This window comes from Amblyraja radiata, chromosome 37 (genome assembly GCF_010909765.2).
Source record: "Amblyraja radiata isolate CabotCenter1 chromosome 37, sAmbRad1.1.pri, whole genome shotgun sequence".
Taxonomy (NCBI): domain Eukaryota; kingdom Metazoa; phylum Chordata; class Chondrichthyes; order Rajiformes; family Rajidae; genus Amblyraja; species Amblyraja radiata.
This window is the reverse complement of record NC_045992.1, coordinates 19,170,491-19,242,316: the sequence shown is the minus strand read 5'-3', so window position 1 is coordinate 19,242,316 and position 71,826 is coordinate 19,170,491. Positions and strand designations below refer to the sequence as shown.

Genomic DNA, 71,826 nt, shown 5'->3' with positions numbered 1-71,826 from the left:
TATCATTACCTATTTCCGGCCAGCAACAACAATACGAAGGGCTGAAGGGAAGACCCTCGACCTCCTCCATTTACCATTCCTTTTGGGGAGGAGGGGTTTGAGTGCTATACAAGAAATAACCCAGAGGGACAGGACATGGGGGAGGTGCTCAACTGCAATCAGACGTATAACATAACGGCTGAGGAACAGGGGCCACTGTTCAATAGCTCCTGGCTGAAAAAGCATAGTCAGTAGAGCCGATGTCTGGTGGTGGTGCGGGGAGAATACCCTGTGGCCCCGGTTACCAGGGTCATGGACGGGAACCTGTACCCTCATACAACTGATGATGCCCTTCACCATAGCAGTAGAACATGCTGTAGAACTCAATAAAGGAAGCCGACGACAAAAGAGAAAGGTGAAAGGATCATTCGACACACACATCTATATAGATGCGATAGGGGTGCCAAGAGCGGTACCCGATGAATTTAAAGCCAGAAATCAAATAGCTGCGGGCTTTGAGTCCATACTCTTCTGGTGGTCCACAATTAATAAAAATGTGGACTGGATCAACTACTTATACTACAATCAACAACGCTTTATAAATTACACTCGAGATGCAGTTGAAGGATTAGCGGAACAACTGACAGCTACCAGCCAAATGGCCTGGCAAAATCGCATGGCCTTGGACATGCTACTGGCTGAGAAGGGAGGGGTGTGTGTAATGCTTGGCGAACAATGTTGCACATTCATCCCCAACAACACTGCTCCGGATGGGTCAGTGTCAAGAGCCCTAGCAGGTCTCACCTCTCTGTCTATCGAATTGGCTGAGAACTCTGGAGTAGACACCTCCTGGACCGGGTTTCCAGACTCCTGGTTTGGGAAAGGGAAGCACATCTTTACATCAGCCCTAACATCAGTGATAGTCATGGTGGGGTTACTGTGTTTGTTCGGATGTTGTATCATTCCCTGCGTACGGGGATTGGCTCAGCGATTGATAGAAACAGCCCTGACAAAGAACAGTGCTGCCACCATAATGGCCTTCAGAACACAGTATGACCAACGAGAGGAGGATAGGGAGGTGAAGAATCTGCTGCTAGCATTAGAAAAGGAGGAGATAGTGTAAATCAAGGGTGCGTAGCAAAAAGAAAAGGATGGATTGTGAGGAAAGAGTTAATAGACATGGTTGATTTAGACTAGGGATAGAAAAATATAACTTAAAAAGAAATAAGATGTCAGCAGAAGCCAGACTGCTAGTAGAATAGAAAGTAATGATATAAACAACAGAGAGAAATTCTAGATAAAAAGTAGCAATAGAAATACTTCAGTAGAAGTTTGGGTGGGCGTTCCACGACGTTCTCGTGGGAATCTGAGGTTTATGTTATGATTGGAAGAAGCTCAATGGGTGTGAAAATAGTGAAAAGAAATGTATAAAGATAGAAGACATCCCGATCCTCGGTGTGCCTCTAGGAGACATCAGATGAGAGGCACCTATTCTGCAGAATATGAAATTAATAAAAACACTTCCTTGTCTGAATTTGTCTCAAGAGCATTTGTGATTTTTGAATCTCACACCTGGGCCTCTGGCTCCACCAGCTACACCATTGTGCCACCCATGCTTCTTACATCTGCTCAGCGACCAACCCTTCCCATTGTCCGTCCACCCTGGGACCCCGAATGTCTCAGTTCTGACTCTCCAATCTTCTCTCTCCACCATTTCACCAAATCCTGCCCACCATCAGACCATCCAGTCCTGGGGACGTGCCTCTCTTGAGCTTGTGGAGGGCATCAGGCAGCTCCTCCAACATTAGCAGAGCATTTCGGTGTTCGGCTGACTGGCGGTAGGCCATCACGCAGGACCAACCATGTACCCTCGCTGGACGCATCCGAACGTGATCACATGACAGGACCGGACTGAGGCACCGATTCTCTCCGTTACTGTGAGAGAGGAGCCATTGTCCACAAGCTGTCTTTGGGCTCCATGGAACATAGAACATAAAAGCACAGGAACAAGCCCATGTCTGTGCCTTTGGTGATGCCAACACCAAATCTTACCTGCCTGTACATGATCCATATCCCTAAATTCCTTGCATATCCATGTGCCCATCCAAAAGTCCCTTAAATGCCACTAATGTATCTGCCTCTTCTCCAGAGAGAAGAAGGGTGAAGCGTGGTCCCAATCATACAGCGTGTGGACTCAACAACCTCACTCAGTGACTCAGGACCACTCAGGCTGCAAGTCCCTCAGCGCTTCCTTCTGATCTTTTTATTTTTACAAGATGAGGTTTATTACCACTATAACATTCGGGTTTTTTCCCAAAAATAAACTTTATTCAGAATAAAAATCCACAAACTACTACCACACCAATCTGCACATGGACCTGCTCCGAGGATCCAGGGTACTAATGTTTTGGGAAAAGTCTGCTTTGATATACTGAGATTGATGGCGGGAGTGTGCAGTACTAAGAGGGAAAAGGTCCTGATTCCAATACCCATGCAGGTTGGGTGCTTAAAGCAGAATTCAAAACTGGCTTATTCACAGAAGATAGAGGGTTGTGGTGGGAGGAAGATATTCTGACTGGAGGTCTGTGACCAGTGGAGTTCTGCAGGGATCTGTGCTGGGACCTCTGCTGTTTGATTCATATAAATGACGGACATAAATTTAGATGGGATGGTGAGTAAGTTTGCGGACAACACGGAAATTGGAGGAGTTGCAGAGAGTGAGGAAGGTTGTCAGAAGATGCAGTGGGATATAGATCAGCTGCAGAAATGGGCAGAGAAAAGGCAGATGGAGTTAAACCCGAGCAAGTGTGAGGTATTGTTCAACATCCACTTTGGGATGTTGAACGCTAAGGGATAGAATACAGTTAATGGCAAGACCCTTCATGGCAAAGATGTGCAGAGGGATCTTGGAGTCCAAGTTCATAACTCACTGAAGGTGACAGCACAAATAGATAGGGTGGTAAAGAAAGTAGATGGTCTTTTTGCCTTCATTACAAGAGTCATTGAATATGTGAGTCTGGAAGTCATGATCAATCAATCAATCAACCTTTATTGTCATCTTGCAAGCAACAGTTGTACAGTGCAAAATGAAAAGAAGTTTCCCAGGGAATACCGGAGCATCGCACATGAAATTTAAAACATTTCACACATAATAACACTAAAAACAATCCAGTCCCTGATGGAACAGTATATATAGTTAAAAGCAGGTAAAACAACAACGTTAAAATACAGTAAAACCAATCATAAAAATGTCCGGGGCAGCTGATTTGAGTGGCCAGTGCCAGTTATTAAAGTGGCCAGTGCCAGTTATTAAAGTGTCCGTGCCAAGCCGCAGAATCAGGTGACTGTGAGTACAGAGTGACTGTTTAGCAGCCTCACAGCCTGTGGCAGGAAGCTGTTTAGCAGTCTTGTAGTCCGGGCTTTGATGTTGCGATATCTCTTGCCGGATGGCAGGAGATCCAGGTGTGTGTGGAGGGGGTGCAGTTTGTCCTTAGCAATGCAGATATATATGTTTTTGGTGAGGCCACATTTGGAGTATTGTGTGCAGTTTTGGTCCCCCATTATGGGAAAGCTGTGTAGGGATTGGAGAGGGTGCAGAGGAGGTTTACCAGAATGCATTGGAGGACTTCAGCTACCGGGAGAGGTTGGATAGACTTGGATTGTCTTCTCTGAAAAGATAAGATAAACTTTTCATTCGAGACTAGCTCAGTGCTTGATTTAACCTTGTGTTTTCACCTGTAAGAACAGCTAGCTTTATAAACGTAGCTAACTTCTGTATGTATATCAGGGTAGAATCGCAGGCTTTTTGAAGATATATGTGCATGCTCGAATGAGCTGACAGGAACTTCAACTTCGGGAAGAGAGAAATAAAGAGAGAGAGAGAGAGAGGGAGAGAGAGAGACTTCACTGAGGACCGTGATGAACGCCCGTGCCAGGACCTTCGAGTTCTCCAGACCAGCCGTCGCGGACAGCAGACAATGATGTACAGAAGCGTGAGGGTTGTGTTTTTATTGGTGCTCTACTGTATTTTACTGTAGTAAAGATAGTTGTTTGTAACCCAGAATGTTATTTCCCTATTCATTAATCCCAATCCTCAAGACCTGTTTTTAATGCATCACAGGTTGTAAGTTTATGTTGGAGCAGCAGCCATTAATTCCAAACAAGAACCAAAATTCACAATTTTTGTTCTCATGTAGATTGGAAGCTATAATTATTATTTTGGAATTTAAAGGACAACTTTGCAAACAGCAGCGTGTCTATTGAGACAATTGGGTGTTTATTGACCTACAGCAAACCAGAAATCTTCATCTGAAGATATTTCACACTGCTTTAATAGAGATTAAGGAATATCCAGACCAGACTGATTTGTCACTTGGCAGATCAAGAATGGTCATGGGGATAGAAACAAAATGCTGGAGTAACCCAACAGGTCAGGCAGCAACTCTGGAGGGAGGTAATAGGTGACATTTCGGGGTCAAGACCCTTCTTCAGACTGTTGTCAGGGGAGGGGGCGGGGCAAAGATAGAATGTAGTCGGAGACAGTAAGACTGGTGGGAGAACTGGGAAGGGGGAGGGGATGGAGTGGGAAAGCAACAGCTATCTAAAGTTAGAGAAGTCAACGTTCATACCGTTGGGGTGTAAACTACTCAAGTGGAATATGAGGTGCTGTTCCTCCAATTTGCGCTGGGCCTCACTGATAATGGTGGAAGCCCAGGACAGAAAGGTCAGATTGGGAATGGAAGACTGTTTGGGTCCTTGGATGGAGGTGAGAGGTAAAGGGACAGTCAGGTGTAGCATCTCCTGCAGTTGCAGGGGAAAGTACCAGGGAGGGGGTGGTTTGGGTGGGAAGGGACGAGTTGACCAGGGAGTTTCAGAGGGAACGGTCTCTGTGGAGATGGGAAGATGTGGCCAGCAGTGAGATCCCGTTCATTGTTTATTGTTGCCTCTGTGTTTAAAGCCAATATAAACTCGATGTACTTTGAGTTGGGAGATACTACCGAGAGGGTGTTCATTAAAATGTTTCTCTTGAATTTTACATCAACCACTTCAGCCACTGAGTGATGCCGTTCAAAGGTCACAACAGTAGCTGATTAGTTACATTTCTTCAGCAGTATTTGAAACTCAATAACACATGGTTACGTTTTTATTTTCCATAAAGGATATGAGATTCATTTGAGGGGGAGCAGGACATTGGAGAGGTGAAAGATACTGAGAGATGGATTTTTTTCTTTAAATAATGAAGGTAGTTTTGCCTAACAGCTGTGTGGTGTGGGGATTCTCTGAAACACATGTCTACCGATTCAACCATTCAGCATTAAATTAGTTTCACACACGTTGTGACCACTTATAAATCAGAGCAATGGTCACATATGAAAATTGGGTCAAAGATTTTAAACTCCTGGGATGTGGCCACTGACATTTGTCCAAAGCCCATCGGCCTCACGTTGCTACAGGGACTGTTTGAGAGCGGCTGCATTCTGTGCAGCATCAAGCCCACACTCAGAGCGTATCTGTGTCTGCACTTCCATCGCTGGCTTGAACCTCACTCCTTAAACAGTGAGAGGAGCCACAACTCCGTCCCTCTGAAGCAAGCGTGAGGTACGGGTTTGCTGCCCAAACACGTGTCCAGAGGCACTGGTGCAACATTACAGCTGAGGCAGCAGCAGCCTCGCAGACAGTGTGTGTGAGATGCAGCGAGACAGGTGCGGAGCGTGCAGGCTCCCCCCCCCCCCCCCCCCCCAAACCGCCGAGCTGCTCCCCCGGCACGTGACGGGGACCAGTTGAACCTGCGCCAAGAGACACGACGTCACTTCTCGCGATGTTTGGGCGACGCGGGAGCGGGTCGTCGACGGACGTTTCGTTTCCCGTCGGAACGGCCCCTGTACCCAGGCTGCCCACAGTTACCCCCAAATATTATAGATCTTTGTCTATAATTATAGATTATAGCTCTGCTATAAGATCTTTGGTTACCCCCCTCACCTCACACCCACTTCCCGTCCCTCATCCCCTCCTCCTCTCCCCTCTACTACACAGTAGAGTGACCAAGAACTATGCTCCCCCCTCACCACACTTTCACAACTCTGCTTGCTACCCAGCCGTGTGGTTCCTGTCACGGAGTGACGACAACTGCTCCCCACACACACCCTCGCCAATCTCCCCCTCCCTCCATCCTCAAAACAATGACCAGAACTGCCTCTTCCTCTCCCCCTCAACACTCTCCCCTTCCCCTCCACTCACGGTGACCACAACTGCTCGCCATAAGCAGACAGCTCAGAGAAAGCAGGACAGAGGCAGGGAGGGAGCAACAGATGGATACGGATAAGATGCAGTGTCTGTCGAGCAGAGTCCCTCCAGCATGTTGTCCCAGCAAAGAATGAAAAACTGGAACTAGACACAGCTATTCAGGAGTGTCACGGGTGGAGAAGGTGGAAATCCATTTCCTAAAGATGGGGAAAATAGCTGAGTATGATGTTCACTAATTCTTTAAACCACCTGTTTGGAAATTTGCCAGATTAAGATGATTATTCCTTAATCCCATAGGTTTAAGGTGAATGGGAAATTATTTAATAAGAATCTGAGGGTAACTTTTTCACACAAAGGCTGGTGGGTGTATGGAAAAAGCTGCCAGAGGGGTTAGCTGAGACAGGGACTATCCCAACATTTAAGAAACAGTTAGACAGATACATGGATTGGACAGGTTTGGAGGGATATGGACCAAATGCAGGCAGATAGGATGTGTAGTTGGGACATGTTGGCCAGTGTGGGTAAGTTGGGCCAAAGGGCCTGTTTCCACACTATCACTCTATGACTTAGCACACATAACCTGTGGGGTAAGACAGCCAAGGCTGGGCGTGGGTGTAAGTTGTGGAATGCAATGGTGTATCAGGCAAATAGCTATTACACAGTTTTGGATTGGCCATATTTACAGAATTTGCAATTTTTTTGCTTTACTTCATCCGGATTTGTTATCAATTAATGACGGTTCGCAGAATGACCCTGACCTGAAACGTTACCCATCCTTTTTCTCCAGAGATGCTTACTGACCTGAGTTACACCAGCGCTTTGTGTCTATCTTTGGTATAAACCAGCAACTGCAGTTCCTTGTTTCTACTAATGATGGTTACGTTTTTTAATTCTCTTCATGTCCGATTTAATTTGTTTCCACTTCCTTCCAGAGTCATCCTCTGTTTAAATGCAGTGAAGATATGTTGATGAACTGATTGAAGACCTGTGGTGCAAATGTGGTGGAAGTGAATCAGTTGTGTCTTTAGTGTCCCTCTGAATGTATGAATTGGACGGTGGCTGGTGGCGTGCAAGAGGTTGTGGGTGTCTGTTTGTTTGTGGTCATTATTTTAGTTTAGAGATACAGATTAGAAACAGCCCTTTCGGCCCACCGAGTCCACGCTGACCATCTATCACCCGTTCACACTAGTTCTGTATTATCCCACATTCTCATCCACTCCCTGCACACACGGGCAATTTATAGAGGCCAATTAACTAGCGACGTTTCACAACCTACCATCAGCGGCGCTGTAGATCTGCCACTCTCAGTGCAGGTGATTCCGGAGGCTTTGGGGGTGGAGGGCGGGACTAAAATGCAGGTTTGTATTGATTGTCGGAGAGGGATTTCCTCGGGCCACTAGCTGATGAAGAAAATCGTTCGCGCTTCCGTTCGCGGGTTTTTTTTTTACTGGAAGATTCTGTAATCAAATTTGGTTCATTGCACAAAATCCAGAATTGCCTTTTCCCTAGTGGGCTCGACTGTGAGCTGCTCCAAGAAGTCATGTTGTGGCCGTTGGATACATTCCGTCTCTTGGTATTCAGTACCAGCTTGATTTTCCCAGTGTACCTGCATATTGAAATCCCTCATAACCACTGTAACCTCTGATGAGGGCAGACCGTTCTTTATCGGAAAAGTGGTTGTCAGGGAGGATGGTGAAGACACAATAAGGGTGTGGGTTTGGGTCAGAGGAGGGCGGGGGAGTGTACAAAGGTAGAGGCGAGATGCTGTGGGGGATGGTGAGGGTTCAGTGAAGGGAGGGGGGCGTGAGATCTAGTGTATGGGTGGGAGGTGGTTGAACCTGGTGAAAAGAAGGGGATGGGGAAGACCCAGTTGAATCATTACTGAGGTGCCCCTTGGGAGGGGTGGGCAGCAGTAGGACCCAGGAGAGTCCGACCATTTGGTGTGTTTGAGTCTGCAGCATATAAGCTGTGGGCCTGGTGCTGTTGATTCACGTTTTACTCTCACATCGGTTGTTTCGACAATAATCGACCAGGCACCAGGGTTGCTTTAAACGTACGTTTATTGAGCAGGAGTCTTCACACAGGTTACAACCCGGCAAAGAGTCAAGCTCTCTGCCCTTAATTGCAATGCTTTTTATATGTTAATGCCACTGTTTAGCACCTCCCACATTCCCCAATCAAAGAACCGACACGTACGCAAAATACAGGAAAACAGATATGTACGTATAAGGAGATGTTAGAGGAACCACACTAGATCTAAGACCAGTACATTCCTTAGTCTTCCTGGCGAGGGGGATTGTGTATTCCTCAATCTTGTCAGACGGGGCGGGTGATCCCCTATTCATGACTATGCAGTAACTGCAAGACATTGTGTATTCCCTTCCTGAAACCTGCAGCCTAAGTTCCAGCAAGCCTGGTCAGCAGCCATCTTATGCTCCTTATTTCAGTCGACCTGGCCAACCATTTTACCTTTACAGAACAATCTTACAGCGGTGATTCAGGATTTCCATTCACATTCCCCCCCTTTTGCCATTCTTATGGCAACACTCATAGTCCATTTAAAAGTCCCATTCGCCGAATCTTGTAACCTTCTAGTTCCCTGGCCAAGGCTTCTTGAACCGTCCGACCTTTATCCCCCAATTCTCCTTCCTCACTCACTTCATCGTTTTCGCTGTCATTGGGGAATGGTAACAGTCTCTCCTGCTCACGCTCTAAGATCATCATTCTTACAGAATTTTTAGCTTCCTCGGGGGTGGTCCCCAAACCCAATAAGGCCACCATTAATCGGGCTATGATATGTTTCACAATGGCAATCCCCACAAATAAGCAAGTAACTACTATAACAGCATAGATGGCCATGCTGATAATCCAGTTGTATAATCCCCCAAATTCCCAATTCCCCCATCCCTGGTTTTCATTTATTCCATCCAAAAAGGTGGTAATCTCTTTCTGGTGTTGTGTGATGTTGCTAGTCCTGTCTTGAACCCCCATCATACATTTCCCTTTTATGACGGTACAGGTGCCCCCTTCTCTAGCCAATAAGTAATCGAGCGCATATCTATTTTGTAGGGAAAACTTCCTCATTTCGGCCATCTGGGTTTTTACTGCCTCCAAGGCTCCAGATGTTGCATTGCCCAGAATTGCCAGGCCGCAAACAAGGTAATTTCGGTTTTTGGCTGCTTCACCTCCACCCACTCCTCCCATGGTTAGCATGCTTAATAATCCCCATCCGATGGCATGTCCGTGGGTAGCCCCCCTGACCCCTGGATTTCTCCATTGCGCACAAAACTCGGCCGACACCGTCCTTCGACGAACCCGAGCCATGGGTTTAGTCCATTGCTCGGGACAAGTTACCGTGGTTGGCACCAATGCTCCAACTGCCACATTCTTGGGGAAAGGGGTTTTAGGACATTGGTTTCTTTTCCATTAAAGAAGAAGTAATATCCTTCCTCCGTATATAATGATCCCTTACAGCACCTTCGGGTATTAATGACTTTTCCCCCTCCAGAACAGTCCCACCACGCTTCACTGATCCCATTGCTATAACTGGGGATTGGCAGGTGATGGGATCCTACCGTCAGATGGGTCCCGTTAGCCCATCCACACAACAGCTGAAATCCAGCATTTACAGGGATACAGTCCCTCGGCACCTTACATTGGACTCCTTTATAGGTAAGGTTACATGTGGAGCCGTGAACGGGCCCTTACAGAGCGCAAGTGAGGTTATTTTTAACATTCATGACTATACACCCGTGTCCTTGGTTACTAAAACAATTTTCATATTGCCTGTTATCATTATTGGTGGTGAAGTTACATGGCCTAGCCGGTGGTCTTGATGCCGTCCTTGATTCATTATAGCAAATGCCGTAGGAGTGGTTATTGTTAGGTAGCGGTAAGCAGTTGGCCGGTGGAGCGAGAAGCCTATCATAGCCGATGCTAACGGGCTTGACAGGGACCATTTTTTTGTCCAGGCACTTCACCAGTCGTTCAGTTCTGCCCTATGCAGGGGATGGGGTAAACAGGGAGGTAACTGAAGTCATTTGTGGATAACAAACCACCTGCCCCTTTCCGGAATAGCTCATTGTGTGCCTGGATGAATAAATTGGAGTTTTCCCGTTCCCCTCTCTTTCCTCGTTTGTTCCGTCCGAATTCAGGCTTTGTCCATTTCCAGCCGAAACCGATTAACCCTGCTGTGGTCGCCACACATATTAATGCCACGAAGACCCTCATCTCAGCGATTTATTTCGTATCTGTGAACACAAGGGAGGGAAAAAGAAAAGAACGTGCAATTTCATAGCAAAATTAATTTGTGCCCTGCTTTCCGTGGACTGGATCCCCCTCCCTGACCTCGACCTCCCCCCTTTGCTTGGTGTCACCAACCACTTTACAATGGTGCAAATGCACCCATGCCGATCGTCCTTCTACCTTTACCGCGGTGGGGGTGGTGAGGAGAACCTGGAAGGGGCCCAACCATCGAGGAGAAAGAGTGTCCTTACGAACCCAATTCTTAATCAACACATAAGAACCCGGGGTGATCCGTCCATTAACGGGAAAATCTATGTCGCCCACATAAGCGGCCTTGACCTCCCCATGAATCTCACGCAGGGCCCTTGTAAGGGCAAGGACGTAGGAGACCATCTCCTCCGTCATGTGATGCATTGTCATTGTGGCCGCGATAATGTCTGTCCAGGGGGTGCGCAGAGGTCGGCCATAGATGATCTCTGCAGGAGACAACCTTGTCTTCCCTGTGGGAAGGACTCTGATCTGGAACAAAGCAACAGGCAACATTTTAACCCAGGTGGAACCTGATTGGTCCACCAGCTTGGCAAGCTTGGTCTTCAGGGTTTGGTTCAAGCGTTCCACCATTCCTGCAGCCTGTGGGCGATATGCACAATGCAGCCGCTGTGTTACGCCCAGCTGTCGGTACAATTCTTTATTGATAGCGGCAATAAAGTGAGGGCCGTTATCCGAACTGATGGTGTTTGGAACCCCAAAGCGAGGAACAAACTGCCGTAATAAAATAGACACCAACGTAGAAGCAGTGCAATCAGTGGTTGGAAAGGCTTCAATCCATCTAGAAAACACATCAACAATAACAAGTACATGTTTATAACACTGACACTTAGGCAAATCAATAAAAGCCATCTGTAAGGTTTCAAACGGAGCAGTAGGTAATGGAGTACGACCTGTCTGGCAGACAACTCCTTTACCAGGGTACACAAAATGCTGGAGAAACTCAGCGGGTGCAGCAGCATCTATGGAGCGAAGGAAATAGGCAACGTTTCGGGCCAAAACCCTTCTTCAGACTGATAGGGGGTGGGGGGGGGGGGGGAAGAGAAGGAAGGAAAAGGGGAGGAGGAGGAGCCCGAGGGCGGGGGGATGGGAGGAGACAGCTCGAGGGTTAAGGAAGGGGAGGAGACAGCAAGGGCTAGCAAAACTGGGAGAATTCAATGCTCATGCCCCCAGGATGCAGACTCCCCAGGCGGAATATGAGGTGCTGTTCCTCCAATTTCCGGTGTTGATCACTCTGGCAATGGAGGAGACCCAGGACAGAGAGGTCGGATTGGGAATGGGAGGGGGAGTTGAAGTGCTGAGCCACCGGGAGTTCAGGTAGGTTATTGCGGACTGAGCGGAGGTGTTCGGCGAAATGATCGCCCAACCTCCGCTTGGTCTCCCCGATGTAAATCAGCTGACATCTAGAGCAGCGGATGCAGTAGATGAGGTTGGATGTTGTCCTGGGTCTCCTCCATTGCCAGAGTGATCAACACCGGAAATTGGAGGAACAGCACCTCATATTCCGCCTGGGGAGTCTGCATCCTGGGTGCATGAACATTGAATTCTCCCAGTTTTGCAAGCCCTTGCTGTCTCCTCCCCTTCCTTAACCCTCGAGCTGTCTCCTCCCATCCCCCCGCCCTCGGGCTCCTCCTCCTCCCCTTTTCCTTCCTTCTCTTCCCCCCCCCCCACCCCCTATCAGTCTGAAGAAGGGTTTCGGCCCGAAACGTTGCCTATTTCCTTGGCTCCATAGATGCTGCTGCACCCGCTGAGTTTCTCCAGCATTTTGTGTACCTTCGATCTTCCAGCATCTGCAGTTCCTTCTTGAATCCTTTACCAGGGTTGTGTGTAGCACAGGTGAGGCACCGTGCACTAGTTTGGGCTGCCAAAACCTTAAGTCGAGGATGCCACCATGCCTGTAAGAGAGCGTCTACTAGCAAGGTGGCCCCACAGTGAGTGGCTAGATGTAGGTAATCAACGACCCAGGTCGCTAACTGATCTGTCATACAGGTCTGTCCGGCCAGCGTGAGCCACAATCCGGAGTCAGCCTTCCGACAGCCCAGCTGCTCCCATTCCATTATAACATCAACAGAGGCGTCCCCCTGTAAGTGCAATACATCAGTCATGGTTGGCATAGGTTTCTCAGATTCAGACGAGCCCATATAAAGGCTTTTCACCTGCCTCATCATACTACCCACCACTTTAAATCTATCGCGTGAAGCACACTTAGCCGCTTCGTCGGCCAACCTGTTACCGATTTGGGCCGGGGAATCTCCTGTCGTGTGGGCCGCACATTTGATTACGGCTACCGCTCAGGGCAGAAGGATAGCATTCAACAGGTCAGAGACCAGGATCTGATTGGCAATCTTATGGCCCGTTGAGGTGAGGAATCCCCTATTTTTCCATAACTGTCCGAAATCGTGAACGACTCCAAATGCGTATCGGGAGTCGGTGTAAATATTGACGGAGTGCCCCTCCGCGAGGACACAGGCTCGGGTGAGGGCAAACAACTCGGCCTGCTGAGCTGAAAACGGTGGGTCAAAACTGCCACAATCCAGCAATGTTCCTTGCTTAACTACTGCAAAGCCTGACAGACGGCGTCCCTGCTCGTCGATGGATGAACTTCCATCGGTATAGAGGATCAAATCTGGAGAGGCTAGAGGTTGATCGCTAAGGTCAGGGCGCGGACTGGTATCCGCGAGAATAGCCTCCAAGCAATTATGGTCGCATGGAGCGAGGATATCAGGAGGAGAGCAGAGAAACGCAGCAGGGTTGATAGTGCAGTGCCAGAACTGTAGCTTGGGATTATTCAACAGGTAGATCTCATACTTATTTTGTCTGGCTGAAGTCAAATGCTGGGTCTGGAGCTGTCCCAGTAGGGCGGTCACGGAGTGGGAGGAATATATGGTAATGTCCTGCTGGAGAGTCAGGTATCATTCCCAACCACTGTCGCATTCCCCTGGCTGACGTGGGGGGCGGTGTCCTGTAAATGGGGTCTGTGCGGCTCTCGTCCAACCGACGGCCATCTGCTGAGAATATGACTCAGAGGAATTTCACCCCCAATTGTCCGACATGTACTTTGGAGGGGGACACAACGTACGCCAATGCCTTTACAAAGTTCAACAACAAAATTATAGCTTCCCTATTCTGCTCCTCCGTTTCACTGGCCACTAAAAGTTAATCGATGTACTGGATCAATGCAGACCCCTCAGGTAACTGCAGGTTTTGTAATTGCTGTTGCAGACAACGAGAAAATAGGGTCGGCGAGTTTACAAAGCCCTGTGGCAATCTGGTCCATGTATACTGTAGGAGAGGGATTGAGTTCGCCGCTGTGCCATATTCTTTCTGGTTTTGGTCCGAGGGTTCAGCTTAATTCTGCCTCCCATGGAGTCGATAGATTGTGGTACAGCAGGAGAATATGGAGGGGGTCGGCCTGCTGAGGGGGCACTATGGGCAACTGTCTTCCCTGTGGTTCCCCATGAATGGGACCGTCTTCTTCTGGGGTTCAGCGAGGGTACGGGAGATTTGGAAACTGGTATCTGTGAAGGGCGAGTTTTAATCTTGGATCGGGTAGCGGGAATTGGAGGAGCGGACACGGGACTGGCAACGGGGGCAGGCTGGTTCAGCAGGGGTGCTCCACGGACTCCCCAATGATAATCCTCTACCTCCTCCTCCTCGTCACCCCCCAAATCTATGCCAGCCACCGACTTACGTAAGTCTTTATCTACCTTGGCCTTATTTTGTCTCTCTCTCTCCTGACGATCCTTACTTTCCTTAGCATGCCTACATTTCTGTTTTAATACGGTCACCGACTTCTCCTGACCCCCCTCGGTCAGGGGTATTCCTAGTTTCAAGGCATTACTTAAATTTCTAAATTTCGTTCAGACTTCGGTCTGGATGACAATAAAAGGCTATTCTACTCTGCCAACTGGCCGTTAAAGACCGTGCCTTTTCTCTGTTACAATGATCGATCCACAACTGAATGGCCTTTTTATATATATATTTTTAATCCTTTTTCCATATTACACTCTGGGCCCTTGACAACACACCCATATCCTTGGAACCCACTTCAGGCCATTCATGTCATCCTTCCCCAGTTTATGAATGAGTCCTCCCGACATACGCCTGAAGGTCTCCTCCATTTCTGGATGCAAGAAACATAGCTGATGTAATGGCCGGTCCGGGTGACAACTGGTGTCCATACCATTACCCATTTTTATACTTAAACTATTACACAACAATATTTCAGGGTTAACCGTGAGTCCTTGGTTCTGCCGTATCTCACTCGGTCACTTCAATTCCTGACCTTCGCGTGGAGGATTTCCTCTCTTAACAACCAGTCTAAGGCGGACTTTCTGTGAGATGCGGGGGTACCTTGGTCTCGGTTAACGTCTCAATACTTTTTAATACGACGATTCAATATACACTTATGCTATTACACACCAATAGTTCAGGGTAAACCGTGAGTCGTTGGTTCCGCCGTATCTCCGTCAGTAACTTCGAGGCGGACTTTCTGTGAGATACAGGGGTACCTTGGTCTCGGTTAACGTCTCAATACTAGTTAACTTCCTATACCCAGTGCACTCCTCTTATATACCGTCTACGGTCCCCCTCTACGGGGTGTTTTATCCGCTCAATCAGACTAGGACAATCCTCGAGACGGCCCTATCCCCGTCCCACAACCGGAACGTTCGGATGTCGTCCCACCAACTGACGCGTCAGCGAATTACCCTGCTACGCCGGGATACGAGGAAGGACCAAGAGGAGATTTAACTAAATCTACTCACTTGGCGGTACCTCCTTCACATCGATCCCGTCGCCCAGTGGATTCACTCGCCGGCTCGATCAGTCGCTGGTTGACATCCCACTTCTGACACCAAATGTTGATTCACATTTTTCTCTCACATCGGTTGTTTCGACAATAATCGACCAGGCACCAGGGTTGCTTTAAACGTATGTTTATTGAGCAGGAGTCTTCACACAGGTTACAACCCGGCAAAGAGTCAAGCTCTCTGCCCTTAATTGCAATGCTTTTTATATGTTAATGCCACTGTTTAGCACCTCCCACATTCCCCAATCAAGGAACCGACACGTACGCAAAATACAGGAAAACAGGTATGTACATATAAGGAGATGTTAGAGGAACCACTAGATCTCAGACCAGTACATTCCTTAGTCTTCCTGGCGAGGGGGATTGTGTATTCCTCAATCTTGTCAGACGGGGCGGGTGATCCCCTATTCATGACTATGCAGTAACTGCAAGACATTGTGTATTCCCTTCCTGAAACCTGCAGCCTAAGTTCCAGCAAGCCTGGTCAGCAGCCATCTTATGCTCTTTATTTCAGTCGACCTGGCCAACCATTTTACCTTTACAGAACAATCTTACAGCGTTGATTCAGGATTTCCATTCACAGTGCTGAGCCTGGAATTCAGGTGAGGCGACATTGTTGATGGGCTGTGGATAGGCGAGGGTTGGCGGAGTCGCTGGTGGAGGCCCGCGGGGGGCTGGAGATGGGATGGGATCAGGAGAGTGCTGCAGCCCATAGGTAACAGGTCTATCTGGAATGTTAGAATGAATCGTGAGTAGCTGGGAGTGAAATGATGGGGGCTGTGGATATGGGGCTGAGGTCTGAAGTGAGCTGGAGCTTGGGGAAGGGTTAGGTCTGTTCTCAGATGTCAGGGTTTGTCTCGGAAAGGCAATGTTTGAGCTGTGTGTGTAGGGCGAGGGAGAGTTGATGAAATCAGCACCTGGACTGAAGAAGCTTCACCTATCCCTTTTCTCCAAAGATGCTGCCTGACCCGCAGAATTACTCCAACTTTTTGTGTTTATCTTCGTCTTAAACCAGCATCTACAGTTCCTTCCTACATACCTGGTTGTAAATGTAGGCTAGTGCCCAAAAAATAGGTTTTCACTGGAGATTGTAGATCATCCTGTCAAAGTTCTGCATTGTAATTTAGGGTCACCTCAAGATCCTGCCCATACGTTCGCAATGCTTCAGCCTGGTTCCTCTTCCTCTGAAGGGGTGACCTGTCCGTGTATGTTTCCAAGCCCAAGGTCACGAGAGACTGGGTCTGGTGCTGCAGGATGTGTTTGCTGACAGGTCTGTATTGATTTTTCCCTGGAATATTACTCTGGCATCCTGTCCATGTATTCTTAGGCTTCTGCCTGTTATGAAGTGTGGTGAAGAGTATGAAGTGTGGCACTGTTTATGTTGATGTTTAATTGCATAGACTGCAGTTCCTAGTTTCTACGTGACTTTAAGTATCACTGAAAGTGTGTTTTGGACAGTGGCCTGTGGTGCACAATAATGTTGGTCTGTAAAAAGACTTTGGGAGCTAGTTTGTGGCCACCATTTTCTAACGCCAAGTTGAAACCAGTGGTGTCCAGAAAGTCAATATTTTTGTTTGTTTGTGGTGGTTTTAACCTTGGTGGTGTGTGTGAAAGATGCGAATGAATTCCTCTGACTCTGTTTCTGAATGTGACATTGCCAAATGTCATCCAGTTCTCTGTGAAAAGACATTGATCGCCTGGGCCACTTCTAGACCAAAGCCTCGTCTAGTCTTTCAGGGTCAGCATTTTACTCTGAGACATGTTTAACTGTTGTATGTTCCTGTCTGTTCTGTTTGTGGACGGGCCTTCGATGTCCATGTAAGTGTACGGCATCAGGTGGCACAGTCATGGAGTGTGACGTGGTCTGAAGTGGATGTGCTGCTCTGTCAGTGGATTAAGAAAGGAGTTGATATATTCTGCTATCCGATAGGATTCACTACCACAGTCAGACACAATGGGCCTTCCTGGACGTATTTCCCCAGGTTCTGTCCACCTGTCCGGGTGATTGAATATTTTGGGAGAATGTAGAATTTTCACGCCCGTGGTTCAAAGGTTTCAAAGGTCTTTTATTGTCACGTGTACCAATTAAGGTACAGTGATATGTGAGGTATTCTCAGGTACTCTTAATTGTTTCTGACAATGTTGAGTTTGTACATTCTCCCTGTGACCTGCGTGGATTTACTCCGGGAGGTTCCGGTTTCCTCCCACACTATAAAGACGTACAGGTTTGCATGCTAATTGGCTTGGTATAAATGTCAATTGTCCCTTGTGTGTGTAGGATAGTGTTAGTATGCGGGGATCACAGGTCGGCACTGGCCTGTCTCGCACTGTTTAATGAACTGGATTTGATAAGGAAACGCGAGAAAAAGGAGCCATTAGGAGGTAGTGACCATAAGGTTTTGAATAAACTGAGAGGCTGATAAATCTCCAGGGCCTGATGGTCTGCATCCCAGGGTACTTAAGGAAGTGGCTCTAGAAATTGTGTACACATTGGTGATCGTTTTCCAATGTTCTGTAGTTTCAGAATCAGTTCCTGTGGATTGGAGGGTATGTCATCCCATTTTTTAAAGAAAGGTGAGAGAGAAAAAACTGAATTATAGAGCAGTTAGCGTGACATCGGTGGTGGGGAAGATGCTGGAGTCAATTATAAAATATGAAATTGTGGCACATTTGGATAGCAGTAACAGGATCAGTCTGAGTCAGCATGGATTTACGAAGGGAAAATCATGATTAACTAATCTTCTGGAATTTTTTGAGGATGTAACTCTGAAAATGGACACGGGAGAGCCAGTGGATGTGGAGTACCTGGACTTTCAGAAAGCATTTGATAAGGTCCCACATAGGAGAATAGTGGGCAAAATACATGGTATTGGGGATAGGGTACTGACATAGATAGAAAATGCGTTGGCAGACTGGAAACAAAGACAGGATAAACGGTTCCCTTTCAGAATGGCAGGCAGTGACTAGTGGGGGACCGCAAGGCTCGGTGCTGGGACTGCAGCTATTTACAATATAGGTTAATGATTTAGATGAAGGGTTTAAAAGTAACACTAGCAAATTTGCAGATGATACAAAGCAGGGTGGCCATGAACGTATTGAATGGTGGTGCTGGCTTGAAGGGCCGAATGGGCTACTCCTCCACCTATTGTCTATTGTCTACTAAACATATAAATGTGCCATGATTTTTTGAGGCATTTTAAAATGTCTTCAATTTCCATTAGTGTTTCCTTATAGATGGGCTTTGTCAACTTAGTGTAGTGCTCTGTTTTACTTCATAGTCTGTGTGTCTCGAATAAGTATTGTTGTTTGTCCATGACACCTATGTTCTTCCCCTTATCTACTGGTTTGATGATAATTTCTCTGTTGTCTTTCACCTCTCTTAGGATTGGGTATTGCAAGCCAAGTTTACAGCTGAGGAGGAGAGCCAACTGGAGGGAATGGTTGATGGATGGAAAAGACAAGGCCAGGTGAGCAAAGTTTTGTGAAAGTTGTTGTTTAATAGGAGCGGCACACTGGTGCAGTGGTAGTTGCTGCCTCACAGAGCCGGAGACCCGGGGTTGATCCTGACTGCGGGTGCTTGTCTGTACTGAGTTTGTACGTTCTCCCATGACCTGCGTGGGTTTTCTCCGAGATCTCCGGTTTCTTCCCACACTCCAAAGACGTACAGTTTGTAGATTAATTGGCTTGTTATAAAACTAAATTGTCCCTAGTGTGTTTAGGAAACATAGAAACACGGTGGGACTATGGTGCAACGGTAAATCTGCTGCCTTACAGCGCTTGCAGTGCCGGAGATCCGGGTTCAATCCTGACTACTGGTGCTTATCTGTACGGAGTCTGTATGTTCTCCCCGTAACCGGTTTGCTCCGCGATCTTCGATTTCCGCCCACACTTCAAAGATGTACAGGTATGTAGGTTAATTGGCTTGGTGTATGTGCAAATTGTCCCTCGTGTGAGTACGATAGCGTTAATGTGGGGGTGATCGCTGGTCGGCGCTGACTCTGTGGGCCGAAAGGCCTGTTTCAGCGCTGCATCTCTAAACATAGAAAATAGGTGCACGTGTAGGCCATTTGGCCCTTCCAGCCAGCACGGACATTCAATATGATCAGTGCTGATCATCCAAAACCAGTACCCCACCCTGCTTTCTCCCCATATCCCTTGATTCCATTAGCCGTAAGAGCTATATCTCTCTTGAATACATCCAGTGAATTGGCCTCCACTGCCTTCTGTGATGGTGAATTCCACAGATTCTCAACTCTGGGTGAAAAAGTTTTTCCTCATCTAAATCTTAAATGGCATACCCCTTATTCTTAAACTGTGACCCCTGGATCTGGACTCCCGCAACATCGGGAACATTTTTCCTGCATCCAGCCTGTCCAATCCTTTAAGAATTTTATATTTCTATAAGATACCCTCTCATCCTTCTCAAGGGCCTGTACCACTTGGCTGTCATTTGCGCCTCATTTAGAGTCATGTGTAAAATAGGTCGAAGCGCAAATCACGAGTAATCGTACGTCAGCGCATCCGTCTGGTGTGCGTGACGTCATTAGAATACCCTACTTCCCTATTCTGCATCATGACCATCCTGGAAGAACTACAGATTTTATTGCTACAGCAACAACAGAGACGTCTGTTAGCAGCAGCCCTCATACTTAAAGATCAGCCAGGCAGGAGTACAAAAAGAAAGGCTAGCAAGAAACCCAGGGAGAGGTCTGTGTGGACCAGGCACGTACCGTGAGTGATTACTCAGGATAGGCAGTTAGTCGGATTTTAAAAACAATCTTAAGCCGCACATGCGCAGATTGTTCTCCTCTTCATAAAAATAAAGACAGTAACAATTCAATTTGCCCAAGGCTTCCAAGCCTCCTTCATTCTGAAATACTTAATGGGTGGGGGGTGAAGGGTGACGGCAGGTGGACAGATGGTGGGGAAAAACGGTAGCACACCAGGAAAAGTTGTATCAGCTGTCATCTTATTGAATGACAATATTGTTCAAGGGACCAATTGGGGGGAGAGTCCCTTTCACAGCGTGTGGAGAGTCTGGCCAGGGGTAAAGTTGCGAGGAGGGCAGGAGTGTTAAGAAGGAGGGAGTCGGGGATCATGCCAGTAACTCACTCACTCATCGCTGTCACAGCGCTCTGGGCGCGGAGCCACCGCATTGTGGCCAGGGAGGGAAACGGCTCGGGTGGCTGCGAGCGGCTAGCCGGGACCCGACAGCAGAACTGGCCGTCATTTCCGCGCCTTCTGCCGGTCCGCTCACCTCTGGCAAATTCTTTCATTCCGACAGCCGAGTAACCTCAATTGGCCCCTTGATGCATGGTGAAGCATGGTCGGAATTTAAGGATTTGCGGGATGCGGCTGACATGAGCAAAGCCGGCGAGTGGCAGGTGAGAGGTGTTCAGACGGAGAGCACTGCCAGAGGTGAGCGGACCGGCAGAAGGCGCTGAAATGGCGGCCAGTTCTGCTGTCGGGTCCCGGCGGCCGCTCGCAGCCACCCGAGCTGTTTCCCTCCCCGGCCACAATGCGGTGGCTCCGTGCCCGGAGTGCCGCATGTGGGTTACTGGCATGATCCCCGACCCCCGCTCTCAACACTCCTGCCCTCCCCACAACTTTACCCCTGGCCAGACTTCCCATGTGTTGTCAAAGGAACTCTAACCCCCCCACCACCTCTGGAAATACGGTATTTAAAAACATAGAGCACCAAGAAATGTACTTACCACATTATCGGTACACAAACTCCATTCTTCTCTCTTTGTTTCCTAAGATACTCTTAAGATGATGGCAATCCATATTTGAAAGACCTTCCAAGAAACTTGCCCTGCGCATGCGCAGTAGGCTGCTGTGCATGCGTATTACAAGTACTGCGGATGAAAGGCACGGAGAATTATGCCTACCGGAGAGATCGATATCTTAGATAGGCATAATCCTCTCATGCCGTTACTATTTATATTTAATAATTACCATTTTATAATTTTAGTCAGGGTAGGCAGTGCCAGCTTGCCTACCCTGACGGCACGTGCCTGCTGTGGACGAGGTTAGAGGTTACATGACTCGTAAAGGTGTGCCGACTGCGTATGGGCGGCGCACGGCGTTGCATGTTTACGGACGCTGACACACAGTGACGTAACCATGGGTCACCACGCGATACAGCGTGCGACGCTAATGCTTCAGCGTGCATTGCCAATGCGTCTGTGTGTACGCGATACGTCACGAAGGTGCCGCGCGAGGATTTCGTTACACTACGAAATCCTGGAGCGCCGTGCCATACCGCTCGCCAACGCATGTGATTCCACACCTTACCATGCACAATGCGTGCGTCACCCACGCGTCACGATGCATCGACCTATTTTACATGTGATGCCTAAATGAGGCGCAAATAACGGCCAAGTGGGACAGCCCCTTAAATTCCAGTGAATATAAGCCAGGATAGCATTGGTGTGGGACGTTCGCTGGGCGGCTCAGACTCGGTGGGCCGAAGGGCCTGTTTCCGTGCTGTATCTCTAAACTAATCTAAACAGGTTGGATAGTGGTCAGTTTACAAGTTGCTCTGAGAAGCCTCTCGCCTTCCACATCCACAATAATTCATTGTAGGTTGATATTCATTGTTTGGCTTGCATTTCGCTGTAAATTGGAAGTGTTAGACTTTCAAATTGTCAATAGAAATAAAGTCTTTAGAAAGAGAGAGAAAATAATCCAGTCACAAAGTACTCTAAAAGCAACAATTGGTGTGCTTGCCAGCTTTTGCAGCTGAAGTATGAGGTGCAGCCATTCACACCTGTATTTGTGAGATGCAGGCTCTGTCTGCACAGGGCCTCAGATAGTTAATGCCCTTTGCACTCAATTTGTACTATTCTCTGACTTTTACGGTTGACGCTGTTATCAGACGACACAATGGACTCTGCCAAGTTAAGGGTGCAATCCCATTCTCCCAACCTATCTCATTGTATCTGATACAAATGAGTGTCGAAAATGGCGGCGCATCTGAATGCAGCGGCTTTGCTCTCCCCCGTGTGGATGTTCTTGTTTTTGTCTGTCTTGTCCGTCTGTCTGTGGATCTGCGACTCAAAACACAACCGGCAGGACCTTACCCTCTGGGAGGCGATTCAGGTCTCTGCAGGCGAGCCAAGTAGACTAAAAAATAGTTTCTACCCATGTGCGATAAAAGAGCTTAACTCCAATAGTGAACACTGGGAAGCAAGAAGTAACTTCGAGGAATACCGCTAAATTCTTTTAAACTCCTTTAGAAATGTATTTATTATTTTACTATTAACTGTACATATGTGTATTGGTTGTGTTGTATTTCTTTTAACGGAGGAGAGGCAAATGGAATTTCGTTGCTCAGTTTTGTGCAATGACAATAAACATTCATTCATTCATTCAAAAATTCATTCATTCATTCATATTAGGGTTGTGTGTGTGCGCAATGGAGTTAAAAATGGGTTTTCTTTTATCGATTTCAGCAATTGATGTTTTAACTGAAAAAGGGGAGGTACAGCTTGCATTTCGAACCACAAATGCAACTGAAACTTCCAGGAATGAGAAACGTATAATAAACAAATCTTCAGCAAATTGTTCAAAATCACAATTACTGGCTCTGCGAATGAAGTCCCCACAATCGGCGTGATGTGGGTTGGTCAGAAGAGAGAGAGTGAGCTGCACGTGAACCACAGCGAGCGCCACACCGCTCAGGTATGACTGCCTGACTCTCTGACTGGGGCAGAGGTGAATTTAGCGCCTTCACATGAGCAGCTCCAGGGAGTGATTGCTTCTTCAATGTGGACCTGCCCCCGACAAAACTCTTGCCCACACGCTTTAGGACCGGGAGGGGGGGTGGGGGTCCGCCGCATTGCACTGTTGGCTGTGTGAATTGGTAAGTCATCTGTCTGTCTGTGGGGTTGGGATGACTGGCTCTGGAGGGTGGGTGGACTTGCGCCATCGCGCCTGGAGGGAGTAGGTGGGTGGCGCCAGATGTAATGACAAGGCCGCCCGCCTTGGTGGATTTGTCACGAGCCAAGTTTACGGTTGAGGAGGAGAGGCAGCAAGCGGCTGGTTGGCTGGTGGAGGGGAAAGGCAAGGCCAGGTGAGCAACTTGCTGTGCACCTTGTGACTTTGTGCATCTGAGTTTCAGCTTCAGCCGAGCCCGGTGTGTTGCAGGTGCGACACACACTACTTGGGTCTCTGTGAGGGCAAACACTGAGGGGGTGGGTGATGGCTCCTTGATCTCCAAACCCTCAGCCTGACCTTCACCTGGTGCTTGCTCATCCAGATTCCACACAGGACCTCGATCTCAACACAGCTTCCCGCTCCTTTGATGGGACAACTCAGGAAAGGTTTCCCTCGCTGAGATTCTTCACCATCACCCGAGCAGTGTTGTCAATCGCTTGTCCTCCTCCCAGGGCACTCTTTGCATGGCCATCGCAACGGAGGCAGTGAGCAGAATTTTCGTCTGAAATGAGAGTTACGTTGCCTGTCAGTCTCGATCTGTAAAAAGACTCAAGGACTCACCTCATTAACCATCAGTAATTGGTTGATTTTATATGCGCAAGGGGAGATGTGTCTCAGTCAAAGGCTGTGATCACATTTCCAATGTTAGTCGGCATAGCAGGATATTTATACACTAAGGTGATGACTTTTGATAATGTGAAGTAGATCAACGTGAGGGGGGGAGGGATTATAAAACCCGGAAGTGTGGATGTGGCTCATTCTCTGCAAGATGGGGGTGGGGGATGGGGGTAGGAGAGGTCATAACTCTGAGCTGTGAATCAACTGAACACACTGAATGTCTACTGAACTGTGAGTGTGGTGGTTTATGTTGGTTTCACCTTGCTTGAAATGGTATGAAAATGCATTTCAATGCAGTCAATGGGCAGCGTCGTCAGGGGCGGGACGTAGAAACAGACACAGACACAGACAGACGGCGTTGGAGGAGGTCGTGTCTAGTGTCTACTCTGCTTAGCTCAGCTTTGCTCAGCTCAGTCATACTCTACCCTACCCCACCCTACCCTACCCTCATCTACCATCATCTACGATTATCTACCATCATCTACGATCATCTACTATATTATACTATACTCTAGGTGCGGCGAGGGCAGTCGGTGACCAGAACGGGAGTGGTTGAAGTGGCCACGCTCCCGCTCCTTGTTCCTGGAGCCGCACGGAAGCTTCTGCCGGTCGGACCCCGCAGGGATCATCACTCGGTGAGTCTGAATGTCTGTCATGTCGGTCCCTGGCCCCACACAGATGACCTCTCTTCCCGGTGCCGGGGTCCCTGCGGACGGGGGTGGCTCCCAGCCTCACCCCCTTGACTGCCTCCCCTTATCAGAGGGCGGTGGAGGCAGGTTCTCTGGATGCTTTCAAGAGAGAGCTAGATAGAGCTCATAAAAATAGCGGAGTCAGGGGATATAGGGAGAAGGCAGGAACGGTGCTGGCTCGAAGGGCCAAATGGCCTAGTCCTTCTCCTGTTGTCTAAACACTGACCCACGGCAGCGCTGTCAGAGCCCAGTGGCGCTTCACCCCTGAATTAACTAACCGCACACTTTAAAGAGGCATTGTACAAGAAGCGAATAATAGTCAGTATTTAAAGGATTAAGGTGTATTATCACTGTGAGGATTTGCTGCTTCTTCTCTGGCACTTTAACTTTGAATCACTAGTTAACGTTTATTATTGTCAATATGATCCACCGCTGAGTTTGTGGATCATAGACTGCGTGTCCCGTTCAAGGAGAGGCCAACGGCTGCTGTTTTGGAAAACTACAGTATGGAACCTTCACGCTCTATTGAAGGTCCTGTGTTAATCCTGGGCTTTAGCCTCTGTCTGCCTTCTTTTTGTGTCTGTGTGTTGACTGGTGCCGGTATCTCGGCCCTCCGTGACCATGATGAATTGATGAATTTGCAGTGTCGTGGCCCTGAAGCTGTAGAGGTTTTCACATCATATCAATCCTGTGCTATGGTGGGCGTCTTGCTGCAAACCTCGTTATCTTTGATACAGGGGTGGTAGCTGGTGACTCGTGGAGTCAACTGGAACGGTTAATGATAGGGAAACTGTTAACTACCTGTGATAAAATGTCATGTTAAAGGGAGAATGGCTGAATTTGGCAAAAGTATTATTATCTATCATAATATTACTAAAACTATAATTTTGCTTGTTTGAATGCGTGCGCGCGTGATTCCAAAACTCCGCCAAAACGGTACACGATAGCGCTACAGTTTTTGGTCCACCGTTGTCCGAGGGAGTCCGTTAGCCAAGTTTCGTTTAGATCGATGTTATTATTTACAATTTATTGACATGTGAAACTTTACAAAAACTACTTTTAAAGCACACTTTCACTTGCCCTGTCAGTCAATGACATCACGATGGAATCCCAAATCTCATTTACATAAAATTCAAAACAAAATCTGTTTTATTCAATTTCTTCCCTTTTCATTCACAATAACGTCACACAGGGAATCCAAATCTCATTTACATAAAAAACGTGGTGGGGGGTGTGTGGGATAGGGTGGAGGTGAGGAGTGGGGGAGCAGGGAGCCAGAGGGGTTATGGAGGGAGGAAGGGACAGAGAGAGGGAGAGGTGATTGAGGGAGGAGGTGAGGGGAGAGAAGAGGGAAGGTGAAGATGCCTGGTTGGGGACGAGCCCTGGGGCTGTAGCCGGGCCCGTGCTTTGGGCGCTGGGAAGTTGACACAGACACAGACTGGGCCCTGAGTGCAGATGATGATGCCCATTTTTGATGATTGCCACCCACAAAATCTTCTGTCCGTCATCAAATCCTAAGAGGCCAGGGCAATGGTGAGCTGGAGGGAATAGTGTTCTGAAACGAAGCTCTGCCGTGTATATTTCTCTGAACGGTGGCGCAGCGGTAGAGTTGCTGCCTTACAGTGCCAGAGACCCGGGTTCCATCCCGACTATGGCCGCTGTTCTGTATGGAGTTTGTGCGTTCTCCCCGTGACCGCGTGGATTTTCTCCGAGTATTTGGTTTCCTCCCACATACCAAAGACGAGCAGGTTTGTAGGTTAATTGGCTTGGTATACATGTAAATTGACCCTAGCCTGTGTAGCCTGTGGCTTGTGTTGTCTGAGATGTTATCTGCTGTTTGGGCCCAGCCTGGCATGTTGAGTGGAGGCAGTGTTGGCCCTGCAGCAGGTGCTGGCAGGCGCCAGGCGATTGAAAAGCAAAAACGTGCAGATGCTGGAAGTCTAAAATGAAAATGGGAGAGGCGTTGTAGGCTTTGCAGGTCTGACCCCATTAATGTGTCAGGTCACTGACCCTCCATTGAAAGAGTCTTAAAACAGAGAAACGGGCCCTTCAGCCCTACTCCTCATCCATGCCGACAAAGGAGCCTCCCCGGGCTGCTCCCATTTGCCTGTGGTTGGGCCATATCCCTCTAAACCTTTCCAATCCGTATCCCTCACCAAACGTCTTTTAAACACAGTAAATCACTTCCTCTGGCAGTTCGTTCCATGTCCCCTCCACTCTCTGTTGGAATGGTTGCCCCTCAGGTTGCCCTTAAAATCATTCTCCGGTCACCTATGCCTCTGTTCCCTAGTTGTTGATTCCCCGACAATAGGTGCAGGAGTAGTCCATTCGGCCCTTCAAGCCAGCACTGCCATTCAAAGTGATCATGGCTGATCATCCACAATCAGTACCCAGTTCCTGCCTTCTCCCCATATTCCCTAACTCCGCTATCATCAAGAGTCCTATCTAGCTCTCTCTTGAAAGTATCCAGAGAACTGGCCTCCACCGCCCTCGCAGGCAGAGAATTCCACAGACTCGCAACTCTGTGAAAAAGTGTTTCCTCATCTCTGTTCTAAATTGCTTAGCCCTTATTCTTAAACTGTGGCCCCTGGTCCCGACTACCCGAATATAGGGAACACGTTTCCTTCCTCTAGTATGTCCAAACTAATAATAATCCTATATGTTTCCATACGATTCCCTCTCATCCTTCTAAATTCCCGAGTATACAAGCCCACCCGCTCCATTCTCTCAGCATACGACAGTCCCGCCACCCCGGAAATTTACTTTGTGGACCTACGTTGCACTCCCTCAATAGCAAGAATGTCCTTCCTCAAATTTGGAGAGCAAAACTGCACACAAGACTCCAGGTGTGGTCTCACTAGGGCCCTGTACATCTGCAGAAGGATCTCTTTGCTCCTATACTCAACTCTTCTTGTTATAAAGGTCAACATGCCATTCACTTTCTTCACTGCCTGCTGTACTTGCATGCTTACTTTCATTGACTGATGAACAAGGATTCCCAGATCCCGTTGTACTTCCCCTTTTCCAAACTTGACACCTATTAGATAATAATCTGCTTTCCTGTTTTTGCTACCAGAGTGGATAACCTCACATTTATCCACATTAAACTGCATGTGCCATGCATCTGCCCACTCACGCATCCTGTCCAAGTCACCTTGCATCCTCATAGCATCCTCCTCACAGTTCACACTGCCACCCAGCTTTGTGTCATCTGCAAATTTGCCAATGTTACTTGTAATCCCTTTATCTGAATCATTGATATATATTGTAAATAGCTGCGGTCCCAGTACCGAGCCTTGCGGTACCCCACTAGTCACTGCCTGCCATTCTGAAAGGGAACCGTTAATCCCTACTCTTTGTTTCCTATCTGCCAATCAATTTACTATCTATGTCAGCACACTATTCCCAATACCAGGGAGGGTGTGTAGGATGACAGCAATGTGTACCCCTCCCTCTCTGGGCCAGCGGGCAGGGTGCCAGTGCAGGATTGCCCCTCACACTGTCTTTCTCTTTGCTCACAGTTAGAGCGGAAGACTCGCAGGGCCGTGCTCGGGCTGAGGCTCGGGGTTGTGGTGCTACGGTGAGAATGTCCCGCCGCAGTCCCCGTCTGGCCACCAACGGCTATTACCAGCACGACGACGACACCTCCAGCAGCAGCAGTGGCTCCGCAAAATCCGGCGCTCCCTCTTACAAGGAGACTCCTGTCAGGTACGTCTCTCTAACTCTCTCTTGTCTCGTTTCCCCCCCCCCTCCCTCTCGTTCTTTCCTCTCGAAGCTATGCTCCTTTCTAACAGTAAAGATGCAGCCTCCAACCTAGTACCTCACTCAGAGCCGTGTATCACAACTCCAACTACCCCCCCCCCCCCCCTTCCCTCTCCTCCCCCAGCACCGCTGCCCAACTTCCAATCCCCTGCATTCCCCCGTCCCCCAACTGAACATTTCCCTGCAGGAAAAAGTTCTGGACAATAACTCAAGGAAAGTTCCAACTGCCTCTTCTTTCCTGCTTGGAATCTCAGGTGGAGGATGATAGGATGTGTATATCTTCCATAGGCCAAGGACAGGGTTGCCGTGCCAATAAGTTGTTGATGAAGCCATTCGGTTGATGGGCTCATGAGGGATGTTGGAGGGAACGTGAACAGGGGCTGCCTGACCCGTTGAGTTACTCCAGCACTTTGTGATATTTTTTTATAAACGGCATCTGTAGTTCCATGAGATGGGGAAGTGGGAGAGAGAGAAAGTCATGATATTTCTTCCCCCTGTGAAACTAACTTCTTCCCCCCCCTCCCTTCCCAGCTCTAATAAGCGATTCTCTCCATCCCTCCCAGCTGAGCTACTGCTGCTTTTTGTGTCCTTCTGGTATAAACCTGTATCTGCAGTTCCTTCATACACCTACCTGTGAGATTTCTGCTGCCATCTTTTAGTTTAGTTTGTTGGTCACGTGTAGCGAGGTCCAGTAAAAACATTTTTTGCGAGCTAACCAGTCTGCGGAAAGATTATATGTGAATACAATCGAGCCATTCACAGTGTACATGATAAGGTGAATAAGGTGGAGTTTAATGCTGATAAATGTGAGGTGCTACACCTTGGCAGGACAAATCAAAATGGGACGGACATGGTAAATGGTAGGGAATTGAAGAATACAGTTGAACAGAGGGATCTGGGAATAACCGTGCATAGTTCCTTGAAGGTGGAATCTCATATAGATAGGGTGGTAAAGAAAGCTTTTGGTATGCTAGCCTTTATAAATCAGAGCATTGAGTATAGAAGCTGGGATGTAATGTTAAAATTGTACAAGGCATTGGTGAGACCAAATCTGGAGTATGGTGTACAATTTTGGTCGCCCAATTATAGGAAGGATGTCAACAAAATAGAGAGAGTACAGAGGAGATTTACTAGAATGTTGCCTAGGTTTCAACAACTAAGTTACAGAGAAAGGTTGAATAAGTTAGGTCTTTATTCTCTGGAGCGCAGAAGGTTAAGGGGGGACTTGATAGAGGTCTTTAAAATGATGAGAGGGATAGACAGAGTTGATGTGGACAAGCTTTTTCCTTTGAGAATAGGGAAGATTCAAACAAGAGGACATGACTTCAGAATTAAGGGACAGAAGTTTAGGGGTAACATGAGGGGGAACTTCTTTACTCAGAGAGTGGTAGCGGTGTGGAATGAGCTTCCAGTGGAAGTGGTGGAGGCAGGTTCGTTGGTATCATTTAAAAATAAATTGGATAGGCATATGGATGAGAAGGGAATGGAGGGTTATGGTATGAGTGCAGGCAGGTGGGACTAAGGGAAAAAAAGTTGTTCGGCATGGACTTGTAGGGCCGAGATGGCCTGTTTCCGTTCTGTAATTGTTATATGGTTATATGGTTAATAGCGTTCAGTGCCAGATAAAGCCAGTAGATTCCGATCAAAGATATTCCGATGGTCTCCAATGAGGTGGCTAGTAGGTCAGGACTGCTCTTTAGATATTAGTAGGATGGTTCAGTTGCCTGATGACAGCTGGGAAGAAACTATTCCTGAATCTGGAGGTGTGCGTTTCCACACTTCTACAAATTTTGCCCGATGGGTAAGGGAAGAAGGAGTAGTGGCCATGGTGACAGGTGCTTGAATGTGCTGGTGGCCTTGCCAAGGCAGCATGGGGTGTAGCGTTGTCTCGGCAAGGCCACCACCATAATCAAGGACAAGTCACAACTTCTGTTTGTTATTGGGCCCAGGCAGCTGTTGTCAGTTTTAAGATGCCTGCTCTCGGCGGTTCATGGTGCAGCATTATGCTAATGGTGGACAAGTGCATGGTGCCCTGATTCCATCTTTCTATTCTATTCCATATTTCTCCATCGTCTTGAACACCGTTGTCTCAGACTGGATCATCACCCAGGTTGATCCCTGGAATAAGTCTGAAGCAGAACATTTTTGATTCTAGTTTGGGGAATGGATTTAGGAAGGTAGCAGGATTGTCAGGAGGGAAAGGTGTTCAGTGGTGGTGAGAAGCGAATGCTAACTCCCTAATAACTGTCGGACTGAGTGAGATCCTGATTGGGTAGAAAGAAACTGCAGATGCTGGTTGATACTGAGATACAAAGTGCTGGAGTAACCCAGCGGGTCAGGCAGCATTTCTGGGGAATAAGGATGGAACCTGTCTTCAGACTGAAAGTAGGGGGGACGGAATGAGAGGTAGAAAAAACCAGAACAAGCTGGGGCCGGCAACAGATGACCAAGGAAGGGTGGAGCCCACAATGGCCCATTGTTGGCTGGGAAAGAGGTGATAACGACAGGGATACAAGGATGCGAACAGTGGAACTAGTAGGATGCCCAGTGTGGGGGAGAGAGTGAATGCAGGAGTTACTTGAAATTGGAGAAATCAATGTTCATACCACTGGGGGGTAAGTTGCCCAAGTGAAATGTAAGGTTCTGTTCCTCCAATATGTGTGTGGCCTCACTCTGACAGTGGAGGAAGCCGAGGACAGAAAGGTCAGTGTGGGAATGGGAAGTGGAGATGCCATGAAATGTCGACACGTGACTCCTGTATGGTCGTGAGTAGTCGCCCGAAAAGTCATACCTTTTTCTGGTCGCCGCTGGAATTTCAATGCTGTCGCCAAAATTATCGCGTATGTGGGACAAGCCCTTAAAGGGCCTGTCCCACTTGGGCGACCTAATTCGTGAGTTCTGGCGAGTTTGCCCTCGACTCATACTCACAGCATGGTCGTAGGAGGTCTTCGTAACTCTCCTTCATGCTCGAGAGTGGTCTCCGCGCACTCGAGGCCTCAGCTAGGTCGCGGCGGTTATTTCAATATGTTAAAAAATGCCCCTGAGTAAAAAAAGGTCGCCATGGAAATAAATCGATACTTTTCTTTCTCGTAGGTTTAGTAGTAGATCGTAGTAGGTCGGCATGCTAGTCATAGGTAATCGAGGATAGTCGAACGTGGTTGTAGATCATGTTTGACAAGGTCATGTTTCACTAATCTTCTTGATTTTTTTGAAGAGGTTACTAGGGAAATTGAGGAGGGTAAAGCAGTGGATGTTGTCTATATGGACTTTAGTAAGGCCTTTGACAAGGTTCCTCATGGAAGGTTGGTTAAGAAGGTTCAATTGTTGGGTATAAATGCAGGAGTAGCAAGATGGATTCAACAGTGGCTGAATGGGAGACGCCAGAGAGTAATGGTGGATGGCTGTTTGTCAGGTGGAGGCAGATGACTAGTGGGGTGCCTCAGGGATCTGTGTTGGGTCCACTGTTGTTAGTCATGTACATCAATGATCTGGATGAAGGTGTGGTAAATTGGATTAATAAGTATGCAGAGGATACTAAGATAGGTGATGTTGTGGATAATGAAGTACATTTCCAAAGTCTACAGAGAGATTTAGGCCATTTGGAAGAATGTGCTGAAAGATGGCAGATGGAGTTTAATGCTGATAAGTGTGAGGTGCTACATCTTGGCAGGACAAATCAAAATAGGCCGCACATGGTAAATGGTAGCGAATTGAGGAATGCAGTTGAACAGAGGGATCTAGGAATAACTGTGCATAGTTCCCTGAAGGTGGAATCTCATGTAGATAGGGTGGTAAAGAAAGCTTTTGGTATGCTAGCCTTTATAAATCAGAGCATTGAGTATAGAAGTTGGGATGTAATGTTAAAATTGTACAAGGCATTGGTGAGACCAATTCTGGAGTATGGTGTACAATTTTGGTCGCCCAATTATAGGAAGGATGTCAACAAAATAGAGAGGGTGCAGAGGAGATTTACTAGAATGTTGCCTGGGTTTCAGCAACTAAGTTACAGAGAAAGGTTGAATAAGTTAGGTCTTTATTCTCTGGAGCGCAGAAGGTTAAGGGGGGACTTGATAGAGGTCTTTAAAATGATGAGATGGATAGACACAGTTGACGTGGACAAGCTTTTCCCATTGAGAGTAGGGAAGATTCAAACAAGAGGACATGGCTTTAGAATTAAGGGATAGAAGTTTAGGGGTAACATGAGGGGGAACTTCTTTACTCAGAGAGTGGTAGCTGTGTGGAATGAGCTTCCAGTGGAAGTGGTGGAGGCAGTTTCGATTTTATCATTTAAATATAAATTGGACAGGTATATGGATGGGAAAGGAATGGAGGCTTATGGTCTGAGTGCAGGTAGATGGGACTTGGGGAAAATAACTGTTCGGCACGGACTTGTAGGGCCGAGATGGCCTGTTTCCGTTCTGTAATTGTTATATGGTTATCTTTGGAGTGTGTGAGGAAACTGGAGGACCCGGAGAAAACCCATGCAGCCACAGGGAGAAGGTACAAACTCCGTAGAGACAGCACCCGTAGTCAGGATTGAACCCAGGTCTCTGGTGCTGTGACGCAGCAACTCTAACGCTGCGCCACCGTGCCGACACAAAAGGTTGTCTGAGTGGATATGTGTACGATGAATGAATATTTAGTGATGTGGTCACAATGGACACAGGGGATGCTTCTGTGAAACTTCAACACGCTTGGCCGTGTATTGCGGTGTGTGACCTGCAGGGTGGCAGGCGGTCGGACAGGGTTGTTTTTGCTTGACTGGCACAGATGGGCTGAATGGCCTCCTGTGTAATCGATGTTTAAAATCATCTTACATCCTGACATCTGGAAACCTGAGCACTGCTCAACCACAGTGCCGGTAACCTCTACCATGACCCAGCTAGTCTGATTTAAAGTGTAGGGAGTAACTGCGGATGCTGGTTTACACCGCAGGTAGACACAAAATGCTGGAGGAACTCAGCGGACAGGCAGCATCTCTGATAGAAACAATAATAATAATAATGGATGGGATTTATATGGCGCCTTTCTAATACTCAAGGCGCTTTACATCGCATTATTCATTCACTCCTCAGTCACACTCGGTGATGGTAAGGTACTTCTGTAGCCACAGCTGCCCTGGGGCAGACTGACGGAAGCGTGGCTGCCATTCTGCGCCTACGGCCCCTCCGACCACCACCAATCACTCACACACATTCACACACATTCACACACAGGCAAAGGTGGGTGAAGTGTCTTGCCCAAGGACACAACGACAGTATGCACTCCAAGCGGGATTCGAACCGGCTACCTTCCGGTCGCCAGCCGAACACTTAGCCCATTGTGCCATCTGTCGTCCTGAGTCAATGGGTGACGTTTCACGGTGAGACCTTCCGAATCTCAGTCTAAAACATAGAAAATCAGTGCAGGAGTAGGCCATTCGGCCCTTCAAGCCAGCACAGCCATTCAATATGATCATGACTGATCATCCAAAATCAGTACCACGTTCTGGCTTTTTCCCCCATGTCGCTTGATTCCCTTAGCACTAAGCTAAATCTAACTCTCTCTTAAAAACATCCAGTGAATTGGCCTCCAGTGCCTTCTGTGGCAGAGAATTCCATAGAATCACAACTCTTTGGCTGGAAAGGTTTTTCCTCATCTCAGTCCTAAATCACCTACCCCTTATTCGTAAACTGTGACCCCAGGTTCTGGACTCCTCCACCATCGGGAATTTTTTTTTTGTAACTGCCTTGTCCTCTAAAAAAATTATGTTTCAATATATATCCTCTCATCCTTATATAAACCAGTGAATACAAGTCCAGTTGACCCATTCTTTCATCATATTGTCCGTCCCACCATCCCGGGAATTAAACTGGTGAACCTACACTGCAATCCCTCAATAGCAATAATGTCACAACTCACTAATGTGAGCTGTCACTAATGTCACAAGAGTTGTGAATTTGTGGAATTCTCTACCACAGAAAGCAGTGGAGGCCGATTCATTCAAAAGAGAGTTAGATGGAGCTGTTAGGGCTAGCGGAATCAAGGGATATGGGGTGAAAGCAGGAACGGGGGTACTGATTGTGGATGATCAGCCGTGATCATATTGAATGAGGCTGGCTTGATGGGCCGAATGGCCTACTCCTGCACCTATTTTCTGTGCTTATAATCATTACCCACAATGTGTTTTGGATTGCTGTGCCAATTTCACAGAAGTTGCTGCTTCTCTTTCGCAGCCCTGGTCTGTCTCCGCCCTAAATCGTTGCCCTTTATCGTTTCAGGTTGCACAAGAAAAGGTCAAACAGCAAGGGGCAGTGACCTGTGCCTGGCGTTAAAGGTTCGCCGTCCAACAGTTCAGTAACATCAGCAACGCCTCCAAGCGCTCTCAGCACTCTCAGCACCTCGGCAGCAGCAGCGGCTGGCAGGAGCCCGTCGGTACGTGTCCGGGGAGGACAGCGCGGGGGTTGGAAGCAGGGCGCCGGCGCTTTTCTTTAGTCAGAGGGTGGTGAATCAGTGGAATTCATTGCCACTGAAAGCTGTGGAGACCAAGTCAGTGGATATTTTTAAGGCAGAGATAGATAGATTCTTGATTAATACAGAGGTTATGGGGAGAACACAGGAGAATAGGGTTAGGAGGGAGAGAGAGTTCAGCCATGATGGAATGTCGGAGTATACTTGATGGGACGAATGGCCTGATTCTTCTCCTATCACTCATGACCTTTTGACGGCAGTGTTCTTAAAGCGTTCTCCAACAGACTGGTTAAGGGCTTTTCCTTGTTTTAAAGTACCGCGATCATTGATGCCTGTCAGAGACTCGTGCTGCAGTATCTCAGTTTTAGTGGGAAACGAGCCCTTTGGCCCACCGAGTCCGCGCTGACCAGCGATCATCGCACAGCTGCAGTGAGACTTTGCCCAACCCGCCTGTGTGTGGTAACACACACGGTTCAGTTACTGTGGGGAGCGCTGGGTCGGGGTCTGATGCCCCCTGGTGGTGGGTGGTGACCGACACCGAGCTGCAGTTACTGAGAGGCCAGGGATTATACCTTACTTTATAGGAAGGAACTGCAGATGCTGGTTTACACTAAAGATGGATACAGAATGCTGGAGTAACTCAGCGGGACAGGCAGCATAAGGTCATAAGTGATAGGAGCAGAATTAGTCCATGCAGAATACGTCCCATCAAGTCTACTCCGCCATTCAAACATGGCTAATCTATCTTTCTCTCCTAACCCCATTCTCCTGCCTCCTCCCCATAACCCCTGACACCCGTACTAATCAAGAATCTATCTCTCAGCATTAAAAATATCCACTGACAGCCTTCTGTGGCAAAGAATGCCAAAGTTTCATCACCCTCTGACTAAACACATACCTCCTTATCTCCTTCCTAAATGAGCGTTGTTTAATTTTAAAGCTATGAACTCTAGACCTCGACTCTTCCACAAGTGGAAAATCCTCTCCACATCCACTCTATCCAAACCTTTCACTTTTCGGTAAGTTTCAATGAGGCTCCCCTTCATTCTTCTAAACTCCAGTGAGTACAGGCCCAGTGCCGTCAAACACATTTCTGGATAGATGGAATGTGTGACGTTTCGGTCGAGATCCTTCTTCAGACTTAGTCAGGGTAGAGGGAGATTTGGAAGTGTAAGGTGCGAAAACAAGAGATCAAAGGGGACGAAGATCTAAGAAAATGTAGAATAGATCATTGTTAGCTAAGGGAAGGTGACAACGAAGCATCCAAAGATCAAATGTGTCAGGAGGACAGTTAAACTGGCCGGAGAACTAGAATGGTGGAGGGATGGGGAGAGAGAGGGAAAACAAGGGTTACTTGAAGTTAGAGAGGTCAACATCATATTGTTGGGTTGGAAGGTGTCCAAGCGAAATATGAGGCGCTGTAATATTTTCCTGTGATGACTTGCCTTGGTAACCTGTATCTCGCATCCAGCAGTCGGAGGGCCGTCCAGCTTTGAGGACAATGACAACTACAAAGACAAAGTAAACAGAGCATCCGGAAGGGTGGGGATACTGACAGCACATTCCACTTCTTCCAACATCTACTTGTCATCGACATCTGGCTACTCCTCCGAGGATGAGCTGCAGGGTAAGTGGAACATTCATCATCTCACATCCCACATCCCTCATCTTTAACAGCTAACGCACGGCACGTTGCACTATCGGGAGAGAGGACACATTGGCTGGGGCTGGAACAGAGGCTTTAGGGATTTAATATTGAATGAAGTTGGGTAGTGGGGCAGCTGAGCAAGCACTTACTGCGGTGGGTGGATGAGTGGGTGGGAGGTGTTACTAGGGTGGGTGGGTGAGAGGAAGATGTTACTAGGTGTGGGTCAGGGTGGGTGGGAGATGTTACTAGGTGTGGAGCAGATGGATGGGGGCAGTTACTAGGGCATGGACAAGGTGAGTTGGTGAGTGGAGGATGTAACCAGGATGGAGACAAGATGGGTGGGTGGTAGATGTTGGGCGTGGGCACTGGGTGAATTGGGGATGTTGCTAAGATGTGGACATGGTGGATGAGTGGAGGATTTTGGGGGTTTGTGGATGAGTGGAGGATGGTGGGGGTGGGGGTGGTTTGTGGGTGAGTGGAGGATGGTGGGGGTGGGGGTGAACATCCCATTGCTGGGGAAGGGTGAGGTTGAGTGGGCTATAACAAGGTGTCAGGACATGAGGTGGGTACATGTGCTGTTACTGGGAACGGGGTGAGGGACGTAAGCGGGCTGACGGTGGGGAGGATAAATGGAGCGGGTGGGGTGTGAGGGTCCGTTACTTGGGGCAGGTGAGGGGCCTTGGTGATTTCCAGTCATCCCCCCCCCCCCCGGTCACTCCTTCCCCAAGATTCCCCTCCCTGGAAATTGCACTACTGCTACTGTATATACATATATATATTTACTGTTCCATTATTCTGTGTTCCCACTTCTGGGTGAGATGCTAACTGCATTTCGTTGTCTCTGTACTTGTACACTGCACAATGACAATAATGTTTTTGAATCTTTGAATTTGAATCTGAAACATTGGGCCACGTGGCCCTTTGAACATTGTAAACCTTGAGAGAGAAGTTTGCTTTGTTGACATCTTGCTCTTCTTTCCCACCCCTCAGGTTTGGCCTACTCTGAATCATTCTCTCCCCTTGCCAAGCTGTGGGGCTGGATCTCGCTGCTGTCTCCAGGTACCTGCATTACTAATCTTCCCTCTTCTGTGCTCCATGGCCCCAAAACTCTGCTCCAGTCAACCAGCTGATACTGGACCCAGTGGTGAGGTAGAGCCCGCTGCTCCTTCCTTAAACTCCCAGGGTTTGCACAAGGCCTGGTCCCCAGTGCTCTGTTGTTCGTGCAGCCTAGGACCACAGTCAGTGCGGGAGGAAGCCACCTTCCAGCTTGGTACTCTAGTGTGTTCCCTCAGCCTGACTGGGACACTCACTGAGATGGGTGCTGAGTTGCTGAGAGGACCAGAGTCAAGAGATGACTGACTGTCAATGCTCGGTTACTCGATCCTGACTGAAGTCATGGTGTAACACCTAAGGGAGGCCTGGTTTGTGCTCCAGGGTCACTGGGGCGATGGAAGACTAGGATCTCCTTTAGATTTCCCCAGCTGTGTGGCACTGAGGATGCTTTTGAAATGTAGTGTAACATGGTGGACCGTGGCCAAGCTCGCACACAGCATTGTGGTGATGAGCAGATGCCCATGTTCAATAAATATACATTTCTCTAACTTCCCTCCCGCTCCGTCCCCTCCCCCTCCTTAGTCGTGTACTAGTTTCACTGTCGTCCGGGTGAGTTTCATTGCGAACAATGGACTGTTTCCTTGATCATCGTTACTTTTTTGCATATTGTTCATTCATTTGTTCCATATCTCTCTACATCACCGTCTATATCGCTTGGTTCCCTTTTCCCTGACATCAGTCTGAAGAAGGGTCTCGACCCGAAACGTCACCTATTCCTTTTCTCCAGAGATGCTGTCTGTCCCGCTGACTTACTCCAGCTTTTTGTGTCCATCTTTGCCCATGTTGGTTGTGGGATAAGATTGACTGGGACAGAGGGGGCTGCTGTCCATTCACAACCCAGGCAATCTCTCTGTGTTGAAAGGTGATACTTCCTGCTCGGTGGAAGTGTCATTGACAATCTCCAGTTTATTTATACTGTACACTTAAGGAGGCCATTCAGCCCGTCGTGGCCTCTGGAGTACCCCCATCAGTGCTGTTGTCCCGTTGATATCCCTGCAACCTATTTTTTCTCGGGTGCCCTATAGCTCCCCTGGGTTCTCCTGCCACCACCTTGCGGTGGACTTTCTGTGGTGGTCCCTGCAGGGGAGAAGGTCTCTCAGCCTGACATGGTTCCACAGTATCAGTGGGTTCCGTGTGGGAGAGTCTGAGCTCTCTTCGTTTCCACTGATGGGAAGCAACGGGGACCAACGTTGTCTAATGTTGTGTTGCTGTCTCTTTCAGAAAAAGCTTTGCCCCTGGTGTACTGGTGGTTGGGCACAGCCTGGTACCAGTTAACAACGGCCATCTCCTTGATCGACGTCTTTACAGTGTCCAGGTACGTGATCAGGGAATCCACAGACTCCCTTCCTCCACCTGGTCAACTGAAGCAGAGTCACCCATCCCCGCTGCCTCCTCCATCTCCTCCTCACCTCTGTACTGAACACACCCTCCCACAGGACACCCAGTCACACTGAACTCCCGATAAACCCACCACAGAACAGCCCACTCTCACTGCTACAGGTAAACTCACCATAGAACAGCCCATTCTCACTGTACCCGACAATGCCTTACAACGCTTACAAAGGCAGATGTGGTGTCTGAGTGGAATCAGAGAGCCAGATTCCATCCTGACTACGGGTGCTGTCTGTTCAGAGTTTGTACGTTCTCCCCATGAACTGAGTGGGTTTTCCTCGGTACCACCGGTTTCCTCCCACACTCCAAAGACGTACAGGTTTGTAGGTTGATTGGCTTAGTTTAATTGTAAATTGTCCCGGGGCGGGGGGGGGGGGGGGGGGGGGGGGGATTCTCGTACAGGACAGATACACGTGAGAGGCTAGAAGTTGGTATGGAGGGTGGTGTAGGGAAGGTTAGTGGACAGAATAGTCAGATGCAAGGCAGAGAACGAGGAAGGAGGGTTGGTTTAAACTGCACATAAAGGGGCCTGACGTGTAAGGCAGATGAGCTTAGGGCATGGATAGGTACGAGCGACTGGGACATTGTAGCCATGAATGAAACCTGGTTAAGGTAGGGGGCAGGACTGGCAGCTCAATGTTTCATGCTACGGGAGCTTCAGGTGAGACAGGGGTGAGGGAAAAAGAGGAGGGGGTTTGCGTTGTTAAATACTGGAGGGGTACTGGAGGACTGGAGGGTGGCAAATGTTGTGACCTGATTCTGTCTGTTTGATTGGAGCATTCGATTTGCTTGTAACGTGTGTGTGGGAAGGAACTGGAGATGCTGTTTTAAACTGAAGATAGACACAAGAAGCTAGAGAAACTCAGCGGTTCGGGCGGCGTCTTTGGAGAGAAGGAATGGGTGACGTCATCAGACTCCAGAGATGCTGCCCGACCCACTGAGTTACGGCAGCTTTTTGTGACCATCTTGCTTGAGACGGGGTTGGGTTCAATAGCCGGCTGACGTGTGTGTTGCCCCTCCAGGTGTGTCCCTCACATGAAGAAGTGGATGCTGCTGCTGTTGCTGGCATTATGGGTAAGGACCTGCTCCATTTCTTCATCGATCATTGATGTCTGCAGGACAATATGAAGAGAAAATCTTCACAGCGGGTTCGAGCAGTTGAGGCAAAGCATGAGGAGAAACAGTCAAGTTGAGAGTAAAGGCTTAAAGGTGGAGGGAGGGATTGGGGTGGGCCCTGGGCTGTATTTAGCAGTCTGTTTGACAGAACAACGCTGGACAATTTATAGTGTAAACTGAGTATCCGGAGCCCAAGGTTCATTGGAGAGTGAGGTCCAAGCAGCTGAATTGAGGTTGTGTTATATTGTACAGGCCCATTGCCTACAAATGCTCATCACACGGCAACCCACTCATTCCTGGGATCATTCTCGTAAACCTCCTCTGGACTCTCTCCAACACCAGCATATCCTTCTTCAGATGTGGAGCCCAAAATACTGGAAATGTGGTCTGGCCAGTGCCTTATAAAGCCTCAGCGTTACATCTCTATCTTTCCATTCTATTGTCAGGGTGCTTGTATTTGATAATCTCGCTGTTCTAACGCCTGCAAAGATGCTAATCTCCAGATTGCTCCCAGTAGCTGGTACAGTGAGTGTAGGTGTGGGAAGGGAGTGTGGGTGATGAGTAGGGGAGTGATGGTGCAGGAGGGAGGGCTGTGTATTCCTCGGGCATTGGCACTGGTCCTGAGGGCAGGTGGCACCTCGAGGCCGGGACCAATCTCCTCGATGGGTTTGTTAATGCCGTTTGGATGGGTTGATATGGTTTGGTATGGAAGGAAATTTGAGCCAAGATTTGAGGGGAAGATGGGCAGAACAGGGAACAAGGGCATGAAGTTAGTGAGTGTTTGGGAGGAAGAGGAAATAAATGCTGTGAAGCTTTCTGGTGAGAGTGGCGATGTTTAAAGGATATATGGCCCCAAAGTTGTTTTTTAACTGTGGTGGGTGTCTGGAACCTGCTTCCCGGGATAATGGTGGAAGCAGATATGATAGTTGATGTTTAAGAATATTTTAGATTTTAGATAGGCACATGGATATGCAGGGAATGGTGGGAAATGGATCATATGCAGGTAGAGATTAGTTTAACTTGGCATCATGTTCGACACAGACATTGGGCCGAAGGTCCTGTTCTTGTGCTGTTCTATGTTGGAGGATGACTTGCTTTCACTCTGATTTTGTTCTGAGCAGCTCATTATGGAGAATGGAGACTGAGGGATGACAGTACTAGTTAATGAAACGCTGTAAACTATGAAAGGGATGATATGTGTAGGAAGGAACTGCAGCTGCTGGCTTAAATCGAAGAAGGGACTTGACCTGAAACGTCACCCATTCCTTCTCTCTAGAGATGCTGCCTGTCCCGCTGAGCTTATTTCAGTATTTGCGATTATCTTCAGAAGGGATGATATGTTAGAAAGTCGTCAATGTCGAATGTAAGATGAAAATGGGCAATTGCTGACTTGTGAGTGCAGTGTTGACCCCAAATAGGGTGTGAGAGAGAACAAGTTCATAAGCAAAGTTCCAACAAGAAATTATAGATACTCTTGCCGTGATATTTTGATTCTTCCTCACTGCAGGAGTAATACTGGAGGATTAGATTACTAACATACGGTTGTTTAAAAAGGGAGCATGGGAGAGCCCAAATAATTACAGGCCAGTTTGCTTAACCTGTGGAGGACACATTATTGGAATAGATTCTAAATGGTATAATATTCATTTAGAAGTGAATTGTTTTCAGAACTGAGAGTAAGCATGCAGGTTCAGCAGGCAGTGAAGAAAGCTAATGGCATGTTGGCCTTCATAACAAGAGGAGTTGGGTATAGGAGGAAAGAGTTCCTTCTGCAGTTGTATGGGGCCCTAGTGAGACCACACCTGGAGTATTGTGTGCAGTTTTGGTCTCCAAATTTGAGGAAGCACATTCTTGCTAGTGGATGCCAATTTTCTGGTTGCTTTCAAGAGAGTTAGATAGAAGTCTTAAAGATAGCGGAGTCAGTAGATATGGTGAGAAGGCAGGAACGGGGTACTGATTGTGGATGATCAACCATGATCATGTTGAATGGTGGTGCTGGCTCGAATGGCCTACTCCTGCACCTATTGTCTATTGTCTAAAAGTTGAGTTGAGGAGAGGTCGTCAGGTTGTAGTTCTTGCAGGAAACATAGAAACATAGAAAATAGGTGCAGGAGTAGGCCATTTGGCCCTTCGAGCCTGCACCGCCATTCAATATGATCATGGCTGATCATCCAACTCAGTATCCTGTACCTGCCTTCTCTCCATACCCCCTGATCCCTTTAGCCACAAGGGCCACATCTAACCCCCTCTTAAATATAGCCAACGAACTGGCCTCAACTACCTTCTGTGGCAGAGAATTCCAGAGATTCACCACTCTCTGTGTGAAAAATGTTTTCCTCATCTCGGTCCTAAAAGATTTCCCCCTTATCCTTAAACTGTGACCCCTTGTTCTGGACTTCCCCAACATCAGAAACAATCTTCCTGCATCTAGCCTGTCCAACCCCTTAAGAATTTTGTAAGTTTCTATAAGATCCCCCCTCAATCTTCTAAATTCTAGCGATTACAAACCGAGTCCATCCAGTCTTTCTTCAGATGAAAGTCCTGACATCCCAGGAATCAGTCTGGTGAACCTTCTCTGTACTCCCTCTATGGCAAGAATGTCTTTCCTCAGATTAGGAGACCAAAACTGTACGCAATACTCCAGGTTTGGTCTCACCAAGACCCTGTACAATTGCGGTAGAACCTCCCTGCTCCTATACTCAAATCCTTTTGCTATGAATGCTAACATACCATTCGCCTTCTTCACTGCCTGCTGCACCTGCATGCCTACTTTTAATGACTGGTGTACCATGACACCCAGGTCTCGTTGCATCTCCCCCTTTCCTAATCGGCCACCATTCAGATAATAGTCTACTTTCCTGTTTTTGCCACCAAAGTGGATAACCTCACATTTATCCACATTATACTGCATCTGCCATGCATTTGCCCACTCACCCAGCCTATCCAAGTCACCTTGCAGCCTCCTAGCATCCTCCTCACAGCAAACACTGCCCCCCAGCTTCGTGTCATCCGCAAACTTGGAGATGTTGCATTCAATTCCCTCGTCCAAATCATTAATATATATCGTAAATAGCTGGGGTCCCAGCACTGAGCCTTGCGGTACCCCATTAGTCATTGCCTGCCATTGTGAAAAGGACCCGTTTACTCCTACTCTTTGCTTCCTGTCTGCCAGCCAGTTCTCTATCCACATCAATACTGAACCCCCAATACCGTGTGCTTTAAGTTTGTATACTAATCTCTTATGTGGGACCTTGTCGAAAGCCTTCTGAAAGTCCAGATATAACACATCCACTGGTTCTCCCTTATCCACTATACTAGTTACATCCTCGAAAAATTCTATAAGATTCGTCAGACATGATTTACCTTTCATAAATCCATGCTGACTTTGTCCAATGATTTCACCACTTTCCAAATGTGCTGCTATCCCATCTTTAATAACTGATTCTAGGAGTTTCCCCACTACCGATCTTAGACTAACTGGTCTGTAATTCCCCGTTTTCTCTCTCCCTCCCTTTTTAAAAAATGGGATGGAGAGAGATGCAAGGAAGGCTCTGTCTGACTGATGGTTACATTGTTTGAGTTGGTGACAAAGAATTGATAAGGGCAGCATGTTTCATGAAGACTATGGTTTTCAGTGAAGTTTATGGCAGGTTGGTCAAAAGGTAAAAGGTCAGACAGCAACTCTGGAGAAAAGAAATAGATGACGTTTTGGGCAGAGACTCTTCTTCAGACTGAGAGTCGGGGGAAAGGGAAATGAGAGATATAGACAGTGATGTAGAGAGATGTAGAACAAATGAATGAAAGATATGCAAAAAAAGTAACAATAATAAAAGAAACAGGCTGTTGTTAGCTGTTTGTTGGGTGGGAAAGACTACAAACAGTGAGTCATCAAGTTGACTTTGAAGCTGGTATAACTTGGGTGGGGGAGGGATGGAGAGAGAGGGAATGCAAGGTTGGCATCAACTTATAGAAATCAATATTCATACCATTGGGTTTTAAGCTGCCCAAGCAACATATGAGATGTTGTTTCTCCAATTTGCGTTTGGCCTCACTCTTAGGACAGAAAGGTTAAGTGTGGGAATGGGAAGGGAAATTAAAGTGTTTGGCAACCGGGAGATCAGGTAGGTCCAGGCAGACTGAGTGCTGTGAGCGGACTGAGGTGACTGCATACCTTGAATGTTGCTTGCTTCAGTGCAACCTTTCTGCCTCTGCAGGTGTTGGCCTCTTGATGTCATCCAGAGGTATCTGGTCTCGTCCCGAGAAGCTGGGCTCGCTGGACCCCTGACCGTCCCATCCTCCTGCACTCTCGCTCTTCCTCCTGGAGCCCTCCGCCTCCGCAGGTCATGGCTGCCCGTGAGCAGTCCGGGTGTCTGGGGTTATGGGGAGAAGGCAGGAGAATGTGGTTAGGATGGAGAGATAGATCAGCCATGATTGAAATCCCAGGGGGGGGGGGGGGGGGGGCAGCACAGCCTCCATGTTTTGAAATTTGAATTTTGAAATTCGGTGAAAAAAAATCTAATAAAATCTCTGCTTTCCGTGAGATAGTGGGGATGTCACTGTTAAGCGCTTGTTAATTGTATCTAATAACATTGTATTAACACGATGTGTCACCAATTGTGTTTTGACCTTCAACTATTACTGAAGGTATTCATGGAGAATTTCTTAAAGCTGTCTGATGCGGGTACAGTTACCATTTGAACTAATTGGATGTATGGTGGATGGGAAAGATTTAAACGGTTCGAACGGGTTTCCTGGCTCGCTTGCAGGTAAGTCCTTCATTCGGGTCACTCACGTTATTTAGTATTTTTTTCCCATCTCTCTCTCTCTCTTTCCCCCTCCAAGGTCGGTTCTTCTGTCAGCCTTTATTTGCTTCAGTTTTATTTGTTTAAGTGTTATTTATCACATTGTAGCTTTTGAAAGATTCAAGCGGGTATCAGGCGTTTTCTAAGGGCTGAATTGGCCGATTTGTGGGGCCTTTCATTGCCCGGTGCGGTTTAAAATCAATCTGCTGCATCAAGGCGATCGAGGCTCCCGATGTTGAAGCCCCCGCCAGCCGATTTTAAACCACGCCGGGCAATGAAAAGCCCTGCAAACGGGCCGATTCAAGCCCCACGATTCGGGGTGGATGAAGCTGCTGTTGCTGGACTTCGGAGTCGGTCACCAACCAGGTCAGCTCCCAATGTTACCGTCCACATGGCCCACGGCCGAAGCCTCGCATGTGTGTATGTGTGTGCGCGCGCATGCGCGTGGCTACCAAGGAATTGTGATTCCCCCCATGTTTTGATCGTGATTTCCGCCCCGGGGAGAGAGAGAGTACCCAAGAATGACAGCAGGGGCAATGCACCTCCTTGAATTCATCCCCTGAATCCCACTCCAACCTTCCCTAACTGATTTCTGAATGAAGTACAAAGTGCCGGTTCAGTTTAATTTAGAGATAGAGCATGGAAGCCGGCCCTTTGGCCCACCAAGTCCACAATGACCAACGATGCTCGCACATTAACACTACTCGACACACACCAGGGACAATGTTACATTTATAACAAGCCAATTAACCAACAAACCTGTACGTCTTTGGAGTGTGGCAGGAAATCAAAGATCTTGGAGAAAACCCATGCAGATCACGGGGAGAAGGTACAAACTCTGTACAGACAGCACCCGTAGTCAAGATCGAATCCAGGTCTCTGGCACTGGAAGACAGCAAGAGCCACCGTGTCGCTCCTCGGATGTGGGAGGAAACCGGAGCAACCGGAGGAAACTCCCACGGTCATAGGGAGAATGTACACAAGAGAGCACCCAAGGTCTGGGTCAAACCCAGAACTCTGGCACTGCGAGGTAACTTGGTCGGCTTCGATGTTGGGCTGAAGGGCCTGTCTCCGTGTTGTATGATTCTGCAGACCTGAGCCCTGTGCTTCCAGATCAGCAGCAAGGACCCATACTGCAGTTGTCCAGGTTCCCAACACCACTGAACCGACCACTGTGCACAACTGCACAGACTTGCTAGACATTAAATGCTGGAGTAACTCAGCAGGTCAGGCCGATTCACTGGAGAAAAGGAATAGGTGACATTTCTGGAAGGTCTCGATCCGAAACGTGACCTATTCTTTCTCTCTGGAGATGCTACTTGACTCGCTGAGTTACTCCAGTTTTTGTGTCTACGGTTTAAACCAGCATCTGTAGTTCCTTCCTATGCATTCTGACAGCTTGCTAGCTGGTTTCTCAACACTAGCCGTGCTGTGCAGCTTTGAGCTCCACGCCCGTGTGTGTGGTTTGCAGACCATTCGTTAGTTGCCCGCTTCTGTGTGGCCAGCTCACCTCCCTCATGAGAAAAATCCATGGGCCAACTCATATTTATTTAGATCCAAAGCATTCTCGAGGTAATCTTTGTCATTTGACGGCTACCGCACATGGTATAGATGTCTGCTCCGGTCAGTAAATGTGGAATCAAGGACGGCATGGTGGCATAGTGGTAAAGCTACTGCCTTACAGCGCTTGCAGCACCAGAGACCCGGGTTCAATGCTGATTACGGCGCTGTCTGTACAAAGTTTGTACGTTCTCTCCGAGACAGCATGGGTTTTCTCCGAGATCTTTGGTTTCCCCCCACATTCCAAAGACATACAGGTTTGTTGGTTAATTGGCTTGGTATAAATTGTCACTAGTGTGTCTGGGAAAGTGTTAGTGCATGGGGATCGCTGGTGGGTGTGGACCCGGTGGGCCAAAGGGCCTGTTTCCTTGCTGTGTCTCTAAACTAAACGAAACTCTGCAGGCAGAAAGAGCAGTAAGACTTGCAGCTTTGTGGCTGTGGTTGGGATGTGCCACCCAGGGACAAGGCAGCGTTTAATTTCACGCACACACACACACACACACACACACACACACACACACACACACACACACACACACACACACACACACACACACACACACACACACACACACACACACACACACACAGACAGACAGACACCTAATCGTGCTTGCCTGTGCGCAATCCATATCCCGCCATTCCGTGCATATCCATATGACTATCAAAATGCCTCTATCATATCCGCCTCCACCGCCTATCCTGGCAGAGCCTCTTCCACGTATCCACCTGGTATAAAAAACTATGACTTTTATACTTTATCCCTCTCATCGTAAAGCTATACCCTCTGGTCTTTGACATTTCCACCCTGCTACCACTGCGCCACCATATTGCCCAAGTTGACTGTCTTGCTCTGTTCCTAGGCTGGCCTGCAGGTGCGTGTGCAGAGAATGGAGAAGGAGCTGGAGCTGCTGACCGCTGACCTGTGGGCTTGGCTGGACTGGGGCGGTGGGCCGTCTGAAACCATACGCCTCCCTCCCCCACTGACACCAGCCCACATCATCAAGCTGCTGGGCAAGGTAACCCTTCAGAGACTGGATGAGCTTCGGAACATGCTGCCCTTCGAGTCGCTGGAGAGGGTGCAGGTGAGTGTCAAATGCTGGCAGCTTGGCCTCTTCCTCCACCCCGGCCTGGCAGTGATGTGTAGTGTCGGTCCGTAGGGGGGTGAGCAGAGCCTAGATTGACACAGGAGGAAATCCAGCTGTTAGTTAACCTGTTGCTTAACCTGCCTGGTGGTCATTGAAACAGGCCCTTTGACCACTGAGTTCACGCTGACCATCGATCACCCATTTGCACTAATCTAATCCATTTATTATCTGGCAACTGAATAAGTTTACCACAACTAGCGAGCAGTCCTGAACAATGATCTACCTCATTGGTGACACTCGGACTATCTTTAATCGGATTTTACTATCTTTACCTTGCACTGAACGTTATTCTCTTATCATGTATCTATACACTGTAAATGCCCCGATTGTAATCATGTATTGCCTTTCTGCTGACTGGATAGCATGCCACAAAAGCTTTTCACTGTACAGGTGACAATAAACTAAAATGAACTGAACTTTATTATTTCCAAGTCAAGTCAAGTCAAGTTTATTTGTCAGATACACATACGAGATGTGCAGTGAAATGAAAGTGGCAATGCTCGCAGACTTTTGTGCAAAAGACAAACAACCAAACAAATTATAAACACAATCATAACACACATATTCTTTTACATAATAAATAATGGAAGGAAAAACGTTCAGTAGAGTTAGTCCCTGGTGAGATAGGCGTTTACAGTCCGAATGGCCTCTGGGAAGAAACTCCTTCTCAACCTCTCCGTTCTCTCCGCATGGTAACGGAGGCGTTTGCCTGACCGTAGCAGCTGGAACAGTCCGTTGCAGGGGTGGAAGGGGTCTCCCATGATTTTATTTGCTCTGGAGTTGCACCTCCTGTTGTATAGTTCCTGCAGGGGGGCGAGTGAAGTTCCCATAGTGCGTTCGGCCGAACGCACTACTCTCTGCAGAGCCTTCTTGTCCTTGGCAGAGCAATTCCCAAACCAGATGGTAATATTTCCGGACAAGATGCTTTCCACCGCCGCGGCGTAGAAGCACTGGAGGATCCTCGGAGACACTCTGAATTTCCTCAATTGCCTGAGGTGGTAAAGGCGCTGCCTTGCCTTACTCACGAGTGCTGAGGCGTGTGATGCCCATGTCATATCCTCGGAGATGTGGACTCCCAGATATTTAAAACAGTTCACCCTATCCACAGGATCCCCATTTATCCTCAATGGAGTGTGCGTCCTCGGATGATGTGCCCTCCTAAAGTCCGTGATCAGCTCCTTCGTTTTTTTGATGTTCAAGAGGAGGCTGTTATCCATATTGTCTTCAATCCCCTCGCCCCCCAGATTCTCCACTTGCCGACATGGAAGAGGCAATTTACAACGGCCAATTAACCTACGAATCTGTACACATTTGGCTTTCTCTCTCTGCAAAGGCTCTTGCTCTGTGTTGGACAGAGGTGGGGTGGGTGCGTGCCCCTGGTGAGACTGTAACGCTGCGTGTGTTTGCTTCCAGGCTGACATCGCTGCCATCCAGCAGAAGCATGAGGAGTGGACGGAGCCGGCGCTGCGGGCAGTTGGTTGCAATACCAAGGTGGGTGCGTGGAGAGAGAGCTGGTGTGGGAGAAGGGGTAGAGCGGGCACAGGGAGTCATAGAAACATAGAACATAGGTGCAGGAGTAGGCCATTCGGCCCTTCGTGCCTGCACCGCCATTCAATATGATCATGGCTGATCATCCAACTCAGTATACTGTACCTGCCTTCTCTCCATACCCCCTGATCCCTTTAGCCACAAGGGCCACATCTAACTCCCTCTTAAATATAGCCAATGAACTGGCCTCAACTACCTTCTGCGGCAGAGAATTCCAGAGATTCACCACTCTCTGTGTGAAAAAAGTTTTCCTCATCTCGGTCCTAAAAGATTTCCCCCTTATCCTTAAACTGTGACTTAAACTTGTCATGGTTCATAAGTGATAGGAGCTAAATTAGGCCTTTCGGCTCATCAAGTCTACACCGCCATTCAATCATGGCTGATCTATCTCACCCTCTTAACCCCATTCCCCTGCCTTCTCTCCATAACCTCTGACACCCATACTAATCAACAATCTTTCTACCTCTTCCTTAAAAAGATACACAGCCTATTGTGGCAGTGAACTCCACAGATTCACCACATTCTGATGAAAGAAATTCCTCATCTCCTTCCTAAAGGAACGTTCTTTTATTCTGAGGTTAAAGCCTCTGGTCCTAGCATGGCAAGTTTTCCTTCACATTCTGCCTGAAATGACTGCGTTTAGTCTTTTTGATTTGTTTTAGCGATACAGCGTGGAAAGTCTGCGCCAACTAGCGATCCACACACACTACCACCACCATGTACATACTAGGGACAATTTACAATTTTACTAAGCTATTTAGACTACAAACCTGTACGTCTTTGGAGTGTGGGTGGAAGCCGGAGCACCTGGAGAAAATCCACGCATGTCACAAGGAGAACGTACAAACTCTGTACAGACAGCATCCGTAGTCGGAATCGAACATGGGCCTCTGGTGCTGTGAGGGCAGCAACTCTACCGCTGCGCCACCATGCTGCCCCTCAGCTGCTCTACCTCTCAGTCAGACCATTTATCTCGGCACCATTTAACGTCACACTCTAAATTCCGTAATATCAAGGCCAGTCACATCGGTGTTGTACTGGTCTCAAGGACTGGTCTCCGTAACCACTTGGGCAGAGAATTCCCTGCATTTCCCATCCTCTGGGTGTCAAACTGCTACAGTTCAGTGAAGGTTGCTTTATATTGAATGGTAGATTCTGCGGGCAATTGATGGGAATTTGTGAGGAACTAGTTTCAAGGAAAATTTGTGAAGGACTGAGATTCTCTGAGAGCTGGCATTGATTTGATGGGCTGAAATGGCCTATCTCATTAGGAAATATGAAATATGGAAAAGTGACTTCTGCTTTACATATTTGTAAATTTGACTTGTGTTGTGAAAAAAGTAGCTGTGAGTAGAATTAAAAAGCCTCCGATCTTGAAAATAAACTTTTTTTACATTTCTATTCCTAGATGTTGTTGCAGAAGGTGAAGGAAATGGAATCTGCTGTGGAAAGGTACAGAGTGTTTCCAGCCAGGACTGGAGCAGCAGAAGACCCTTGGGGGGGGGGGGGTGGGCTTCGTCGGTTGCTGCGTGAAACAGGTCAACATTGTTTTTAGTTTAGAGGTACAGCGTGGAGACAAGCCCTTCGGCCCACCGAGTCCGTGCAGACCAACGATCACCCTTACACCGGCAGTCAGTATTGAACCCAGGTCTCTCGCACTGTAAGGCCGTAGCTCTACTGCTGCACCACCGTGCCACCTCTGCTCCTGCACTCTGATGACTTGCTTTGTCCTGTATAGGACAGGTTTTGTCTGGGCCACAGCCAGACATAAAAACAGTATTTTTCCACGAGCAGTAGCTCTACTCAACAGCCAAAAGTCTGCAGGCTCTTTTTACTCTGGTACTTTATTTCCACGTGTTTAAATTATAATGTTTTATTTTTAATTTTCCACTGTATATCATGTTTTTATCCTTGCAAGCAAAGCACCAAGGCAAGTTCCTTGTATGCATACATACTTGGCTAATAAAATTATATTTATTATTATTATTATTATAGGTTGACGGATGAACAGAAGCAGCTACTGACTGCACTGGCGCTGCTGGAGGAGCAGCTCAGCCAGACATGGCTGGAGCTGCAGGCTGCACGAGCGGCAAACAAGGACATGGACTCCAGCATGCGAGCAATGGAAAGCAGTGTGAAAAGTATAATTGATGTAAGTTTTCCCAAATAGTTTGTATTTAACTGTAAAAGGCCAAAACTTAGCACTTCTCCTGCCTTGGAGATGATCAAAGAGATTGAGGTGAAGTGGAATGTGTGGAAAGTACCTTCCCTTCTTCCCTCCCCTTCTCTAACACTCAACTCTCCCTCTCTACTGCGTTCTTCCCTTTCTCTCACTGTCTCTCCTTTTCCCCCTCTGCTCCTTTCCCTGTGTTCACGATGTGGTCTCTACATTGGAGAAACCAAACAGGCATTGGGTTTCTACTTTGCAGAGCACCTGTGTTCGATCCATGGGGCACTCCTGAGCTTCCTGTTATCTCATTCTGACTCTTGGATGTAGGAGTGACCGAACAGTCCGACTTCCTGCGCTGTTGCAATGAGGCTCAAGTAATCTTGAGGAATGGCATCTCATCTTCCATTTGGGCTCATGGCAGTCCTCTAGGCTTGAACTAAATTCGATAATCTTGGGTGACTTGATTCCTCTGTTAGTATCAGTTGTCCATTTGTGATAATAGGGTTGGCTTGTTTTTAAAAATATCCAATAGTGGAGGGCATGTGCACGTTGACCTGCCAGACATGTCTTGTCTGAAAAGCGTCTCGACCTGAAACATCATCCATTCCTTCTCTCCAGAGATGCAGCCTGTCCCGTTGTCTATCTTCGGTTTAATCCAGCATCTGCCGTTCCTTCCTAGACATGTCTTCTTGCTCTGCATTTTACAACTGCTACGATCTTTTGTCTATTTTTCTTATCACCTAACCGCTCCTATTCACTCCTTGACCAGATAATTTTACTTGCAGCTTATCGCCATGGTCACCTGGTTTTACACTATCGGAGCCATCCACCCACCTGTGCAGCTTTACAAGTTTATTTTTGTCGCCTCCCCAGTTCTGACGAAGGGTCGTTGACTTGAAACATGAATTCTGTTTCTCTGGCTACAGATGCAGCCTGAACCGAGTGCTCCCAGCATTTTGTTTTTCAGATATACCCATCAACAGTTTTAATGCATTTATTCTAATTTTTTTTCCTATACGACTGCCACCTTTCAGTCCATGTTAGCACACGTCCTCTAATATCTTGGGCTCTTAATTTTTGTGCAGCAGCCTCATATGTGGTAAATGCCTTTTGGAGATCAAAATACACACTACATTTACAGGAGATAGACACAAAAAGCTGGAGTAACGCTGCGGGTCAGACAGCATCGCTGGAGAAAACAAATAGAAAATTCCTTTTCTCCAGAGATGCTATCTGAGCCACTAAGTTACTCCAGCGTATTGTGTCTATCTTTGGTTTAAACCAGCATTTACAGTTCCTTCCTGCTACATTTACAGGTTTCCCTTATCAACTCCCTATCACATCCTGTCAGGTTTTGTCACACATGATTTTCATTAAACCATGTCGGCTGCATTTGATTAAATTCAGCTCACCAAATGATTAGTTATGTCCTCTTGTGAACTATGAGTGCTGGATGAAGTAGAATCATAGAGTGATACAGTGTGGAAACAGACGCTTCGGCCCAACTCGCCCACACCTGCCAACATGTCCCAGCTACACTAGTCCCACCTGCCTGCGTTTGGTCCATATACCTCCAAACCTATCCTATGCATGTACCTGTCAATTGACCTATAGTTCCCAGCTTCTGTTTTACCTGCTGGGAGGCCAGGTGAATCTCGCTCACAGCCTCTTCTTCTGCTGGTCCAGGTGCCCAGTAAATGTGAGATCTGCTTCCAACAGCCATTCAGGCAGTGAACCCCTGGCCCAATGTACTAATTGCATCAAACCCTTGTGCCAAATGAATTACATTTCCAATTTTGTGTAGGAAAGATGGTTACCTTGTTTCCTCTGAATGGACCAGTCAGAATATCATAACCTGATGTGTAGGAAGGAACTGCAGATGCTGGTTTACACCACAGATAGACATCAGCGAGACAGGCAGCATCTCTAAAGGGGGAGGAATGGATGACATTTCGGGATGAGACGTCTGAAGAAGGATCTCAATCTGAAACATGATCCATTCCTTCTCTCCAGAGATGCTGCCTGTCCCGCTGAGTTCCTCCAGCATTTTGTCTCTTTTTTTAATAATATTATAACCACTCAAACAATCTACCTGCTGCAGTTCCTGGCGACTCTCTCCTTGCAACCTTTCTTCTCCAGTCCTGCCAATGTCGTAAACCTTTCTTGTGCCTCTCTAGTGCACTCCCATCAATCCTGTAGAATGGCAACCAGAATCCACACAATGTTACAGGTACTTCTGAGCTAACGTTTTCCACAGTTCCAAGATGAATGTCCCTCTGCCTTCAAAGATCCATGAACAAGCTCTCCAAAGATAGACACAAAATGCTGGAGTAACTCAGTGGGACGGACAGCATCTCTGGAACATCAGATAGACACAAACCGCTGAATAACTCCAGCATTTTGTGTCTATCTTCAGTGTATCTAGCATCTGCATTTCCTTCCTACACGACAAGCTCTCGAAGATATTTCTGTTCCCCACCACGGTTCAGTATCCTTTCAGCTATAATGTATTCCCTTGCCTTGTCTCCCTCACCAAAGGATCAACATTTGTAAAATAATGTTTTTTTACGATGACAAAGATACTGCTTTGCATTGATTTCAATGTTTACAAGGAGGAGCACTGACTATCCTGCTCTTGTGTGTTTAGAATGAGAAGGTGTTGCTCCCACTTGTCAACAAGCTGCTGTTTGGTTCCTCACAAGACAGCACCGGGGAACCTCTGACAGCACAGCTGGTTCATCGCCTGGATCTCGAGGCCCTCCTTGCTGGCTTGGAGAAGAAGATCCGCTCTGATGCTTCACTATATCCTGGTCTGGCAATGGAGGCAGCTGTCAGAGCAGGGATTATTAAGGTACAAGCATGCAAGCAACCAGTGGCTCTAACTCTGGAACAGACTATTGTATTTCAGAAAAGTAATTTATTCATAATATATAGTTAATGAAATTGGGGCATGTCTTGCTTCTACGTTCCATCAATTCAGCACTTTTGCTTGCAATGTTTCAATCAACACCACATCCTTAAACAGTGCTCCCATGAAGTGTCTGAGAGTGTCTAGTGATGGCTGGACCTTAGACCAAGGCCACTTCCCCACAGCCTTTGCGGTGACTGCACTGACCTTCAGTGTGTCCCACACACCACATACTCTCACACCCTGGAATGTGCCAATCGGCAGCAATTCATTTACCAATATCTTGTGCAGGAAGATCAATTTTTGGGCAGACCAAAGTGAGTCTTCCGCTGAGATAATGATCTTCCAACAGCAGTTGACATTTATCTTGTTGTGCGTCCCTGTGAACAGCTCCTAGATCACTGATGCACAACAGCTCAGGATGAACCATGACAAGAGCCCTTGCATTCTTCTGACCTTCCTGTCAAACACCCAGTGCATAAGGAGGTGAATGTTGTACACACCACAACCATCTCAATGGCAGCGTGCAGTGGGGTACTTTCCTGACTGAGCAGGCAGGGTCTGACTGGGAAGGCTCCTCACAATACTATTGGCGAGTTCCTCTGTCTGATTGGGGAGCCATCTGATGGGATCCATCGAGTCCTTCTCCCACAGTGCCTGTAGCTTGTTCTACGTTGATCACTTGTGGTCAAAGGTAGTTTTTTTCAGGAACCTTTCTGTGAAGGACAGGTAGTAAGGCAATGTCAAACTGAATGGAACATTGCATAAGTCTACATCGGCCAACAGCTACACTAGTCCCACCTGCCTGCGTTTGACCCATATCCCTCCAAACCTGTCCTATCCATGTCAATGCACTTTAATAATTATTGACCTAATCACATAATCCTGCCGCATTCTATGCAGTATGCTTGGGCTCTCCATTGCTCACTTTTATTAGACCTTGCTAATTCCAGATTATGGGAATGGATAAGAGTGAACATTTTGTGGGAACTGTTGAAGGGAGCATTGCACGTCTGGTTTCTGTATGTGTGTGGGCTCTGCACTCCATTGCCCCCTTCTTATCCCAGATTATTGTTATTTTTTCCTATGGTAGGAAGTGGAAAGCATTGTGGAGCAAGCCCTGAAACTGTACAGCGCTGACAGGGTTGGATTGGTGGATTATGCACTGGAATCTGCTGGTAAGTATCAGACAAAAACCCGGGCCAAGTAAAACTGTGAATGTAACAGACTGAAAGGGTGTTGTGTGGGCTGGCACTTTAGTCATGTTTGACTTGCTCCCTAGGAATGGGGTGCTCTTTCACACTGGGCGATATGTCCTGAATAGGCAAGTACAAATCTATGTTTACAGTACAGGTTTCCCCAGAGCTGCTGAGGTTCACACTGCTGAATGTTAATTTAACTTGTAACTGCTTGATGTTGCGCCAGCCACAACTCATTTAAAGGCTGAGCCATCGGTTGGATGACATTGCCCTGGGGCACAATCGGACATCTTAATTCTGTCCACTGCTCCACCATCCCTGCAAACACATTGGTTAATCTCTTGTGCTCTCTCGCCGAAGCTTTGTGCATTTCTGAGGGCAAGGCAGCCAGGACTAGATGCACTACTCCAGCTGTGGCAAAGCCTGTGTTTTAAAGTTCCCCCATCACTTCTTTGCTCTTGTACCCTGAGCCGTTATTTATAAAGTACAGGAGTTTTTAAACAACATCCTAAACTTCCTTCTTTCAGTAAACTAGGCACATATATCACCCACGTGTGTAAGAAGGATGTGAAGGTCTGATGAAGCGTCTCAACCCGAAGCGTCACCCATTCCAGAGACACTGTTGTTTCTTCACTCCTTTTAGAATTGTGCCCTCTAGTTTACATTGCCTTATTCCTCCTCCCAAAATGAAATATTTCACATTTGAATTATAGCTGTAACCAGCCTGTTCAAACCCTATTCTGTATTTGCCTCGAATGCCATTAATATCCCCAGCTCACAGTATCATCTGCAAATCTGGAACTCAAAGTGATTTAATGCGTATGAAGAAAAGGTGGATCTTATTCTGCCCTCTGGCCAATTTTACAACTTACAATTAACCTACAAGCCTGTACATCTTTGGAGTGTGGGAGGAAACGGGAGAAAACACATGCGGTCACAGGGAGAATGTACAAAGTCCGTACAGACCGCACCCGTAGTCAGGATCAAACCCAAATCTCTGGTGTTGTCAGGCAGGAGATTTACCGATCCGTCACTGTGCTTCCCTGTGCTGTGCTCTTCTGTTGGTTAGCCAGTTTTATTCCTTGAAGCAAAGTTTAAGTTGCAGAGAAAGTGAGAACAAAATAGATAGACTGGAGACCAGGAGACATTTGAGATGAATGTCGATACCAGCTGGATCGGTGGAGATGCAGACGAATTAAATCTTAAACACCTGTAGAAGTGCAAGAAAAGAAGACAAGCTCATGGTTTGAAATGTGGATAGAAGCTTGGGTCTTCTCAAGCTAACATTGGATTTAATTTGAATTGTGTAGAAAACTGAAGATCTGCTTTAGGTTTCAGCCATCTGCAGAATGACCAGGATACTGCCTGGATTAGACAGAATGCTGGAATAGAATATTAGCTATAAGAGGAGCTTGGACAAACGGAAACGAGAGTCTGAGACGAGACCTGATAGAAGTGTATAAAATTATGAGAGATATATAGATGGAGGAGTCAGTCTTTTCCCCAGGGTGGAAATGTCAAATACGCGGGGGCATCGAGTTAAGGTGAGAGGGGGAGATGTTTAAAGGAGATGTGTGAGGCAAGTTTTTCTTGCACAGCTGTGGGTTTGCTGTCGGCGGAGGTGGTGGAAACAGATACAATAGTAATCTTTAAAAGGCATTTAGACAGATACATGTACAGACAGGGAGTAGAGGGATGCAGACCATGTCCAGTCAGATGGGATGAGTTAGGCTGACATCATGGTCGGTGCAGACACAGTGGGCCAAAAGGGTCTGTTCCTAAGATGTAAATATATGTTCTACAATATATGAAAAATATATGTTCTACAATATAAATTGTCCTTTCTGGTTAGTCTCTAAACTAGGTCAGATGTAATGCTATATGGCTTTATATTATTGAGAAAATGCCCAATGCAAACAGCAGTCATTTGTTGCACATGTTCCCAGCTAACTGCCCACAAATAACAATATTTTTATACCTTGGTCAGCTGGTAGAAGTTTTGGTTCCATTTTGTGTTAGAGAAATCTTTCTCACTGTACTTAATATTTTGCAAAAATAGCTCCTTGTTTATTATAGTTGTATTGAATGGAAAAATTATGAGAGCAAGTAAATGGTTAAGATTTGGGAGGGTACTTATCCAACCACTGCCACCTGGTGGCCATTCAGCAGTACATTGAAAGTTTCAGCTGGATTCTGTGCTCCAACCTGTTGGACATTGTAATGTGTTGAGTTCTTGGGCAAATTTGGAAAGTTCTTCTTAACAGGTGGAGGACCAGCATTCTGGCAGGCAGGTTCGCTACTGCCACACGGGTGGTTTTAAACTGAATAGGGGGTGGGGGGTCAAGTGGGATAGTCAAGGACGGAGTTAAAGGGAAAGAGAGGAAAAGGATAATTAATTACCCCAGCATTAACGGGAAAGAAAGCTCACAAAGGGATAGGAGAGTATGGCCAAGTATAAGAAGTAAAGTAGATGAGCTTGAGGCTCAGTTAAAGGTTGGTAGATATGGCATTGTGGGGATTACTGAGGTGGCTGCAGGAGGATCGGGCCTGGGAACCTAACATTTAGGGTGATACATCCGATAGAAAAGACATGTAGGTGGGTGGGGGGCGGGGATTAGCTCTGCTGGTGAGGGATGGAATTCAGTCCCTTACGAGGGAAGACATAGGGACTGACGGGGTAGAGTCACTGTGGATAAGAGAACTCGAGATAAAGGAACCGCTTGGAGGTAGTGATCATAATATGATTAGTTTTAATCTGCAATTTGAGATGGAGAAGGTTAAATCAGAACTACCAGTGATGCAGTTGAACAAAGGGGACTATGAAGGCATGAGAGAGGAGCTGGCCAAGATAGACTGGAAAGGGATCCTAGCAGAAATGACGGTGGAACAGCAATGGCAGGAATTTCTGGGCATAATCCGGAAAACGCAGGATCATTTCACTCCAAAAAGGAAGAAAGATTCTAAGGGGAGCAGGAGGCAACCGTGGCTGACGAGAGAAGTTAAGGACAGAATAAAACTAAAAGAAAAGATGTATAACACAGCAAAGAGTAGCCAGAAGCCAGAGGAAACACTCATAAGGAAACAAAACGGCAATACGGGCTGCAAAGATGAAGTACGAGGGGAGGCTGGCCAGGAATATATATAAAGAAGGACAGTAGATGCTTCTTTAGATATATTAAGGGAAAAAGAGTAGCAAAGTCAAATGTGGGTTCCTTGAAGGAAGACACAGATGAAATTATTTTTTATGTTTAAGAAGGAACTGCAGATGCTGGAAAAACGAAGGTAGACAAAAATGCTGGAGAAACTCAGCGGGTGCGGCAGCATCTATGAAGGAAGGATTATTTGTTGTACATGACGGCTGATAGGGTGGAAGGAGTGAACGGGTCCTTTTCAAAATGGCAGGCAGTGGCGAGTGGAGTGCCGCAAGGCTCGGTGTTGGGGCCACAACTGTTTACCATATATATTAATGATTTGGAAGAGGGAATTAGGAGCAATACTACCAAGTTTGCAGATGACCCAAAGCTGGGTGGCAGTGTGAACTGTGAAGGGGATGTTAGGAGGTTGCAGGGTGACCTGGACAGATTGAGTGAGTCGGCAGATGCATGGCAGATGCAGTATAATATAGATAAATGTGAGGTTATTAACTTTGGCGGCAAAAACAAGGGGGCAGAATATTATCTCAATGGGGTTATGTTAGGTAAAGGTGAGATGCAGCGAGACCTGGACGTCCTTGTGCACAAGTCACTGAAAGTTGGCTTACAGGTAGAGCAGTGAAGAAAGCTAATGGAATGTTGGCCTTTATAACAAGAGGATTTCAGAATAGCAGTAAAGAGGTTCTTCTGCAGTTGTATAGGGCTCTGGTGGGACCACATCTGGAGTATTGTGTACAGTTTTCGTTTCCTAATTTGCGGAAGGACATCCTTGTGATTGAGGCAGTGCAGCGTAGGTTCACGAGATCGATCCCTGGGATGGCGGGACTGTCATATCAGGAAAGATTAAAAAGACTTGGCTTGTATTGACATGAGTTTAGAAGGATGAGGGGAGATCTTATGCAAACATATATAATTATAAAAGGACTGGAGAAGCTAAAAGCAGGAAAAATGTTCTCAATGTTGGACGAGTCCAGAACCAGTTCTCTGCAAACCTGCATATTTCTTGAAGGATTCATGAATAACTTTGTCCATTCAGTGATATGATTATAATTTTTTCTCTTGTTAGGTGGCACTGTGATCCACACGCGCTGCACAGAGACGTTAGAGACCAAGACTATTCATAGTCTGTTTGGCATTCCAATGTGGTACCAATCTCACTCACCCAGAGCTGTCAATCAGGTATATAATCCTTGTACTGCTGCTCCCTTCTGTCTTGGAAGCAGTGACCTTTGAATCCTCTCCTAGAGGCAAAAAGGTACAGATACGCTATAGGTCCACAACTTCAAGATTTGATGTTGGGGGCACCACAACTAGTGTGTGTCTTCTGCTTTCCCCAGGTTTATGTGAAACATACTCTGTCTGCATAACAGTTCTTCCCAGTCAGAAGAATGCAAGGTATTGATATATATGTCAACAAAAGTCATATATTGGCTCATCAGGCATGCTTGTTCAGTACCACAGTTCTGGGATATGGAATAGAAACATGGAAATTATGAACAGGAGTAAGCAATGTGGCCCTTCAAGCCCACTCAACCCCTCAGTGTGATCATGGCTGATCATCCAAATTGATCCCCAGTTGGGGGACTCTCCATACCTTTCTCCCCATACCTCTTGGTCCCTCTAGCTACAAAAACAATATTTAACAAATGAGTATATTGAACGATCTGATTTCAATTGTATTCCATGATAGAGAATTCTTGGTTTCTTGGTCCTCCAAAATATTCCAAATGGAATTTAAACTGGAGATGGTAGTTCACTACTCTGGATGAAGAGATTTCTCCCCCTCTGAGTTCTACATGACCTCACCTTATCCTTGCACTGTGAAACTGGTCCTGAAACTCCCCAGCATCAGGAACATCTTACCTCTAATCTTTCCAGTCCTGTTAGAACTTCTAAATTGTGTAGGTTTCTATAAGATTATCATTCTTTCCAAACCCCAGTGAATATTGACCAGATTGCTCTTCAGACGTCAGCCCTGCCATCCCTACAGTTAATCTGCTGCACTTTTGATGTGATCCCTCCATAGCAAAAATATCCTTCCTGAAGGAAAAGTGGGCTCCTTCCATCTGCTTTAACCAAACTACAATGCTTTATGCTCCCCATTGCTCTCACCTGAATGTAGATTGCCAGTGTGTTTGTCAAATCTTCAATTGAGTTAAGATTTTTAAATTCCACTTATGGAGTCATATAGCAGAGAAACAGACCCTTTGTGGCCAACACGTCCACGTCAGCCATCAAGTACCCGTACAACTAATCCCAGCTTTTGCCTGTAGCTTACAGAGGAGCCTAAATCCAGAGGGTATAAGATTTTAAGCAAAGAAAGATTTAGAGGAAATCAGAGAAAGCATATTTTGGGTTGCATTTGATCACACTGCCCCCGCCGCTGCTTCCATCCCTCCCTCCGCTCCGGCTCTCCACCCGCAGCCCATGCAGTTGAAATTCTTGTTGATCACCGAATTTTTCACGAGAGCATGCAAAATTTGTGATCAGCGTGAGAATTTGTCGAAATGCGTGTGTCTCATGCTCAAAGCGTGAGAGTTGGCAACCCTGAAATTATCCAATGACTTGAACTCCACAGCCCTCTGTGGCAATGAAGTTCTGCCTCACCTTTCTAAAGGCGCACTCTTTAATTCTGAGGCTATGACCTCTGGTCCGAGCCTCTCCCACCAGTGGAAACGTCCTTTCCACATCTACTCTATGTCTTTCATTATTCTGTAAGTAACCTCATATCCTCACGTTGATTGTGTCCAAAAATCTAAATCTTTGCTGTCTCTTTAGGAAGAATCAGTGTTCAGGAAGGAACTGCAGATGCTGGAAGATCGAAGGTACACAAAAATGCTGGAGAAACTCAGCGGGTGCAGCAGCATCTATGGAACGAAGGAAATAGGTGATGTTTCGGGCCGAAACCTCACCTATTTCCTTCGCTCCATAGATGCTGCTGCACCCGCTGAGTTTCTCCAGCATTTTTGTGTACCTAGGAAGAATCAGTGTTCTGTTGAAAGGAAGGGGGATAATTGTGGGTAGAGAATTGTGGGAGGCACAGTGGTAGAGTTGTTGCCTTACAGCGCTTGCAAAGACAGAGAACCCGGTTCGATCCCAACTACGGGTGCTGTCTGTACGGAGTTTGTACCTTGATCTTGATTTGGTCCTTGATCTTCGGTTTCCTCCCATTCTCCAAAGACGTTCAGGTTTGTAGGTTAATTGGCTTGGTAAATGTTAAAAAAATTATCCCGAGTGTGTAGAGGATAGTGTTAATATTTCCTGTTTCCGTGCTGTATTTCTTAACTAAACGGAGAATCTTTCCTAATTTTTTTGTTTATGTTCTCTCTTGCAGCCGGAGGTTCATCCTGGGAACTGTTGGCCATTTAAAGGCTCCCAAGGCTTTATTGTCATCGAGCTTGCTGTCTGGATCAGGCCTACAGCCTTTACCCTGGAGCACATTCCAAAATCCATTTCTCCGCATGGATCAATCAGGAGTGCCCCTCAAGACTTCTCTGTTTATGTGAGTGAAACGTATAGAATATGAGTGAATGTTTGTGAACCATGGTGTTTGTCTGGAGCATGCTGCTGAACATGGCAAGGCTTTCTTGGACATTGGATTCCATGTTCAGGGTCCCGAGTGGTCTCATAATCCACGTCAATAGCATTAACAAGTTCTGTTAAAAATGAGCAAATTCCATTTCACAGTCCAGAACAATAATCCCTCAAATAGAAGGCCCTCTAATATAATCTTCAATCTTCCATGCTACACAAATTGCTCATAATGGTGTTTGAGCTGTGATTCTGGGTTTTCACTGTCTTCACTGAGTTTTGTCACTTTATGGCACAATCCTCAACACTGCTAACCACAAAAGCATCATTTAGTGATTAAGCAACTTTACAACCAATAGATGAGATTAAAGTTAATACAACCCTACACATACTAGGGACAATTTTTATGCCAATGCTTTCCTGAGTGCCGGGTGAACAATTCTTCACTGGTATTCTCTCAGGATTGCGGATGACCTGCTTCCACTCTAGTTCTGTGGGTATAGAGGTGCCTGATGAGGCCCCTGTGGTGGGACACACTGATTCCACCACAGATTGGTTGATGCAATGTATGCAGGACATCGTTTCATTCTGATTGATTGTGTACAGATTCACGTCATGTGCTAAATGAGGTGAGGGCATTTTTCCAATTGACTTTTAGGGAACTACTAGTTCTGTTTGAAATGAAATGACTTTATATATTCAACCAAGCTTTCTTCCAGGCAAGGATGAAAGTCCTGCTTTCATCAGGTTGGTATAATTGTTGGGGTGACTGGAGAGTAATTCTCTGTGTACAAAGCTTACTAATTTCTATTTGTTCACAGGGCTTGGATGATGAAAATCAAGCCGAAGGGGTCCTGTTGGGACAGTATACATATAATGGGGAAGGGGATTCAATCCAGACGTTTGAGGTGCAGGTATGGAAGTGCAGAAGGGATCATTGATTCTTTGCTGGAACAATCCTATAACCTTGGCCTTTTCCTGCAAGCTTTTATTTTCCTGTGCCTCAAATATCTATCTCTCTTTTACAAAAATAGGCTTTGCGATGTAGTAACTGTTAAGCAAAATCTGGCATGTCCCAATATTTGACAGTTAGCTCACTGGTGTTTGAACTGTGATTCTGAGTTTTGGTGCTGACTTCACCCATGTTTCAGTTTAGCTTAAAGATTCAGTGCTGCAACAGGCCCTCAGTCCGCACCGACCAGCGATCCCCGCACACTAACAGTATCAATAGACAATTGGTGCAGAAGTAGGCCTTTCGGCCCTTCAAGCCAGCACCGCCATTCAATGTGATCATGGCTTATCATCCACAATCAGTACCCCGTTCCTGCCTTCTCCCCATATCCCCTGATTCCACTATCTTCAAGAGCCCTATCTAGCTCTCTCACGAACGTTTCCAGAGAACCCTCCTCTGAGGCAGAGAATTCCACAGACTCACAAGACACACACGAGGGACAATTTACTTATTTACCAAGCCGATTAACCTACATTATTTATACCTTCAATCACCTGGATTAGAAAAACGGCAGAAATCGGTGCTGTAACGGACATGCTGCTAATGCACTTGCTTTACACCGAATATGAACACAAAATGCAGGAGTAACTCAGTGGGTCAGGCAGCATATTTGGAGAGAAGGAATGGGCGGCGTTTCAGGTCCTGACCCTTCTTCAGACTCGTATTATTGCAAGTATCATATTGACTGGAACAAATGACGTTAAAAATACAAAATTGCAAATCTGCAGGTGATGGAGGACTGAAACACAATGCTAGAAATACTTGTGTCTGGCAGCAGGTGTGCAGATACTTTTTTTAAATTGACCATTCATGCAATCTGGTCAAGGATAAACATGTTTTCAGATGCAGAGATAGGGAAACCGAGGAGAGCTGGATCAGTGGCTGATCTACTTGAAGCATCTATAAGTTTCAAACTGGCTGAACCAATCCAGATTACGGATTGTAGAATCAAGAACCAGTTGGTTTACCAAGGAAAGACACAAAATGTTGGAGTAACTCAGCAGGACAGGCAGGTCCAGGAATGCTGCCTGACCCATTGAGTTACTCCAGCCATTTATCTTTCCACAGTAGAAGTTTATTTTGTATGGCCACTTTATTCACAATTTGTCTGTTGCCACAAGCAAGCCTGTGTAAATAAGCATGTTCTCTCCCCATCCACGATGCTACATGGAGTAAAGCTGTTGCTCCCAGTATTTCCTGCTGTAATTTGAGATCCATGTTCTTCTTATACCTCTGTAAAACATCTACCTTTCCCATGATAAAATGCTTGTTATCAATGCTGTATGTATTTGAATAGACTGTCCTGAAATCCATGATCAGCAGGATGTTTTAAGTCTAATTTTGTAGCTAATCCATCTTCTCTCCTGCCTGCAGTACTTTCATACTGAAGCACAGGTTCCCTGATCTGTCGTCATGTTTTTTTTGCTTTGTAGAATAAAGATGCTGCAGCATTTAAACTAATTGAACTGAGGGTGAATAACAACTAGCGTCATCCAGAATACACCTGCCTCTACCGGTTCCGCGTCCACGGAGATCCAGTGATGTGATGCTGGAAGTTGGCTACCCCGCGCTCGACAACCCTCCAACCTCAACCCCGCCCGCGCTCCACGTTGATTTCCCACAACAATGTCAATTTCTGACATAAATGTTAATGTTTTTTTTAAATTATTTATAATTATTTAATATTAAATATAGTTAGAATGAAACATCCTTAATTTGAAAGTTTTTTCATTTCGTTGGGGGGTTGTGGGAGGGGGGGATGTGTGGGTGGAGGGGAGGGTGGTGTGTTGGGGGTGTGTGGGCGGGGGTAGGGGGGCAGGTGGGCAAGGGAGGTGGTGAGTGGGCAGGGAGGTTGTGGGGAGAGGGGTGTGTGGGTTGCGGGGCGGTTGTGGGTGGAGGGGGCTTGTGTGAGTGGGGAGGGATGAGGGAGGGGCGAGTGTGGTCAGCAGGTTGGGGGAGGAGAGGTGGTGTGAGCAGGGGAGATGTGATGTGGTACGGGGAGTGGTTGTGGGCAGGGGTGTGGTCGGGCAGGGGTGTGTGGGGGAAGGGGGGTTTATGGACGGATGTGTAGGGTGAGTTGTGGGGGAGGGGGGATTATGGAGGGAGGGGGGTTGGGGCAGGGAGAGAGCTCGGTGAAAAGACGGGGTTGTGAGGGAGAGGGGTATCATGGGGGACAGGAGCCAACGAGGGCGACCAGAGTGGATGGGGATGGAACTGACAGTGCGATGGGAACTCACAGCGGGCGCTGGTTACTGGACGTTCTCCGCGGGGATCCGAAAATTGTGTCCGATTGGTAGCCTCCGCCGGCCATCCTCAGCTCCAGTAAAGATGCGATGGCGCAGGAAGTGGCGGACCGTCCCGCTGAGTGACAGGAGAAAAGACTAATCCATGTGGCGCTGATGGCAGGAGAGCAGATCCATCTGCGCTTATGCAGTTTTTAAGATTTTTAAACTTTGTTACCTTTTACATTAGACCACCAATTGGAACAAAGCTTTCCTGCCTGCCCGCCCTCTTATCTTGTCCTCTTGCAGTTTGCGCAGTTTAAAAATTTACGCAAAAACAATCGAAAAAGAGCGGCAAAACGCAGACAGACTTAACACAGAGCTTACGTGGATTTTGAAGAATCAGCACCAAGGAGAAGCAGGAAGAAGCATTGATTGGCTCAAGTCCGTGGGGGAAGTTGAGTAAGTCACCGGGGACAAATAGTTTAAAACTGAGGAGTTTGGTTTGTAAATTGGTGAATTAGGCAATTTATCAGCCAATGTATGCAAGGCTGCTTTAGGAGAACGGTCTTGTGAGTAAAGTGTGAGTCTTTGGCTCGGGAGTCTTCGGCGAGGAGGAGACTACGCAATATACTGGAGAGGGAGAGACGAAAGAAGATGTCAGGCAAGCTGATTCAGTGTGATGCTTGCAGTATGTGGGAGGTCAAGGACACCGCTGGTGCCTCTGGCTGCTACAAGTGTTAGAAGTGCATCCAGGTACAGCTCCTGAAGGACAGTGTTGGGGAACTGGAGAAGCAAGTGGATGACCTCAGGTTTGTCCGAGAGGCTGAATCGTTCCTCGACGAGTCCTACAGCAAGATTGTTACAACTAAGGTACTGGAAGAGAGAAGGTGGGTGACAGTGAGAAAGGGAAGTAAACATGGAATGCACAGGTCCCCGGGTGTTGTACCTCTTGTGAACAGATTCACCCACTTAGAAGCTGGGTCGGGACAGAAGACGTTGACGCTCTGAGCGGCACACTGGTTGGCGAAGCAAAAAGCGCTGTTGAGCCAAAACCAAAGAGGCCGACGTCAGGCAACGCAGTGGTGGTTGGAGACTCAATTGTGAGAGGTACGGACAGGGGTTTCTGCGGCAACAGACCGGATTCGAGGATGGTGTGCTGCCTCCCGGTTGCCAGGATCTAGGATGTCATGAACAGAGTGCAGAAAATCCTCAAGGGCGAAGGTGAACAGCCAGAAGTTGTCGTGCATGTTGGCACAAACAATGTCGGAAAGAAGGGGATGAATATTCTGAAGTGTGACTTTAGAGAGCTCATAAAAGTGCTGAAAAGCAGGACCTCCAGGGTAGTTATCTCCGTTTTGCTTCCAGTCCCTCTTGGCGGCAAGAGCAGGAACAGGGAGATACAGGACGTGAATGTGTGGATGGGGAACTGATGCAGGGGGCAGGGATTTAGGTTCTTAGACCACTGGGATCTGTTTTGGAGTAAGGGGTAACTGTACAAAAGGGACGGATTGCACCTTAACAGGTGGGGGACCGGCACTCTGGCAGACAGGTTTGCCACTGCGACACAGGTGGTTTTAAACTAAATAAGGGGGGGGTGTCAAATGGGATAGTCAAGGACTGAGTTAAAGGGAAAGGGAGTAAAGGGATAGTTAATGACCCCAGAATTAACGGGAAAGAAAGCTCACAAAGGGATAGGAGAGTATGGCCAAGTGTAATAGGGATTGATGTGAATGGTGAGATGCGTAAGGAATTAAAAGTATTTAATTTGAATTCGCGAAGTATAAGAAGTAAAGTAGATGAGCTTGAGGCTCAGATAGAAGTTGGTAGATATGAAATTGTGGGGATTACAGAGACGTGGCTGCAGGAGGAACGGGCCTGGGAACTTAATATTCAGGGTTATACATCCTATAGAAAGGACGGGCAGGTGGGCAGAGGAGGGGGGGGGGGATACCTCTGCTGGTGAGTGATGGAATTCAGTCCCGTGCGTGGGAAGACATCGGGACTAACGAGGTAGATTCACTGTGGATTGAGTTGAGGAATTGTAAAGGCAAGAAGACACTAATTGGTGTTATCTACAGACTCCCAAATAATAGCCCGGATGTCGGGTGTAAGTTCCAGCAGGAGTTAAAACTAGCATGTAACAAAAGTAATGCCACTGTGGTGATGGGTGATTTCAATATGCAGGTAGACTGGGAAAGTCAGGTTGGTTCAGGACCTCAAGAAAGAGAGTTTGAAGAGTCCCTCCGAGCTGGATTCTTAGAGCAGCTTGTAATGGAGCCGACCAGAGAAAAGGCAATTCTGGATTTAGTGTTGTCCAATGACCCAAATTTGATAAGAGAACTCGAGGTAAAGGAACCGCTTGGAGGTAGTGATCATAATATGATTAGTTTTAATCTGCAATTTGAGAAGAAGGTTAAATTGGAAGTGTCAGTGATGCATTTGAACTATGAAGGCATGAGAGAGGAGCTGCTCAAGGTAGACCGGAAAGGGATCCTAGCAGGAATGACGGTGGAACAGCAATGGCAGGAATTTCTGGGCATTATGGAAGTTAGGGATAGAATAAAACTAAAATAAACGATGTGTAACACAGCAAAGAGTACCCGGAAGCCAGCGGATTGGGAAACTTTCATGACAACAGAAGTACGAGGGGAAGCTGACCAGGAATGTAAAGAAGGACAGTAAAAGCTTCTATAGACATGTTAAGGGAAAAAGAATAGCAAAGTCAAATGTGGGTCCCTTGAAGGCAGGCACGGGTGAAATTATTATGGGGAACAAGGAAATGGCAGAAGAGTTGAATAGGTACTTCGGATCTATCTTCACTAAGGAAGACACAAACAATCTCCCAGATGTACTGGAGGACAGAGGATCCAAGGGGGTCGAGGAACTGAAATAAATTTTTGTTAGGCGAGAAATAGTATTGATAGGCTAATGTGACTGAAGGATGATAAATCCCCTGGGTCTGATGGTCTGCATCCCAGGGTCCTCAGGGAGGTGGCTCTAGAAATAGCGGACGCATTGGTGATCATTTTCCAATGTTCAATAGATTCAGGATCAGTTCCTGTGGATTGGAGGATAGTTAATGTTATCCCACGTTTCAAGAAAGCAGCGAGAGAAAACGGGGAATTACAGACCAGTTAGCCTGACTTCAGTGGTGGGAAAGATGCTAAAGTCAATTGTTAAAGAGGTAATAATGGGGCATTTGGATAGCAGTAAAAGGATTAGTCCAAGTCAGCATGGATTTATGAAAGGAGACCATGCTTGACTAATCTTCTGGAATTTTTTGAGGATGTGACAAGTAAAATGGATGAAGGGGAGCCAGTGGATGTAATGTATCTAGACTTTCAGAAAGCTTTTGATAAGATCCCGCACGGGAGACTGGCGACTAAAATTAGAGCACATGGTATTGGGGGTAGGGTGCTGACGTGGACAGAAAATTGGTTGGCAGACAGGAAGCAAAGAGTAGGAGTGAACGGGTCCTTTTCAGAATGGGAGGCAGTGGCGAGTGGAGTGCTGCAACGCTTGGTGTTAGGGCCGGGAGGAGGTGCGGGGCCCAATTGGGAACAATTTTCACAGAAATATAAATAAATAATTATAAATGAGTCGCGTGTCATAAATAATATGACAGTCAGTCGGCTTTAAAAAAATCTTAAACCGCACATGCGCAGCTTGTTCTCCTCTCCGTAAAAAGAAAAAGAAACAAAAATAAAGTAACGATTCAATTTGCCCAAGGCTTCCAAATCTCCTTCTTTCTGAATTACTGAATGGGTGACGGCAGGTGGAAAGATGGTGGGAAAAACGGGAGCACACCGGGTCAACATGAATCAGTTGTCATCTTATTGAATGACTATACTAGTTCACGGGACCATAGAAACATAGAAAATAGGTGCAGGAGGAGACCATTCGGCCCTTCGAGCCAGCACCGCCATTCATTGTGATCATGGCTGATCGTCCCCTATCAATAACCCGTGCCTGCCTTCTCCTCATATCCCTTGACTCTACTAGCCTCTAGAGCTCTATCTAACTCTCTCTTAAATCCATCCAGTGACTTGGCCTCCACTGCCCTCTGTGGCAGGAAATTCCATAAATTCACAACTCTCAGGGTGAAAAAGTTTTTTTCTCACCTCAGTCTTAAATGACCTCCCCTTTATTCTCAGACTGTGCCCCCTGGTTCTGGACTCGCGCAACATTGGGAAAAAATTTCCGGCATCTAGCTTGACCAGTCCTTTTATAATTATATATGTTTCTATAAGATACCCCCTCATCCTTCTAAACTCCAGTGAATACAAGCCTAGCCTTTTTAATCTTTCATCATATGACAGTCCGGCCCTCCCAGGGATCAATCTCGTGAACTTACGCTGCACTGCCTCAATCACAAGGATGTCCTTTATCAAATCAGGAGACCAAAACTGCACACAATACTCCAGATGTGGTCTCACCAGAGCCCCATACAACTGCAGAAGAACCTCTTTACTCCTATACTGAATTCCTCTTGTTATGAAGGCCAAGATTCCATTAGCTTTCTTCACTGCCTGCTGTACAAGGATGCCCAGGTCTCGCTGCACCCCCCCCTTCCCTAACCTCACCCCATTTAGATAATAATCTGCCCCCTTGTTTTTGCCGCCAAAGTGGATAACCTCACATTTATCTATATTATACTACATCTGCCACGCATCTGCCCACTCACTCAACCTGTCTAGGTCACCCTGTAACCTCCTAACATCCTCTTCACAGTTCACACTGCCACCCAGCTTTGTATCATCCGCAAACTTGCTAATGTTGCTCCTAATTCCTTCTTCAAAATCATTAATTTATATGGTAAACAGTTGCGGCCCCAACACCGAGCCTTGCGGCACACCACCCGCCACTGCCTGCCATTCTGAAAAGGACCCGTTCACTCCTACTCTTTGCTTCCGGTCTGCCAACCAATTTTCTATCCATGTCAACACCCTACCCCCAATACCATGTGCCCTAATTTTAGTCATCCGTCTCCCGTGCGGGACCTTATCAAAGGCTTTCTGAAAGTCTAGATACACTACATCCACTGGCACCCCTTCATCCATCTTACTTGTCACATCCTCAAAAAATTCCAGAAGATTAGTCAAGCATGATTTCCCTTTCATAAATCCATGTTGACGGACTAATCATTTTACTGCTATCCAAATGCCCCATTATTACCTCTTTAATAATTGACTCCAGCATCTTTCCCACCACCGAAGTCAGGTTAACTGGTCTGTAATTCCCCGTTTTCTCTCTCGCTCCTTTCTTGAAAAGTGGGATAACATTAGCTATCCTCCAATCCACAGGAACTGATCCTGAATCTATTGAACATTGGAAAATGATCACCAATGCGTCCACTATTGCTACAGCCACCTTCCTGAGGACCCTGGGATGCAGACCATCAGGCCCAGGGGATTTATCATCCTTCAGTCCCATTAGTCTACCCAATACTATTTCTCGCCTAATGAAAATTTCTTTCAGTTCCTCTACCCCCTTAGATCCTCTGTCCTCCAGTGCATCTGGGAGATTGTTTGTGTCTTCCTTAGTGAACTCTTCCGAAGTACCTATTCAACTCTTCTGCCATTTTCTTGTTGCCCATAATAATTTCACCCGTGTCTGCCTTCAATGGACCCACATTTGACTTTGCTACTCTTTTTCCCTTAACATATCGAAATAAGCTTTTACTGTCCTTCTTTATATTCCTGGCCAGCTTCCCTTCGTACTTCATCTTTTCAGCCCGTATTGCCTGCTTAGTTTTCTTCAGTTGTCCTTTGACAGTTTCCCAATCCTCTTGCTTCCGGCTTCTTGGGGTCCTGAACCAACTTGATTTTCCCAGTCTGGCTGCATATTGAAATCCCCCATCACCACAGTGGCATTACCTTTGTTACATGCTAGTTTTAACTCCTGCTGCAACTTACACCCTACATCCGGGGTACTATTTGGGGGTCTGTACATAACACCAATTAGTGTCTTCTTGCCGTTACAATTCCTCAACTAAATCCACAGTGATTCTACCTCATCATTCCCTATGTCTTCCCTCGCAAGGGACTGAATTCCATCCCTCACCAGCAGAGCTACCGTCTTCTGCAATAAACAAAATTCTGTATAAGGAGTAGATGAATCTTTGATCGTTGAGCAATTCCCTGGATTGTTCCCAGTGATCACTGTATTCAACACTCTTGAACAAAGTCTTCATTGTCTTACCCGATCTTTGTGTTGTGTTTTAAAGTTTTCTTTAACATGAGAAAACAGGAATGGGGTACTGATTTTGGATGTACACAAAATTGCTGGGGAAACTCAGCGGGTGCAGCAGCATCTATGGAGCGAAGGAAATAGGCGACGTTTCGGGCCGAAACCCTTCTTCAGTCTGAAGAAGGGTTTCGGCCCGAAACGTCGCCTATTTCCTTCGCTCCATAGATGCTGCTGCACCCGCTGAGTTTCCCCAGCAATTTTGTGTACCTTCGATATTCCAGCATCTGCAGTTCCCTTTTGAACATACTGATTTTGGATGATCAGCCAT

At 47.0% G+C, this 71,826-nt stretch overlaps 1 protein-coding gene and 3 long non-coding RNA genes across 4 annotated transcripts; 3 read left to right on the top strand and 1 right to left on the bottom strand.

Moving 5' to 3' along the window:
• Positions 1 to 15,638: 15,638 nt before the first annotated feature.
• Positions 15,639 to 33,226, bottom strand: LOC116966439. Its single transcript, XR_004410019.1, has 3 exons — positions 33,214 to 33,226; positions 26,224 to 26,236; positions 15,639 to 15,775 (listed from the first exon to the last, which is right to left on the bottom strand). It is a non-coding gene; the product is annotated as an uncharacterized LOC116966439 (long non-coding RNA).
• A 3,127-nt stretch (positions 33,227 to 36,353) lies between these two features.
• On the top strand, positions 36,354 to 38,846 carry LOC116966438. Its single transcript, XR_004410018.1, has 3 exons — positions 36,354 to 36,412; positions 37,424 to 37,492; positions 38,768 to 38,846. It is a non-coding gene; the product is annotated as an uncharacterized LOC116966438 (long non-coding RNA).
• Positions 38,847 to 49,014: 10,168 nt separating this feature from the next.
• On the top strand, positions 49,015 to 51,376 carry LOC116966436. Its single transcript, XR_004410016.1, has 3 exons — positions 49,015 to 49,055; positions 50,521 to 50,564; positions 51,108 to 51,376. It is a non-coding gene; the product is annotated as an uncharacterized LOC116966436 (long non-coding RNA).
• Positions 51,377 to 53,503: 2,127 nt separating this feature from the next.
• On the top strand, positions 53,504 to 64,569 carry LOC116966382 (SUN domain-containing protein 2-like). The gene is made up of 4 exons (XM_033012584.1): positions 53,504 to 53,512; positions 53,930 to 54,133; positions 55,284 to 55,368; positions 64,518 to 64,569. The coding sequence occupies exons 1-4, from the start codon at positions 53,504 to 53,506 to the stop codon at positions 64,520 to 64,522; spliced, it is 303 nt and encodes a 100-aa protein (XP_032868475.1). The 3' UTR covers positions 64,523 to 64,569.
• Positions 64,570 to 71,826: the final 7,257 nt, after the last annotated feature.

What these genes read in the sequence shown, in the direction of transcription:
- LOC116966382 (XM_033012584.1), top strand. An exon ending in TCAGAGCAGGGATTATTAAG is followed by an intron (nt 54,134 to 55,283) that starts GTACAAGCATGC and finishes TTCCTATGGTAG; the next exon opens with GAAGTGGAAAGCATTGTGGA.